The 69,824-nt window shown below is 39.2% G+C and overlaps 3 protein-coding genes across 11 annotated transcripts; 2 read left to right on the forward strand and 1 right to left on the reverse strand.

Annotated features, from left to right (window-relative positions):
• The first annotated feature begins 1,796 nt into the window (after positions 1-1,796).
• LOC105038231 (uncharacterized) lies at positions 1,797-7,912 on the forward strand. Its single transcript, XM_010913958.4, has 5 exons — positions 1,797-2,235; positions 4,464-5,175; positions 5,833-6,199; positions 7,119-7,502; positions 7,592-7,912. Exons 1-4 carry the CDS (start codon positions 1,941-1,943, stop codon positions 7,167-7,169), a joined length of 1,425 nt encoding a protein of 474 aa, XP_010912260.1. The 5' UTR covers positions 1,797-1,940; the 3' UTR covers positions 7,170-7,502; positions 7,592-7,912.
• A 34,803-nt stretch (positions 7,913-42,715) lies between these two features.
• On the forward strand, positions 42,716-43,815 carry LOC140858179 (uncharacterized). Of its 2 annotated transcripts, none has more exons than XM_073258124.1 (2): positions 42,716-43,230; positions 43,550-43,815. In XM_073258124.1, exons 1-2 carry the CDS (start codon positions 43,095-43,097, stop codon positions 43,813-43,815), a joined length of 402 nt encoding a protein of 133 aa, XP_073114225.1. In that variant the 5' UTR covers positions 42,716-43,094. The 2 variants fall into 2 exon arrangements, with proteins under 2 accessions (XP_073114225.1, XP_073114228.1); XM_073258127.1 differs by having other exon boundaries at positions 43,169-43,247.
• Positions 43,439-58,163, reverse strand: LOC105038234 (CAAX prenyl protease 2). Of its 8 annotated transcripts, none has more exons than XM_073258104.1 (16): positions 57,716-58,163; positions 57,559-57,621; positions 57,184-57,402; positions 56,829-56,940; positions 55,811-55,878; positions 53,970-54,052; positions 53,184-53,246; positions 52,450-52,530; positions 50,271-51,838; positions 50,077-50,157; positions 49,843-49,919; positions 49,283-49,552; positions 48,253-48,347; positions 47,501-47,557; positions 45,854-45,967; positions 43,439-43,894 (listed from the first exon to the last, which is right to left on the reverse strand). In XM_073258104.1, the coding sequence occupies exons 1-9, from the start codon at positions 57,950-57,952 to the stop codon at positions 51,751-51,753; spliced, it is 1,014 nt and encodes a 337-aa protein (XP_073114205.1). In that variant the 5' UTR covers positions 57,953-58,163; the 3' UTR covers positions 43,439-43,894; positions 45,854-45,967; positions 47,501-47,557; positions 48,253-48,347; positions 49,283-49,552; positions 49,843-49,919; positions 50,077-50,157; positions 50,271-51,750. The 8 variants fall into 8 exon arrangements, with proteins under 8 accessions (XP_073114205.1, XP_073114195.1, XP_073114202.1 ...); XM_073258094.1 differs by having other exon boundaries at positions 50,077-50,169; XM_073258101.1 differs by having other exon boundaries at positions 45,854-45,950; positions 50,077-51,838.
• Positions 58,164-69,824: the final 11,661 nt, after the last annotated feature.

Raw genomic sequence — 69,824 nt, forward strand, 5'->3', positions numbered from 1 at the left:
AAAATTCTAAACAGGCCGTGCCTAAATGGGCCGTGCCATTTCAAGGGGGCTAGGCTGGCACGGGGGACGTGCCATGTTTGGCCCATGGGTCGTGCTGGCCCAGGCCTTTATGGGCCGTGCCGGGCTTGGGCCATGGGCCAAAAAACTCTAGACCAGCTCGATCTCTCTCTTATGGGCCGTGCCAGGCACGATCTGTCTCATGCTGGGTCGGGCCATGTCATGGGCAGCCTGGCTCGTTGCCCATCTCTACAGCCAACTATTTTCTTTGGACCTTGCCATTAGATTTATGTATTGGTCTTTTAGATCATGCCTATGAGGGTTATATATTGATTTTCTACATCTTATCAACGAGAGTTATGTATTGATTTTTTAAAAAAGATTGTGCATTGGTACTCTGAATATTACTAAGTTTATTGTTTATATTTTTTTCTGGCCAGTCATAGAATATAAGTGTGGTCATAGTTAAAGGATGATGAGTTGGATGAAATTTAGTTCAAATTAGATCATTGGATATATTTGCAAAATACATTGAAAGAACTTGATTGCATGAATTAGCATAAATTATGTTCTTATATTTATTCATAGTATTTTTTTTTAATATTATATAATATTTGAAATGTCTAATTAAGATATTTATTATTTAATTTATTTTTTTTCATTTATTTTTAGATTCAAATACTTAATTAGGATGTGGGTATTGCTTAGAATAAGATTAGAAGAGAGATCGATAGTATCGGTATAGTTAGATTTAGATATATTATTATTATTTTTAAATTTTTAATTGAGATTTATTTGATGTAAGATTTTTAAATTTGATTATCAGTTAGATAGATTAATTTATTAAATTTTAATTTTTATTTATTTAAATTAATTATATTGTGTTTGAAATATCTTATATATTTATCTCTATGGGTATTCTCTATGAATATATAGCGGTTGCCAGCTACTTCGGTTGCTTTGGATCCAACAATTTTTTTCATCATTTCTTTGGTCGTAAGGATAGACTAATTTTTTCTATAACAGCTTTATGCTGCATAGAACTATATAAATTTTTATTTTAATTAATAATGGAGATCTGCCTTGTTGTTAGTATGCCTCGTCATCATCTATATTTTTTTTTTAATTTTTTAAAGTAGACATAATATTTTTAATAATTTATTTTTAAAATAAAAAATTAAAAATAAATTTTTAGTTCTACTTTTAAATTAAAAATAAATCTCTATCGAATTTTATGTAAAGACAGTTTTTCATTCCAAACGTAAATTAAAAATAATTTTTTTTTTTGATTAAAATTATCTTTATATCCTTATACCCTTATACAATAAGTCAGTTCTATTTTATAATAAGATAGTATTATTTTATAATATTATTATATTATAATAAAATAGTATTATTTTATAACAAGACAGTACTATTTTATAATATCCTTATATTACAATAAGATAATATTATTTTATAATAAAATAATATTATTTTTAATAATAAAATAATATTATTTTATAATATCGTAGTATTATTTTAGTATTGCTTTATATGGATAATTCGATCATTTTATATTATTTAAAAAATTATTTTTAAATTATATTTTAAATAAAAAATATTTTTTATTTGAAATTTAAATAAAAAATTATTTTTAAGTTTAGACGGGAGTTCTCGTCAGTTTACCTTTCCCAGAACAACCGTATCGTTTCCCGGTTACATCTGGATGGGAAATTGGAACATACTTAGCAAGATAGCGGGGAATAAGTCTCACGAAATATTCGTTCTTTTCCCTATCTGCCCTCCATCCCTTCCCCACCACCGATTCTTCACCCCACCGCCCGATCTCAAACCCTAGATCGATCCCTTCTACCCCGCTCCTTCCCATGAAGCTTCAAGCGGTTAGGGTTAGGGTTAGGGTTTCTTGCTTGCTCCACAAACCCTAGAGGATCTCCATCGCCATGGCGGGCTCCGTGGAGGACGCTGGTGCCCCGGATTCATGGGAGCTGGCGGATTTGGACGATAGCATGTCACGGCTGATGCTCTCCTCCAAGAAGAGCTCCAATCCCTCCACTCTGCTCCCTTCGATGACGGTGGAATTCGCCGAGGAGGCACCGCCGCCGCTCGATTCCGTTGCTTCGTCCTCCTTCGCCTCTGGTTTAGCCGAGGGCCGAAGGGAGCCTTCTGAAGAGATATTGAGCCAAGTGGATCAGTTTCTCAGGGAAGCTTTGGAGAAACCCCGGGAACGGCTTTCGAGTTAGTCACATGGTTTCCTAATCGCACTTTGGTTTAGTTCTTGTATAATTGATGGCAATTATCCGATTTTATCGATGTTCATATGGATTCTTATGCTCGTGTATGATCTGAATCCTGGTCAGAGTTAGGGCTTATCCTTAATGCACATGTAATCATGCAACGGTAGTTTCTTTTTTCGTTTTCCCCCCTTCTTTTAAAACTTTGGATTGGATGTGGTCAGGGACATTGATATGAAAAAAAAAAAAGAGGAGGAAAATTTTTGGTTTTGGGAAACTATATCTTAATCATATAGCAGTCAATGATGGCAAAGCCTCTCTTTTGAGTTTTGAGTGGCCAATCGAGTTCTGAAGCTGTGAGTTGACGGTAATAACTATTTCGTGTATGCATGAGATCACATCTGGTTTGGAACTGTATAGTGAATAGCAAATCGAAGTGCCAACATTTTGGCCTATTTTGTTTTCTATAGAGTTAATTTGTTCTGTGATGCATGTTAAGATATCCCACCACAAGGCATGCGGCCTTTCATTCCACATGTAGATTGCAGAGGACAAAGATTTCATAGGTGACAATAATGACATGGAACTTCATGCTAAAAAGTAGGATAATTCCTATTTCATGCATTACCTAAAATGTTGGAAATGAAATAAGTTTCACATTCTGTCGCAACTGAATGAAAGCATTCAGTTAGTGTAACACGAAGGGAACTTGATGAGAATATGCTTGAAGGAGCACTGGAGCAGTGACAAATTTATGAGCTTTTAATCTTAATGGGTTTAATTGTATCCACTAATATCATACAGCTAAGCCGAGGGGGGGGGGGGGGGGGGAGCTTTCATGCTGCTAAGTTGATTGAGAATAAGCCTGTTAGATCAGTAGATCAATTAGAATTGAGATGATAAGGTGTGGAAACAAAATGGAGCTGTTGAATTTTGGAGGGGATATTGAGATCTTGTGAATTGATATTACTGATGCATTGCATGGTTCTGATATATTTGTTTTTTTCCTCTTCCTATGTACAGCATGATGATCAGCTTCTGGGAAACATGTAGATTAGGAAAAACAAGCATTTATTTTTGTGTTGAGTACTGAATTCAAGTATAGTCAAATTCCGTTGTATAAGAAGCTTTGATGATTTGAATATAGTAATGTGTACGAAGTTGATGCGAAAAAAATAGACAAGATGATTTATAAGATTTAAGGATTTGTTAGAAATTTACTGTTTATGAATAACATTTGTGAATGAGTAGGAGATCAAGCGAGTTTGCATAAAAGTCACGTCTTTTATGATGGAGTGTCGTGCATCAAGTATAGCAGGGCATAGCAAAGATTTTCAAAGAATTAAAATCACCAGAATCACTAAAGATGAAATGATCCACCTTTTGTGATTGATCTCATTTTCCTAGTAATGACTTTGAATCATTTGGCATCACTATTTTGTTTTATCATTTTTTACTTCATGTGTCTCATCTTTCGTTCTTTAATTCCTTGAACCTCTATCTTGAGTTTTACTTTTGAACTTATGTTTCAATTCTTAAATGATTGAAACATAATACAATTTCATTGGTTCTATTGGGCATGTTCCAATTATTCCAGTTGTTCTTGTTTGGTTGTTACTAAAGTAATAAAATGTCTTAGAATAGGTCTATTGGCTTGATTTCTCCAGCACTTATTTAGTATGTATGTCAGGGTTAATTTTGACTTCTAAAGCCTATGGAGCAGGTTTATTCCCATATGGTATGAGACATATGATGGTGTTTGTCAGTCAAAACCCCCATGATGTTGTAGAATCATTTAAATTGGTTTGTTAACTGCTTACAAATGACAATGTATGCTAGGGATGATCTCTCTGAGGAGCAAGTTTGTTTCGGTACTGATTGTTTGAAGGGGGATTAGACTGGGAAAAGAAAAGCTTAGATAAAAAGAGTGCTAATGGATTTAGATACAGTTTCCATTATGTGGATAAGGGTTCTTAAAGGAAGCCATTGATGCAGTATTCATACAGCTGACTGAGATAGGTGTGATTAAGGCTTGTATCTTATATTAATGCTTATTGAATGTGGCACTATCTCATTTATGGTTCAATTAAAGAAAATTTTATAATGCAATTGACATATGAATAGAGCTCTGTAAACAGTCAGCTGACTTTCTGAATTTAAAAAGTTTGAGACATCTTGTACATGTTTTTTCTTTTCTTTCTGTCCATTAATGTGGGCCTTTCTTCTTGTCAGTTTTGAGGATGGAGCAAGATATCGAGAAGTTTATCCACAATCCTACTCAACAGGAGCTGGAGTTTCAGGACCTTCCAACTTCCTATCTACGATTGGCAGCACATCGTGTGGCCCGACATTATTACCTGCAGTCAATGGCGATGTCGGACAACATTATGCCTGATGGATCTGGTTCTCGAATTGTGCTCCGCAAAACTTCTGATTGTCGATTTCCTCCAGTTAGGCTTGCAGACATTCCTGTCAATTTGCCAAGGGAAGATGCCAATAATGCCATTAAGGTTGCAATCAAGCAGAGACCACAGAAACAGTCCTTAATTATTACCAGTGGAAATTCGCATTCTTCTAAGACAAACCTTACAAAAAGTGTTGAACAAAGAAAAGAGGAGTATAACAAGGCACGTGCTCGAATATTTAACAGTAGTAGTGGTGGTGTTGGAATGGCAAAGATAGAAGGTGAACCAAACTTGCAAGATAGCTTCCAACAATGTTTCTCGGTATCAGCAAGATCAGATGACAAATCTACAATTGAAAATTTTGAAACTAGCCTTGGAAGAACTTTGAGTGATTCTTCTATAGGCAGCAATAGATCAAACAGAAATAGGACAGACAAAGAGCCTGCTGTCAGTAAATACAGAGCTAGCAATAGAGTGGCCATTTTCCGTGATCGAGAGGTTGATCGGAAGGATCCTGACTATGATCGGAGTTATGATAGGTATGATGCAGGTGCAGTCCCATATGGGCTAGAGATGCATTCACCCCTTTCAACTGAGTCCGTACTTTAAGGATGCTGCCTCCTATGCCATTGAGTATTCATACTCCCCAGATTAGTTTTTTGGTGTTAGCAATCCAAGATTAAATCTTAACTCAAGCAACAAGTTTTCTTGCATTTGTGTAGGCTGATAAAAATTTTACATCATTTTGCTTTTTCCCCATTTTTTTTTTCCTTACAAGGTGATATTGATTTGACCATTTCATTGTCAATATGGATCTTTTAAGTATATTAGCTGCATTGCTTAGACATGTGGAAGAAGAAAGGTGTACAATAGGTTAACCCGTATTAACTGTTGATGCTCGAAAACAATTCTTTTCATTTTATGTACCTTACACGTGCACCAGTTGGCTTGAATAAGTTGAATGTACCAAGATCTGTTTAGATGGACAAGAACGGCTAGTCTTCTTTACTATCTCATCTGCTAAATACTATTTTGACATTCATTCTTATGGTCTTGCCTAATTGCATATTATCTATCACAACTTGCTCGTTGTCCCCCTGATTGCAAGAGCAAGAATGCATTTAATATTTCTAAGAGACGAATGTGATGTATTTTGTGCATTGAATTGAGCCATTTTTATGGTATTCTGATTCCAGGTATATGCAAAGATTTGACCCTGGATTTGGATTTAATGGAGGACCTTATACCATGCAGCCAATGTTTTCCCCCGCTGTTAACTATAATACTGAATTTCCTCAACTTGGATCAACTCACAGGCCTCAAATTCCTATTGAACACCAACCCAGACACGTTCCTCAACATCTGCAGGGATCTTGGTCAGCGGCTTCAGGACCTGCAATTGGCTATGGTCATCCTGAGGGTTTGATGGCATCATTTAATACTAATCATGTTGGAACACCATCAACATCATCAGTTTACATGCATTCTTCCCAATACTCTGTCCCTCCACGCCCTGGAATGTCGTTTGTCCATTCCCATGAACATGTTCAACCTTTTGCACAGGTATGTGAACATGCTACTATATCAAAACTTTGAATATGTGATTGTTGATGTAAGGTTATGTGATCATTTTCCCTTTCTTTGCTAGATAGTGTGAGGGCAGAACTATTATAGTGTAAAGGGGACACCAGCATTGGTTTGTCGGGTGGGCATCAGTGCTCTTCCCCTTTTGTTTACTCTTTCCACTGTTCTGGTCGGTAGTTTGACCAATGCCATCTGCATAGCAGCCAAATAATATAATGACATAAGTCAAATAACTTAAATTGTTAGATGTTCGGTTATCTGGAATTCAATTGCTATCAGTTTCTCGTGGTCTAACTACATCAAGGAAATAGCGTTACAAGGGATATACTTAGTCTTGCCAGTTGTTATGCTATTTCTGTAATTACTCATACCAGGCCGAACCAATCCATCTTCATTTTCATACAGTACGGTATGATTTTCTCTGCTACTCATCGTGGCTGCTTGTCATTCCGTTGCTTTTGTCGATCATACCAGGTTGACTTGAAATATGCACTCCAATCTGTCTTGAATTTCATGCGGTACAAAATTGATTTTTCTCATTTCAATCTACATATCGAATTTTTTTCCCCTTTGTTTTATAAGAGATATTGTTTATATGTTTCATCATTATGCTAGTATATGCTTGACACTGGCTATATGAAGCACAGATGATTTTTTGTACAGTGATGATTTTCCTTGCTACTCATCCTTGCTGCTTGTCATGCTGTTTCTTTTGTCGAACATACCAGGTTGACTTGAAATATGCACACCAATCTGTCTGAGTTTCATGCAGTACAAAAATCGTTTCCTTGCTTCAATCTACTTATTGATTTTTTTCCCCTTTGTTTTATAATAGACATTGTTTATATCATATGTTTCATCATTATGCTAGTATATGCTTGACGCTGGCTATATGCAGACTCATCAGCAGCAGTCTGAAGCGAATTTTGGCTTAGCCCGGCCCCGCTGAGGGGCTTGGGCACGCCTGCACCTGCCAGTACCTCTCTGAGATTGGAAATATGGATGGTTGCAGTTGGAATATTTCTTGATAGCTGGCAGGAAGATTGCAGGCATCAAAAACCAAGATTGACTGGAATAATGCACCTCATTCACTGAAATCACTCAGCCAGTTCCAGCTTTCTTGGCTCAATGCTTCTTTCACTCCACGTGAAAGAAAGAGAGCTTGGTTTCTAAGATTCTCATTCCTTTCTGAGGCTTCAGACATGACTGTCGAGCAAGTTGAAAGAATTACAGGATGGCACGGAGTGAAGCTTAGGCATGTACATTGTTGATCACGATTAAGGTTTGCCTAAGAGCACTTTAAGTCCTTATGCTTTGTTACATTTTACATGAGATGTCTAACTGTGGGAATTGCATGTTTCTCTGTAACAGCACCATAGGCCACTATGTTTCTGCTATTATAGTAGAGGAACCTCGATCACAGGCTTGTGAACCTGCTTTTAATAAACATGTGAAGGCAATGGGATTTTGGTCCTCTTTAGCCTGGGTGTGGAAGGTAAGTGGTGCCTGATCAAGAGCTTGGCTTTGGCTGCTTTCTGGTGCCTGGTCAAGAACTTTGTTACTGACTTTATGTTGACAATAGATATGTATCATATGCATCGTTATGGACCGATGTAATTTATCAATTAATTATAACCCTGTTGGACATGGTACTTGAATTTTATTATAGAAATGATTTTTATAACTAGTAAAGGTTTTCGATTTTTCTGAATGTGTATATGAAATCTCATGGTAAATCATCCGTTTTCGTATGATCTGAAGGAACATTTATAACTTTGGTCGGTCTCTCACATCTATAAATCTTATGATAAATCAGATGACCGGAGGTCTAATGATCCGACTTGTTAGATGTGATATATTATTTTTAAATTACTCTTAAAAATATCATATGCTTTGGAGCTCAAAGTCTTTATAACATAGTAGATGGATTCTGATCATCAACGTCGGATTCTTGATCATCCAATCAGGCCTAGTTGAGTTAGAATGTTATGCCAGCATCCACAGAATGATCTTATTTTATGTATTATGACTTTTTTTCGTACGCCTATGCCATAGTTGACTTGAACTCTAGATTAAATATGCTATGCCTGCTCCTATACGCGATGGCAGGAAGGTACAAAATGAAGAAACCCTATTTTCTGTTCAACTCTATATGATATCTACACTATTTATGAAGTAATGAAAACTTCGTATATTTCTTTTACTTTAGAACATATAATTTCACCAGGGGATTGTACGTGCCGTTCTAAGAAAGTGGTAGCTGAACCAGTACTTGGGGTTTTCTCTGTATGCATGTCAGTGTTGCATGTCACTCATGGGGTTGCCACAACTTGGCCGGTCAGGAAAGTTTTAAGGGTAGGGGCTTTTGCTCTCTGGGGAGGTTCCATGTCGCATTAGCTATCCTACTTCTTCCCCGAGGAAAAAAAAATGTGAACATGAAAAAACTCTACATGGATTATTGAATTTAAGATTCCCGCAGTTCTGTTAAATTTCATTATACAACTAAACATTAAAAATTATCCAGTCATATCTCGTGTGGGATGTTTTTTTTTTTTTTTGGTTGAGGGGAGAAAAAAAAAATCATGCTATGCATATTGGTTAAGTCATGGTCAAAATGTGCCAGCTAACCTTTGAAAAGTTCATTCGGCTAGAACAGGCCAAACATTTGGACCCACAAATCTCGAAATTCTAATGGAAGAGCTGACCAAGTGAGTTTGATATGGGCCGGGCTTGTATTTCCATATGCATGGGGTTCATTCAATTGCGACCGTCAATCCATGTACGGACCGCTGCGATTGCAGACAGCCAACTGCATCGATGATCCCCGCTGAATCTGGGACCAGGCTTGGGCCGGCCCGGCCTATTTACATGGGGAGCGGAGATTGAAAGCTTTGGAGTTTGTTTGATTGGTTGGACGGTCAGGATTTCAAGAAGCTCTACGGATCTCCAAGGAAAGACCTTCACGTTGGTCAGGGCCGAGCTCCGAATTCACTACAGATCGATCAATCGATCGAGATGCAAGCAGTAAGGAATGCCATCCGTCCAATGAGGTCGTCCCCCCTCCTCCGCCGGCGGCTGTTGGCGGTGGAGCGGTGGGATTCTCGCAGTCTTCGGCGGCGGCGGCGGCGGCGGCGGCGGCGGCGGCCGTGTTCTTGGACAACCCGCAAGTCTCCGATGAAGTCCTCCATCTCCTTCGATCCTGCTCCTTCGTCGATCCCTCCAAGGTCTGTTCCGTTTCTCCGACTGGCTAACTGTCTGGTGAAATGAACCATTACGTTTCGAGATCACTACTCCTTTCCTTTTCTTTATTAACTATTGACCTATTCTTAATTCTGTTCTCCAATTAGTTTCTGGTCCATGCTCTCAAAGCTTGGAACAATGAGAGGGGTTTATTTTGCTTTGCTACGAAGATCTCATTTTTCAATGATGTAACAAGAAGAAACAATAACTCTGATTCACGAATTCGGTATGGAGTGACGGGTTGGGATACAAAACTGGCTTCCTCTAATATATAATATGGGCGCAGAATATTAGGGTAGAGAAGAAGACTTATGAATGGAGAATAGATTACATTACTTCCATCTATTCAGGCAAAAGCCATTGCTAAAGGGGTATTTCATATGTCAGAACAGAAACCTTACATCACTTTTTCCCATGTGCTCGAGGTAACGTGCCTCACATATCAGAACTGAAACCTTATCTCATTTTTTTTCCCATATGGTCGAGGTAATGTGCCTGACTTCCAATAATTGTACTTGGTTGGACTATAATAGAACTCTTATCATGGGATTCCACGTAGGAGAAATTTTCTAAGTGACCTGAAAATTGTTATTATCATACCATCGGTGCAAAACTAAGCGTAACATGAAACAGCTTCCAGCAACCTAACATGGAATAAATCCAGTGTGATTCTTCATTGCAGCTTGCGTAGATCTAAAAGCAACAAGGTGCTAAAAACACTATTGATGAACTGAATTTGGTATGCGATACACATAAGCTAGCTCTCGTTAATATTGAGATTAGTGATGATATGCTATTATGATGAATGTATTAAAAGGAACACTGATTGCTTTTTCACTGTTTTAAGTAAATTCGACATGTTGCCATCAAGAAAAATAAGTATTGTTGAAGATGGCTGCATATAAGTACCTATTGGTGTTAGGTAGGATGGGCTCTGGTTTGTCTATGTCAATGCTCATTGTGGATGTTAGATCAACGACAGTTATTTAAATTTATTTTTTTTATTTTTTATTGGAGATATTTTTGTACTGACCGAAGATGTGAGACGATAGTCTTTAGTTCATTCTTTAACTTTCACATCACTTCGAAAATTATTATGCTTCAACCAACAAAGTCCATCCCAACTAACTTCCGTTCTACCCATTGAACTAGAAAAGATTGACAGCAAATTTTTTTATACTCCTTTCAAATCAGATCATTATGGAGACATCAGGATGCACACTAGATATAGTCACATCAAGTCATTAAATCCCAAAGATTCAAATCAGGGCCACTTGAAAACTTTGGACAAATTAGCCACACGGCCTACGAGCCCCATGGCGGCCTCGGTCCTTGCATCGATTGCCGACCCACTCTCGGCCCCAGCTTTATCAGTGCATCACAATCCAAGCGAGCAGTTTTAAGTGATTTTTCCATCGGTCGATCCTCCCTTAGTTCATCATCAACCTTCCTTGGTCTTCCATGACTTGCGGCTTTCTTTTGGTCAGAAGCTCACCGTCCGGTTATATCTGACCTCCAGTCAGCCATCAATTCACCAACCAATCCTCGGTTACTAATCTCAACATCGGCCTTCAATTTCAGCTCTAGCCAGTGACCCCCAGGGGGCCTCTTTAATGCTCTATCACATCATTTCATTTAAAAATAAGAGTAACCATGAGCAAGACGAGCCCCCCCATACTCTCAGCTCCTGATTGACAGTCTATATAATTAATAGGTGGGACCCTCATATGCTATCAGATGACTACTCACCAAACTTGAGAAAGCTTATGGGCCATACATGGTTCTCGATGATATGAAGCCAACCCACCAAGGAGTTGACAGGAATGGTCAACCTTCAGCAGAACTTCAAATTCCGTGATCACCTAGAAGCAAATAAGGAATAAAAAATAAATAAATTTCTCTCAATAAGGGAAGGATAACGGCCATATCTCTCCAGATAAGTCAAGACTAATTATCTGATTTTTCTTTCTCTCACGGCTCTTCAGCCTCCATCCATAAATATAGAGGGACTCTTCAGATATGAAATTTTCTTTCTCCCAATACACTCACTCTTTTCCTTCTGTTGCTGAATTTCTGACTTGAGAATTGGAGGGTCCCCGCTGGAGCCACCTCCGGTTAGGGACTTTTCTTGCAGGTCCTTTTGTCGCCATCCAGCCATCGCCGACCTGCCGTTGTGGTCCAATTCCAGTTGATCCGACCTCAAGACAAAAATTTGTGTCAATAGATTGGTACTAGAAGAAGGGCCCAGGTCTATTTTTGTGGGAAGGAGCAAGTATTCTATGAGAGGAGTTTCATCACTTTACTTCAATGCTGATGAGATCCGATCGTCTACCTCCAAATCGACTAGATGATCCAGATCGTCTAGTCAAAGAAACTTCATCGCATCGTCTCAATGTTACCGAAATTCTGACGATCAAATCTATCGGATGCTGATAAGATCCAGACCGGCCATCTTCAAATCAATCGATATTGATTAGATCTGATCGCCCCTGCATGAATCAGTGCCCTCCAAATTACTTTAATCGGGCTCGAAATCTAGGGGTTGGCGATCCTCTGATTTTAGAATCATTTTTGTTCCTCTATTTTTCTTTATTTCAAAATTTGAATTCTAAAACAGGATCCAAACACGGAAGCAAATGCAGAAGGAGACTATGTAAAAAAGGTAGATTGAAGCAAGAAATGATATCACAACATTCAGATAAGGAATGTTTTTCCTTCATATTTTTGAATTCTTAACATGATCCAAAAAAGATCGCAACAGAAATGATTGCACATGAGAAAAGAAGGAAAACTCCCAGAGATGAATCCCCCCTGCTCGTGCATTCCTCGTCGTGCATTCCTCGTCGGCACCAAGGTCGACCATGATGGGCCTGAAGCTCCCCAGCGTTGAGGCTTCCCCTGAGCCTCCTCTCTTGCTAAGGTGAAACTCGAATTTGCTGCTGCCACCAAGCCAAACTACCGCTGGCCCAAGATCCTCTGAAGCATCCTCGCATGGCTCCGATGCGGCTAAAGCCACTCGCATTGGTGCCGAGGCTGTCAGTGACCGACTTCGAAGCTCTCGCACCCCTCCAGTGCCATCCACACCCAATATGGCATCCCCAAGGCTACACAAAAAAAAAGAGGGGAACTTCCACAAAATTTTCACGATAAAAAGGCTCTCCGACCCTCGTTATGTTGTTTGTTTTCTTTCTTGCAGGTCTGGCACCAATGCCTAAGTGAGATAAAAAAAAAAGAGAATGAAAAGATCGTTGAGAGCCTGGTCGAACTAGGCCCCCTTGCTATGTGATCGTTAACCACAAGACAAAAAAAAAGAAAGGAGAAGACCAAAGAAAGGACCAGGCCCCTCACTTCTCCCATGCGCCATGCCGAAGCAAGAGCCCCTTCGATCGACCTATCCTGCCATCGCATCAAAGCAAGTTTGTCACCGTCCGATCCATCCCAAGCCGCATCGAACCCCACCGACTGCCTCCATTGGCGCTAGTGACCTTCTCTGCATGCACGCATACTTCCGCCGGCATCGGGCCCAGCTTCGCCGCCCCCGCACGGCCTCTCTCTGTGTGCACACCAGATCGACGACCATGGGCCTCCCTGGCCAGTGCTGAGGCCAGATCGACGGCTCCGACAGAATCTAGCTCCTCCCCACGTGCACACACTCTTCTAACGACCTCTCCGGCTAGTGCTGAGGCTAGATCAGTGGCCCCGACAATCTCCAGCTCCTCCCCACGCACATGCGCACTTCTGCCGACCTCCCTAGCAAGCGTCAAGGCTAGATTGGCAGCCCCGACGGTCTCCAGCTCCTCTCCACATGCACATGCACTTTTGTCGACCTCTTCGACCAGCATTGGGGCCAGATTGGCGGCCCCGACAGTCTCCAGCTCCTCTCCACGTGCACGAATGCTTCTGCCGACTCCCTCGACTAGCATCGAGGCTAGATTGGTGGCCCCAGGCATCCTCGCGTGCTTCCTGCGTGCCAAGGCCTCCAATGACATCAGGCTTCATCGAATCAAATCCTTCGAGGACCCCCTCGAGCACGTTATGCCCCGACAGCATCGGATCCCACTGGACCAAGGCTTCCGTGCGTCCATTCTTGCATCTAACAGTGACGAAGCAGGCATTGGCGGCCCCAAGCCTTCTCCACGTGCTCCAACATAGCCAAAGCCGCCTTTAGCAGCCCCGAAGCTCATCCACGAGTGGCATCTCCTCCCTTACATATCGAAGCCGCACTCTCCAACTATGTGGAGGCCAAATTTGTGAGCGAGCGGCTCCGTGACTCCCGTGCACCCATGCACTTCTTCAACAGCATCGGGTGGTCCAAAAAAAAGAGAGAGAAGAGAGAGAGGGGGAGATCCGATCCAAAGCAAAAATTAAGTACAACCTGAGGAAAAAAATCAAATCTGAGCGGAGGAGAAAAATGAAGGCCAAGCTGAGCAAAAAATCAAATATGAGCTAAGGAGAAAATAAAAGCTGAGTAGAGAATCAAATTTGAGCAAAGGGGAAAATCAAGGTCGAGCAGAGGAGAAAATCAAATTTGAGTAGAGAAGAAAATCAAATCCAAACAGAGAAGAAAATCAAGACTGACCAGAGCTCAGATCCAGACCGATCAGAATAGAATAGGACCGACCGGAGCCCAGATCTAGGCCGATCAGAGCCCAGAACAAGGCTGACGAGAGCAAAATAAGGCCAACTAGAGCTCAGATTCAGACCGATCAGAGCTCAAAATAAGACCGACCAGAGCAGAATAAAGCCAATTAGAGCTTAGATCCAGATCAAACAGAGCCTAAATAAAGGTCGATTAGAGCAGATAAAAGCCAACTAAAACTCAGATCCAGGCCGACCATTGTTCGGATAAAAGCCGAACAAAGCTCAGATCCAGGTCGAAAAGAGTTCAGATCCAGACTGATCCGAAGCTAGGTCCAGGCCGATCCGAATTGAAGTCAAAATGAGACTAATCCGAAGCAAAAGTAAGCCCAAACTAAGGCAAAATTCCAGTTCAAACTGAGGCAAATAATAGGAAGGAGTCAAATAAAATTCAAAAGCTCTCAAACAGAGCTCACAACTCTCATGGTGAAAGACTTTCAGACCTTATCTATTATCCTGTAGCATTCTTTTTGAACAACAGATCTTCAAGCACTTAAGCTGAAGTGAGAACAAATCTGAGCAAACCAAAGTTGGACTATCAAGCAAAAGGTAATAGCTAAAATGAAGGACCAAGTAGAGCTCATCGTCAAGATGAAGCTTAAAGCCAATTCGAAAAGGCCAAGCCCTGTGCGGACTGAGGATCGACCTCCAAAGGTCAACCCCCCAGGAGTAAGCTCCCAAAAGCCAAACTCCCGAAGGATAACCTCCAGAAACCAAGTTCCTAGAAGCCAAAATGCCAACCAATGAAAGTTAGTTGGAGGAAGACCGACTGAAACAGGGTCAGTAACTCAAGACCTCGATGACCAAGCAGCAGGGGGTAACCTACAGGACCCCCGAAGGTCGTGCCCGCTCTTCAGCGAATCAATGTCCATAAGGAAGGCCCTTCCAACGGCCCTAACAAGGGAGAGGCCGGTTGGCCCTTTTGCACCCCAGCGTCCAAACGGAGAGAGACCAATTAGCCCTTTTGTGCCCTATAGGAGAGGCCCTTTCAGCGGTCCTTTTGTGCCCCAAACAAGAAAAGCCCTTCCAACGGCCCTAACAGGGGAGAGACCGATTGGCCCTTTTGCACCCTAGCGCCCAAATGGGAAGAGGCCGGTTAGCCTTTTTGTGTCCCAGGGGAGAGGCCCTTTTAGTGGTCCCTTTGTGCCCCAAACAAAGAAGGTCCTTTCAACGGCCCTAACAGGAGAGAGGCCAGTTGGGCCTTTTGTGCCCCAGTGCTCCAACGTGAAGAGATCGATTAGCCCTTTTGTGCCCCAGGGGAGAGGCCTTTTCAGCGGCTCTTTTGTACCCCAAACAAGGAAGGCTCTTCTAACAACCCTAATAGGGGAGAGGCTAGTTGGCCCTTTTGCGCCCCAGCGCCTAAACATGGAGAGATCCTTTCAGCGGCCCTTTTGTGCTCTAAAGAAAGGTCCTTCCAACGGCCCTAGCAGAGGAGAGGTTGGTTGGTCCTTTTGTGCCCCAGCACCTAAATGGAGAGAGATCGGTTAGCCCTTTTGTGTCCCAGGGGAGAGGTCCTTTCAGTGGCCCTTTTGTGCCTAAAACAAGAAAGGCCCTTCTAACAACCCTAATAGGGGAGAGGCCGGTTGGCCCTTTTGCACCCCAGCGCCCAAATGGGGAGAGGGCAATTAGTCTTTTTATGTCCCAAACAAAAAACATAATCTTTAATCGGTTTAATCATTGAAGACAAAGATGATCTTTGATCGGCTTAGTTAATTGAGAGACGGCTTTAGATTGGCTTAGTCATTAAAGACAAAGATGATTTTTGATCGACTTAGTCATTGCAAATAAAGACGGTCTTTGATCGACTTAGTCAATTAAAAGACGGTCTTTGATTGGCTTAGTCAATTAAAAAATGGTCTTTGATCGGCTTAGTCAATTGAAGATAAAGACAGTCTTTGATCGGTTTAGTCAATTGAAAGACAGTCTTTGATCGGCTTAGTCATTGGAGATAAAAATGATCTTTGATCAGCTTAGTCATTGAAGATAAAGATGGACTTTGATCGACTTAGTCAATTGAAAGACAGTTTTTGATCGGCTTAATTATTGAAGACAAAGACCGTCTTTGATCGGTCCAGCAAGCAACGGCCTTTGATTGGCCCAGTAAGGAACGGTCTGTGATTGGCCTAGCGAGGAATGGCCTTTGATCGGCTCAGCGAGGAATGACCATTGATCGGCCCAACTAAAGGAGCTTTTGATCGGCTCGGAGCCCTCAAATTCTACAGTCTGAGCTAAAGGTTAAGAATGCTCGAACTACTTCAACATGAAATCAAAGGAATCTAGGTTCAAGCGATATGAAAGGACACATCTTCGGTAAGTTCGATCTAGTATATTCCCTTCATCTGATCTAAGGCTCGAACTCGGGAGTAGGGAGGCTAGTGTTGAGGGTATTTTTGTACTAGCCGAAGACGTGAGATGATGGTCTTCAGCCCATGCCTTGACTTCTGCACCACTTCGAAAATCATTATGCTTCAGCCAACAAAGTTCATCCTAGCTGACTTCCGCTCCACCCACTGAACTAGAAAAGATTGATAACAAGCTTCCTTATGCTCCTTTCAAATCAGACCATTTTGGAGACATCGGGATGTGCACCAAGTATAGTCAAATCAAGCCATTAAATCTCAAGGGTTCAGACCAGGGCCACTTGGGAACTTTGGACAAACTGACCGCACATAGCCTACGAGCTTCATGGCGGTCTTGGCCCTTGCATCGACTGCTGACCCATTCTCGGCTCCAGTTTTATCGATGCACCATAATCTGAGTGAGCGGCTTCAAGCGATTTCTCCATCGGCTAATCCTCCCCCGATTAATCATCGATCTTCCTTGGTTTTCCATGACTTACGGCTTTTTTTTTGATCGGAAGCTCACCGCCCGGTTGCATCTGATCTCTGGTCAGCCATCAATTGATCGATCAATCCTTAGCTACTAATCTCAACATCGGCCTTAACTCTCAACTTTGGCCAGTGACCCCTAGGGGGCCTCTTTAAAGCCCCACCACATCATTTTATTTAAAAATGAGAGTAACCATGAGCAAGATGAGCCCCCCATACTCTCAGCTCTTGATTGATAATCCATACAATTAATAGGTAGAACCCTCATATGTCATGAGGTGGCTACTTACCAAACTTGAGAAAGTCTAAGGGCCATACACGGTTCTCGAGGGCATGAAGTTAACCCACCAGGAAGCTGATAGGAATGGTTAACCTTCAGCAAAACTTCAAATCCCGTAATCATCGGGAAGCAAATAAGAAATAAAAAATAAATAAATCTGTCACGCCCCGAACCCAACACCCGGGTCGGATACGTGATGGCCGCACACTCCTTAGAGCAAGCCCTAAAGAATATGCAAGGCCAAATTAAATCATTACAACCTTAACATTCATAATAATTAATTTCAATAATAATTCATAAAATCTTGCATAATTATAATTAACATTCTTTCAATCCTCTGATCAAGTATCAACGGTACTCTATCTATGCATCCGCTCACTCACAAATCCATACCATAGCCAACCATGGACATCTTGTAACTCTGAGAAGAAAAAAAAAATGAAGGGGTGTGAGCTTTACAGCCCAGTAAGAATTCCCATATCACACCAATATAATAATATAATCTGAAAATAATGATAGGCAATAACACATAAAAGTCGATGTTCACTGTCCAGAATACTGCAAACATTTATAGATTATCTGTTTTATCAAAAGAGATGCATCATCATATGTTAAATAAGTGAAACAATTTTATTCAACGATTGTTTCATGTCTTATCTTTCCATTTTCTTCTATTATCACATCATCTTTAATCCTTTTCTTTTTCGCTTTAGCTTTAGCTTTGGCTTTGGCTTTGGACTACCAGGATCATGCGACGATCTTTTATTCGGATCGATTTCTGTGATCTTCCTCGGATCGAAATATTCATGATCTTTCTCGGATCAAAGTGGCCATGATCTTTCTCGGATCAAATCATTCATGATCTTTCTCGGATCAGATTCTTCATGATCTTTCTCGGATCATATTTTTCCACACATAAGCCTGTGGGGGCTGTCCCAGGCATAAGCTCCTGGCAAGCTATTCCACATGACAAGGCCAGTCCAAACCATATTTCTCTTTCTTTTCATATTCATGAAATTATGATATTTAACTTCATTAATCAATTCATCTTTTGCAGTGAAATAAATATGTCATACACATAATCATGCCATTAATCGCTGATACATATGTATTGATATAGCATACTCATGCTCAAAATCACATAAATAAATAACAATGTCCCAGATATAACAAATTCATCGATCTCAAATCCAACGTTGCAAAATCAAGGAGATAAAACCAACGGTAAAATAACATATATAATGATGATCACGTATAGAGATTCTTACCTTTACCGATGACTGATCCAAGCACAGAAATCAATGTTCTTCTTTGATTTATGAATTCTTTAACAAAATATTCCACTCGATATCATTTGCAAACAATCATCTCTTCATAACCCTGATCAAGTATAAACATCATATATAGAGAAAATTACCGATAATCGATCCTAATAACACAGATCGAGGACCTCTCTTAGGATTAATCAAAATTAGGATTTATCTAATTATCTAGATCCTCCACTGATCCATAAGACTTCTAGAGAGAGAAAATCCATGAAGAGAGAGAAAATTATAGAGAGAGAAAGTAGAGAGAGAAAGTGGAGAGAGAATCTTCGTATTCTTTCGATGAGGCAATCATGATCGAGATCATCAGAGGTCCTATCAGGGTGACTCAATATGAATCAAGTGTTACAAATTTCGAATAGGATCGGACTGGGATCAGACCTACTATACGAATTTCAGAGTAATCTCAATTCATCATATTTTTATTTCAAATTTATCCTAGGGTCTGTGATGTAATCAGAGAGAGAGTAGAAAGATTCTAAAGAGATAAAATCCATAAAAAGAGAGAAAGATCTAGAGAGAGAATCTAGAGAGAGAAAATGTAGAGAGAGAAACTGGAGAGAGAAGGTAGAGAGAGAGGGGAGAGAAAATTTTTCTCTCTTCTTCTTCTTTTTTATTTTATTTTATTTTTATTTTTTTTCTCTTTTTCCTTTTTTTTTCTTTTCTTTTTTTTTTCTTTTTCTTTTCTTTTTCTTTTTCCTTTTTCTTTTCTTTTCTTTTCTTCTTCTTCTTCCTTCTTCTTTTCTTTTCCCGTGGGTTCCGTTGGGCCAAAACAGGGGAAGAAATAGAGGGTGGCTCGGGCTCCGATGACTTGGCCGGAGATCCGGCAACGACGGCCGACAACCGAGAGCAAAGAATCGCCGGCGGCAAGACTTGACCGGCGGGAGAAGAGGTTTCTAAAAAAAAAACAGGGGACCGCCCCTTTTTTTCTTGAATTTCTCCGGTCATTGGCCGATCACCGGCGGCCATGACCTTCGAAAAACATAGGCAGAGAGGTGGGGGTCCAAACCTAGAGGTGCGGCACCATGGATAGCGGCGCTGGTGGCCGGAAAAGGGAGGGAAGAGTCCGACCGAAACAGAGCAAAAACAGGGTCATCTTATTCATGGATTTTCCGGCGATCCTGACGGCCGGCGAGGGTGCACGAAGCCGTGAAAAAGAGAGGAAAGAAGAGAGGAAGGAGAAGACGGGTTTACCTCCGACTCCGGTGAGGTCTCCGGTGAGTATTTGAGATGAACACGATGAGGACATCCGCGGCTTCAACGGAACAATTCGAGAAAAATAAAAGAAAAATCCGGTGCTCGTCGTGACCAACTTTAGAGGGAAGGAGAGGGGTTTTATAGGGTGTAGGGGAGGTCGAATCCGCCTCGGATTCAACCTCTCCACCGGTGATTTGGGTGGAAGAAGACTCCCAGCGGGAGTCTTCTTCATTCTTTTTTTTTTTGTTTGGGTTTTGGGCTTGATTCTGGGCCGGGATGTTACAAAATCTCTCTCAGTAAAGGAAGGATAACGACCATATTTCTCTAGATAAGTCAAAGTTAATCATCTGATTCTCCTTCCTCTCATAGCTCTTCAACCTCTGCCTATAAATAAAGAGGGACCCTCCAGGTATGGAATTTTCTCTCTCCCAATACGCTTACTCCTTCCCTTCTGTTGTCGGATTTTTAACTTGAGCATCAGAGGATCCCCGTCGGAGCCACTTCTAGTTATGAATTTTTCTTGCACGTCCTGTCGAGGCCATCTGGCCATCGCCGACCTACCATCACCGTCCAACTTCAGCTAATCCGACCTCGAGACGAAAATCTATATCAATACTTTTTAAATATGAATAAATATTTTGATTTTTTTAATAAAAAAATTATTTTTTTAACTAAATATAATTATTAATAAAAAACTAAATTCTGCATTGAATCATGATTTAACCTTTACAATTTACTCTTCACAGCTGAACATTGGATGGTGCATGACTTGCAGGCATAGATATAGCTGTATAAGAGTTTTGAAAAGAGTCAAATTTTTATCCCAAGTTATGGGGTATCCATCCTTATTACTGGCCGTTGTTTATTTGAGAATGAAATATGCCCTCACCATCTTGTATCTATCTTGGTTGTCATCTAAGCTTCTTTGATTGTTTTTGATATTTAAGACATATTGCCCCAACTTCATGACATTTGCAAACATATGCATGTAACTTCTCAGCGTCCTTTTATACTTTCAAAGATGACTCAGGACATTGAAACTAGGAAAGTCTCAAATTTCCATGAAAGTCTCAAATTTCTGCTATAACTTACATAAGAATATAAATTATTCACAAACTGAGATTTTTTTCAGTTGAATGAAACATTAGACCTCTGAACTTCTCATTATTCACATCTGCTCTTTACCTGCAAGTTAGGTTAGTGAACTAGGAGAACCTACTATCTATTGGAAAAAAGAAAAAAGGCACTTGAAAATGTTTTCCTAAACACTCTCTTGCTAATAGCTTCAGTTGAAAGATATTTCTATGTAACATGAATGCGGTTCTAAATTTTAGTTGATAAACTTGTATGTATGCTTGCTGAACATATTAGTAGTTGTATTCATAGAAGAAAACAAAGGCTTTCGGAAGATCTTTACTTGCTAATGTCATGCCAGTTATGTGTCCATTTAAGTTCTATGGTGGAAGGGCTTATTTTTCCTTCAAAATTACTGTTTTCTACCACCTTCATGTTCTCTGAGCAACCAGACAAAACAAAACCTATTGGGCTTATCCAGCTTCACTCAACAAAAGAATTTCTCTCCGCACCCCCCTCCCCCCCTCTCCTCTTTCTCCGAGGAGGGATGGGTCAACAAAGAATCTCTCTCTCTCTCTCTCTCTCGCTCCGATCCCGCCCCCCATCTCTCCTCTTTCTCAAGGGAGGGATGGGTCTTTACTTTTGAGCTTACATGATTGCATAGTATGCCTAAACTTAGGTTACTATTATGTTTTCTTTTTATTGTCTATTTTAAATTTGAGGGAGTTCTCCATATATTAGAGGTGCTCTTTTTCGTCGTAGTGTCTTTCTTACAAACATAACCTCGAACAGATATCCACTAAAGCTTCATAATATGTTTAAAAGTTGCCTATAAGTAAGGTGCAAATTGAGCCTGAATGACTCCTTGCCCGAGTCCGGACTGAATCTAATTCGTAAACTTATTTTGGAGCTTTAGGCTGGGTTTAGGGACCAATTTTTTCATTTGATCCCAACATGAAGCCCACAATTGCCCCTCGCTTGAATAACCTTGTTTCGACCCGTCCGACTCGAATTGGCCTAATTGATCCAAGATTCTTGGCTTGAGTGATCCAACATGCTAGGCCAACCCTAAGACTCATTGTGGAAGATCTTAACAGTAAATTTGGTCCAAGCTCGACCCAAGATTTGGGCTTAGGCTTCAGCCTGTTTGAAGCATCAGCTTGAGCCTGGCTCGATAATTATTTGGGCCCTGTTTTTAGACCTAAGTCCAACTTGAACCAGGCCTGGCTTGATGGGCCCCATGCTGGATAGCGCTCATTTCCAGCTCACCTATAATGGAACCTACCTTGCACTTAAAGCATTTACTATTTATATATTAATAGTGCTTAAATGCAAGAAATACCAAACCATGCTATTGGTATGTCTTCATGGGCAAATTGATCACATTCTTGTCAAGTTTTCTTCGCTATGCTTGCCATCTATGGTTTTCTTCAGCCCAATACATGCAAGCTCCTGGATAATTGTTATAAGGCCTGTAGATCATGCTTAAGGCTTTCTAGCCTCAGACAGCTTTCCATGGCACCTTGGGCCTCGGGTTCTTCTAGTTGTAGGATTTAGTTCCTCATAGGCACTTTATTAGACTTTTCTCTTTGGAAGTAGAACTATATATTTTCCTTCAAAACATTCCATTTGAATCACTTTGGTTGTAATTTCTAACTTTGTCTTGAATTTTATTCTTGTTTCCATGATCTTTGTAGTCGAGTGATTTTGACTATGGTTGATGGCCTGTTAATTCTTGTAGCATACGTATGCTTGTGGATCCATGTTTTTTTTCCACCGTGTTCATGCTAGATGACCGCGACCTTTGATCACACGCTACTAAATATTTCCAATGTTGAACCTAGGTAGAAGCCGATGCTTGAAGCAATTTAAACTTTCTTTCTTTAATTGACTTGGTTCTTGGCACTTAGTTTGGATTGTATTAAGTGGTTAATAAATGATCTATAACTATGACACCTACTTTCTGATGCAACGTCAAAAAAGTACTCTGATAGCATGTGAAATGCATGTCAAAAAAGCAGAAAAAAATGATGGGTCCTCTTCTTTCAAAGAACTGTATGAGATCCATAATTTATCCATACTTTTTGGTAAAACATCCCTTTAAATGTTAGCTTTAGCAGGTATTCTGACGAAGACAAAGAACTACAGTGAGAATGGGAAAAATATTGGGTTGGCTGTGATTAAGATTGTTCCACTGATACTATTTTGTTCATGCACGATAATTGCTTATGGAACCAATTGTTGTCAGCATATTGGCTAGCTTGTTTCTTGCTACTCTCTTCAGTCCTTTGAATGTTTTGTTCATCTAGATACAGACAAAAACTATTTATCTGTAGAATCTTTTAAGACTCAATTGGCAAGTGAGCTAAGTGCAACACAACTGCAACACAACATGATAGCCCTAAGCACCATCTACATGACATGTCATTCTAGCGAAATTCTTCATGCATCGCCCATGGTGCAAAAAATCTGATATGGAGCACACCACTTCGTCCTATTAGACCATGTGGTTACCGCTTTTCATTACGCATTTAATGTCCATTTAATACCTATAATTCTATTTTTTCATTTAAAATTTTAAATGATGAAAATGTTCTTTCTCTTCTGAAAAAATAATGATATCCCGTGCTGATATTATGGCATCCTTCGTTGAAATTATGACTTTCTGTACAGTATATAATAATTTTTTCATAGGATGTCATAAAGAGAAAAGGATATTGATTGAAAAATCAATGATTTTTTAGCACAGGATGCCATAATTCTTTCAGAAGAAAAATGGTATTTTCATCATTCAAAATTTTAACAAAAAAATAAAACTGTGGACATTAAATATGCATTGAAAAATGGTGCGCTACATAGTCCAATAAGACGAAGCGGTCAAATTTTTTACACTGTGGGTGGTGCACAAAGAATTTGTTGTCGTTCTATTGAATGGATGAAAATCTGAATGCCATTACTTGCTGCCGTTGAGCGAGGAATAAGGAAAATATACAAAGGGCTGATTTCCAACTTTCTGTCCCATCAGAAATAATGTTTAGCGAGTTAGTTTCTGAAAAGATGAGAGAGGTATTTCGAAAGGTTTCGATTCCAGAGTTCATTGAGTGTTCGGTGACAGTAGAAAAGTAGAACTATTTTTAGAACTTTTTACAGAGTAGAACAACCTAGCAGATCCCGACTCAAGATGTGTATCTTTTTCAGACTCTTCAAAAAGGATCAAAGACATATATATATCACCTCAGGGTTGAGCTCTGAAACTACAATTTGTACGTTACTATATCTAAGTTTTTGGTCTAGTCGGCTGTCAGGAAGACCGCAATTCTTGTTAATTTGCTGGGGAGCGAGCTATTGAACGGAACAGCCTATTATTTCTCTCTTACCATAGGCACCACAGAGTGATTGATATAATGCAACATAGCGTGATCCAAATCTTCGCCGTTGCAGTAACAAAATTGACATCGACTAAGACCGTGGAAACTTTTTTTTTGCTAAGGTATCGACCGTAAGAATCTTTTGGTGATAACATAACCAATTGAATAATTTATATTTTTTTGAAATTGGTACTTTCCAAATGATCAAACCGAACAAGGATATTTTTCTGCCATGGATTAGAAACTTATAGCAGGCAGACACAGAGAATTTGTGGTTAGGGAATCATGTCCAAAGTCTTCTGTCAATATGGTTTCAACGATCTACTATCCTCAACATCATGGAGAGGTTTTGAAGGTCGGTTTGAGCAACTGAGTGGGATAAATTTATAAAATTCTGGAACCAGTTCTCCTTGGACATAAAAGTAGCTACGGTGCAATCTTTGTCTTCCGCTAATTAGTATAACACCGAAAATGTGATCTTTAGATTGGAGTCAGTGATCCAGCAGTTATGCCAGAAAGATGTGTAAACTCCATCACCAATCTGTACTGTAGAGAAAGGAATGACATACTTACCTACATCCACAACGGATCTCCAAAAGTTTGAAACTTTCCTTTTCAAATTTTGGGATGATGTCAAATTTATACCCCTTGGATAGTATGATTGCTTTATCATAAGTTTTCACTGATTGTTGTAATCCGAGTATAATCCATCCGACCATTTCAACAGTAAGACTTGGTTGAAGACTCTCAGATTGGTTATTCCTAGTCCTCCTAGCTCTTTAGGATGACAAATTTGAGCCTATTTAGCTAAGATCATGAAACTAGAGCATTTTTCACTATCGCCCTGTAGGAAATTAAGACAGATTGAATCAATTTTCTTGACGATGGCGACTGGTAATCTAGTTATAGACAACCGGTAGGTGGAAATCACCTGAAGAACCGAGTTTATGAGGGTTAAACGTCTGGCAACGGTGAGCACCTTTCTTTTCCAACCAGATAATTTTCAACCGATCTTATCCAGAAGAAAGTTCCAGTGATTAGCATGCAGAGACTTGAAGCGAAGTGGGATACCAAGATAATGGATAGGAAATCCTGATTTCTTGCAGCTCAATATTGTGGCGCATCCTTGGCATTCCTGTGAATTTAGCCCCATATCCAATAATTGGGATTTGAGAAAATTAATTTTCAATCCTAAAAGTAGTTCAAATATGTATAATAGGAACTTAATAATATGAAGTTAAGATTTAGCTGCCTGATAAAATATTAGAGTATCATCTGCATATTGGATAATGTTAGCAAAACTTGTTGACTGATTCGGCCCAATCGATTTCAACAAATTCTCATTGTATGCCTGAATCATCATCCTGTTGAGAATGTCGGCAATCAAAATGAACAAAAGAGGGGATAAATGATTACCTTGCTTGAGACCTCTCTTGATTTTAAACCATTTACCTGATTTTCTATTGATGAGAATAGTAGACATAGAGGTTGTTAGAATCTGCAAGATCTATGAGCAAAATCTTGGGCCAAATCCTCTTTTTTGTAATAGAAGAAATAGAGTATCCCATGATACGTTATCAAAGACTTTTTTGAAGTCCAATTTAATCAAGATTTCTTTCTCCTTTATTTTTTTAAAGTGATTAAGAAGTTCAGAAGCAGCAGCAAAGCTCTCAGCAATATTCCTTCCTTGGATAAATACAGATTATGAATTGCCTTCCAATTTGTCAATAATCCTATTCAATTTGGTCGAAAGAAGTTTAGAAATTATTTTGATGACTCCGTTCTCTAGGTTGATTGGTCTAAAATCCTTGACCGAAGACTGATCAGCTTTTTTTGGAAGGAGAGTGATGTAAGTATAGTTTAGTCTAGAGATATCTGTAATCTCAATGAATAGATTGCTGAAAAGCTTGAAAAAATCGTCTTTCATTAATTTCCAATATTTTTTGTAGAAGGAGATTGGGAAACCCTCTGGGCCCGATGCTTTGTCTTTAGCCAAGATGAAAATGGCGTTTCTTATTGCTTCAGTAGTGAAGATGATTTCAAGGCATTGCAGATTTAATGGTCCTTCAGGGTATAGTTTATTCCAATCTAGCTTGAGGTTCTAATGATCAGAATTATCCAAAAGAGAGGAGAAGTAAGATAAGAAGGCTTGGTGAATTGAGCCTTCAGATGAGATAGTTTCCCCGTTAACAGAAATTTCATGAATCTCAGTCTTCCGTTTCTTGTTGCATGTTGTTATGTGAAAGTAAGATGTGTTTCTATCATCTTATTTGATCCATTGATCATGAAAACATTATTTCCAGTATTGTTCCTTCTGGGAGGAGATACCTTCGAGCACCTCTTTGAGATGAGTTTGGGTAGATCTTTCCTCATTTGATAATTCGAGTTTTTCTTCTCTTTTATCAAGTGTGTCAATTCTCAGTGACAATTTCTTTTTCTTTTGGAATATGTTTCCAATATTTGATTTACTCCAGTGTCTGAGGGTCTTCTTCAGGTGTTTCAGTTTTTTGACAAATATGGCGCATGCACTCAGAGATTTGGTAGAGGTGATCCAAGAAGAAATAATAATACTAAAAAGTTCAGGATATGAGTACCAATGATCTTCAAAATAGAATAATCTCTCTCTTTTGATTGTTGGGTCGATCCGAGAGAATAGAGATATTTTCAGCGGGATATGGTCAGAGGTAACTCTTATCAATACCGTGCATATTATAAGAGGGAAGGATGTTGGAATTTGGCACCTTAAGATTCGGTCCACAAGAAGCCCAGAATGAGATTCGAGATGACGAATGGAATCCAACGAGATCAAAAACAGTCCAAACGGAGTCCAGATGAAGAAGTTACGTGCGAAAGAAGATTGCACGGCTCACAAAGCAACGGAGGCTGGTGGTGGGTCGGCGGAGGCAACGGCGGAGCGAGTGCATGCGACGGTGTGCGAGCAGGTCACGAGCACATAGCCCAACGCATGGACTCTTGGGCGTGCGTGCGGGTGCGGCCCAGGCCTAGGCGGGCACGCACAGGCACGGCCCGCACGGATCCTCATGCAATCCACGCACGGTGCATGGACCGACGATCCATGGAGACTGTTGTGGACCTGGAGATCATTTCTCTTTAGTTTCTCATGATCCACGATGGATTGAAGTGGTTTTATGCGTGTTTTCCTGGGTGTTTGCGTGATCTGACGGATGAGACTTGATCGGGATGGTGATCCAATGGCCAGGAAGCTTGGGGATGATCCAGCGGTGTTCTGGCTTGATCTGAAAGTAGTAACGTGTGATCGGATGGCTAGGAGGGCTTGCGGCATGAATCAAACAGCGTGCTTCGCTAGGATTTGGGTTTGGTGGCTATAAAACAGGCTTGAGGCATGAGAAGGACTAGAAATGAGAGCCGTAGAGCGGCGGTAGCAGTAGCAGAGCCAGGAGGGCTTTGTGGGGGTGCTGTAGGGGGGCTTGAAAATATCTTAGGATGGCACAGAGATCGAGGTAGGGAGCACTGGAGTGCTGCAGTAGTGCATCTCTGATGGCGCAAGGCTGAGAGAGGCTCGGCGATGCAGCAGCCGAGGGAAGTATATCAGAAAAACAGTCGGGAGTGTCTTGAGTTCGGCTAGATGGAGTGGCCGTAATAAGTAGGGACATGTTAGGAGCGCCAGGGGCATCTCAGGGAGATCAGGGAGCAGATCTCAGGGAGCGCCAGGGGTCTCAAGGGGCACTAAGGGCATCATATAGCCGGGAGTGTCCTGGAACAGCGGAGTTGCCTAGAGACAGGCTAGGGCATGATGTAGCGACTGAGAGTCTCATAGGGTGTCCAGGGTGTCGAGGATCCTAGACCAACAGATCTGTGAGGGAGCCTTCTTAGGATTCTTTGAGAGCATTATATGGATGAGTGCTTTTGGGTTGTGAGAGAGGTTTGAGAGTTGAGAGTATCTCCTCTGTATTTTGTTCTCTCTCATGAGTAGAGTATTGCATGTCCCGTGGATGTAGGCACTTGGGCCGAACCATATATATCTTGTGTGTTTGTTTATTTTCTTCTATCTTTTTGCTACAATAGGTGGTACCAGATCTTCTAGGGCGATCTTGGATGGGTGATCCATATTCCACAGTTGTCAGATTTACCCCAACAAAAAAATTTTGCCATTGAAGGTTGATGAAGCATTTGTCTAGATTGGCCAAGCAAACATCCTATCCGAAATTAGACCAAGTGAATCTTCTTTGAGTTAGCACTATTTCGATCAATTCTAAATCATTTAAAAGGCCGTTGAACTTCCTAGATGCTAGGACACTGCTTGACCAGCCTAGTCTTTCCTCAGGTCCGCGGGTCACATTGAAGTCTCCTAAGATGATCCACGGAGAGTCGATAATCTTCTTAATAGCTTTGAGTTCAGAGAAGAAGTGCTCATGGAATTTTGCATCTGAGGGTCCATAAACATTGGTAATAATCCACTGTGAGTTATTGCAAAGCTATGTGAAGCGGGTAGAAATCGAATACGATCCACTGTGAAGGTTTGAGCCTGAGAGAAGAGAGTTCTTCCAACATGTGACAACTCCACCCCGTGAGCCCTCGGATGTGAGTTCGTCCCAAAAGTTGAAATCTAGGCCGCAAGCAGATTCAAGTAATCTTCTACTGAAGTTGCAAATTTTAGCTTCCTGAAAGTAGGTGATTGAGCATTCAGAAAATTATACAATCCCTGATGAGTCTTCATTTGGATGGACGTCCCAGTCCCCTCACATTCCAACTTTGAATATTCATGAAAAGAGTGTCCAGAAACTGCTGTTGCGAAGCTTGATATAAAGGAATGCTGAAAATAATTCGTTACTAATAAAGATATAAGATAAAAGCCTGCTCAGAAGCAGGTTACAAAAGCTGTAGGGCTTTTTATGAGTCTCGAAAGAACCTAAAAGATATATCTAAATAGTAACTATTGGTAGATTCATGACAAGGTTGGTAAAACTTATAAACAAAATGTCGTAGCCAAAAGAGAAAGCATTGCTCGAGCTCCTTCATGCCACCTCAGGTGACAAGCAAGCAAAAGTCTTGCCGCATTCTCTTTCCAGTGATTTTATCTTATCAATATGGTCCATGTTAGATCTTAGGAAGAGCTTAACACCGCATGCAGCATCGAGTTTAATGACATCCCCTGATGTCAAAGAATTGAGGAAGAAGATGTCATCCTCAGATAGTGCATCAATCTCGAGACTAAGAGCAACAGCTTTTTTGATACGCATACGGGAGCTTCTCTTTGCATGGGAAGGGGAGGATAAACCATCAGAAGGAGTCTCATGGCGGACATCTGAGTGAGATTTGGGGTGGACAGTTTAACAGCTGAGGGAAGAGATCAAGGTAGAAAAGATTTGTTGCATTGGAATGATATTGATCTACTCATTTTTGAATTTTGTTTGTTCTGCTGTTGTGGTATGGCTTAGCACCTCACTGCTGTTGCTGCTGTAGACCTGAATAGATAAATTTGAATTTGAATTGACAACGGTCTGCACAACTACAAGGGAATGGTTGCCTTTCTGTAGGTTGTAGGATGTCTGAGCTGCACTACAGATCAGGAGAAATAAATATGAAGAGGAGAGGAGAGTTCGAAAGTCTATATTCATAGCCCTAGTAGGGGGAGACAAATCAACGGTCCGAAAAAGAGATGTTACTGATGGGACCTAAAATGATGAGAGTGATGGAGACTCATAAGATCATCGGATCGATCTCATCACCGACGAACTAGGGTTGGATTTGAGATTTGTCTGAGATGGAGATGATTGATCAGCATTTTAGTGATGACCACCGAACCAAAAATCGACTTCATCTTCGTCCATCCCGTCATGATCATCATTGTCATTGTTTTAGGGGGTGCTGAGATCTTGATCAGGGTTGTAAGGGCAACTATAGTTGATTTGCAATTTAACTTCATGGCAATGTGAACCCACAGTGACCTCAATCACCTCCGATAGGGTGTCGACATCATCACAGAGGAAGTGGAGATCGAAGCTGGTTAAGTCCTCCCATTGTGCGCAAGCCTTGTTTGCATGATAGGGTATTTCGAAGATGGAAATGATGTTCCCGACTGCTTCGGTGTTCCAATAGGTTAACGGTAAGCTGATCAAACTAACTGCAACTTTGTAATTCAAATTGTGGGGTACCCCCTATCAGTTTGATCCCAGTGATCTATATTGAGAAAGAATCCATCGCCCTGATAGGACTTGAAGCCATCAGATCTTCCACCACATAGAGGGAAGGACATGCGACGAAGAAGGTGTTTGCATGAGGTAGCTTGCAGGCGATCCAGGAACCTGGGGTGTTCGCTCTTTGAGTGAGAGAAGATGCTACATCATCCGATTTAATAGGGTGCCCAACAGCCTCAACAAAAGCAGCACACATCAGATAATCCTTCCAATAGCTTACAAGAGTGTGGAATGAAAGCCTTTGCCTTTCGGACTGTGGGAGGTGGAGGAGGGGGTGGGCTTTCGGGGAGAGGATGATCAGGTAGAGGATTTTCTGGTAGAGGTTTTTCTATGATCGGCAGGTTGATCTGAAGAGATTCAGAATAGGTGTGAGGGGAAGGTGTGGATTGAGTTGCTGGAGAGTGAAGTTTGCAATTTCGGAATGAATGCCCGAACCGGAGGCAGTTGAAGCACCGTATTGAGTTTCTGCAATTTGGTTTTAAGTGATCCCTATCACCGTAGCAAAAATATCTTCCTTTTTTAAAGGAACGGGGGGGGGCAATGGGATGAACTGTAGATGCTGGAGAGAGGAGAGAGTGGATGAGTCTACAAGCGGTGGAAGCCGAATGAGATAATTTATGAGAGGCAGGATATTGTTGTTTCGGACTACATGGAATTTCTGAATGGCTTCAGCATAAGTGTAGATTTCAAAGATCTTGAGAAAGGCCGGAGAGATGCAGGTACGATCGATGCCGAGCGATGGGAGATGGGATGTTGGGAAGGGTCCCAAGATCTCTTTCCCTCGAGCAATGGACCTAGCATCTGATGTAAGAGATGAAGAAGTAGAAAGTCGGGTATCAAGCGGGATAGAGTTGGCACCCGTCAGGGGAGTGATGGGAACCTTGTGGGGTTTAGAAGGTTGACGGTGAGCCTCTCTACTAACTTCTTTTACAACCGAACCCTGTCTCCCGAGGGCCGCGATGGTTGCAGATTTGAAGCTAACTTTATGCTTGGTAAAGGCAGGGTGACACCAGTCAGGATGAGACCTGAGCTTCTTCGAGGGACAGTAGGCAACCTTCCAAGGAGGAACAGGTCCCTAAAATTACGGTCTACGCTGATGAAGAGGAGCATGATTGAAATTTTCTGCCTTTATGTGGTACCAGTTGTCGGTATTTGGATGAGGGATCTTGACAAATCATCCAGCAGTAGAAAGATCTTTTAAAGTTTTGTTGTTGGAAGATTGGGAATGGTGGTTAATATCAGGTATGGAAATAGAAGGACGATTGAGAGAGGATATTGAAGATTTCTGCATATCTCTAGGACTTTCTCTCTCTATCATCAGAGCTTCTCTCTCTATCGTCAGCCATCAAATGGTTCTCTATCGTCAGAGCTTCTCTCTATGTTAGCATCAGAGCTTTAGGTTGTGACTGCAAGGTGTTTGACGAATTGTCTCAATGGCTGCAAGTTAGTTAGAAGTGGAGAAATTTGATGGGAAGAGAAATTTTGAGCTTTGAAAGTTAAAAATTCATGATTTGCTAGTACAACAAGGATATTATAAGATTCTACTTGGGAAGGATAAGAAGCCGGAGTTGATGTCAAATAATGATTGGGAGGAGATAGACTTGAAAGCCTTAGCTATTATTCGTATGTATTTGGCAGATGAAGTTCTCTTTAATATTGTTGGAGAGAAGATAGCTTTAGGCTTATGGATGAAGTTAGAGAGCTTGTACCAAATAAAGTCAATCACCAACCGAATTTTTTTGAAGAGAAAGTTGTACCCTTTGAGAATGAAAGAATGTACCAAAATCTTTGAGCACTTGAATATTTTCAACAACATCATTTGTGAGCTTGAAAGTATTGGAGAGAAGATGAAAGATGAGGGTAAGGCCATACTTTTGCTATGTACATTATCAGATTCCTATGACACATTAATTACAAGTTTAAGTTGCACCAAAGAAGATTCTCTTGATATGGATATTGTTTCTAGTGCTTTGTTAGCCAATGAGCTCCGAAAAAAAAATACTTTGGAGAGTTTGAAAAGTGAGATGGATATTTTTTTGGTAGGAGGTCGTCAATAAGAACGTGAAAGCACATCAAAAAATCCTTCAAGAAGCAAGTCCAAGTATAGATCAAAATCTAAAGGCTGATATGGCAAAGGGGTTTGTTGGTTGTGTGGTAAAATCGGATACTTTAAAAAAGATTGTAGAAATTGAAAAGATTCAAATTTTGAAAAGAATATTGATGAATCAAGTAGTGAAAAGAATGGTTCCAAATTAAATAATGAAGTACATCAAGTAGAAGAGTCAATATCGGGTGTTATTGATGATGAGATCATGATGGTGGGTTCAAGTTTCACATTTCATTAAAATTAGATTCTTGATAGCAGTGCAACCCATCGTATGTGTCCACATCGTTCATGGTTTAGCACATATGAGGCTTGTGAAGGTGGTATAATTTTGATGGAAAATAACTCAAGTAGCAAGATGGTTGGAGTTGGTATGATGCGCTTGCGAATGTTTGATGGAATGATTTAGGTGCTTGAAGATGTTCGCCGTATTCCGGATTTGAAGAAAAGCTTGCTTTTCCTTTCCAAATTAGACAAGAAAGGCTACAAATTCATCGGACAAGGTGGAGTTATTAGAGTTTCTAAAGATGCAATGGTTGTCATGAAGGATATCCGAGTTGAAAATTTATACAAACTATTGAGGGGCACGATGATGGATGAAGCTTATGTGATAGAAAATGATGACCTTCTCCTTCGATTATGACATAGGAGGTTGGGTCACATGAGTGAGAATAGTATGAAGATTTTAGTAGAGAGGAAGCTTATTCCAAATATTACTTTTGGTGATTTTGAATTTTGCAAGCATTGTATTTATGGAAAGCATCATAAACGGAGCTACAAGGCCAGGTCTCATATAAGTAAAGGTATACTTGATTATATTCATATGGATGTATGAAATTCTCCTACTACTTTATATGGTGGTTCCAATTACTTCATTTCATTTATTGATGACTTCTTACGAAAGGTTTGGATTAAGTTTCTCAAGATGAAGGGTGAGGTATTTGAAGTATTTAAGCATTTTATGGTCGAAGTATAGAATCTCATCGGATGTCACATTAAAGTTCTTTGATCGGATAATGGTTGGGAATATAAATCCAAAAAGTTTGAACTCTTTTGCAAGGAGAAGAGTATCTTGAGATACTACACCAACCGCTATGATTCACAACAAAATAGAGTTACGGAAAGGATGAACCGTACATTGATGGAGCGAGCTCGTAGTATGTTGAGCAATGCCAGTTTGGAGCACGAGTTATGGGCTAAGGCTGTGTCTATGGTATGTTATCTTGTCAATTGCTCACCTTCCATGGCACTTGATGGAAAGACACCGGAGGAGGTATGGTTCGGAATAAGGATGGCAATTGGATCGGATCGGATCGGATGCGGATCGGATCAGAAAATATCAAATCTGAACTCGATCTGTTTATTAAATAGGTCAGATTTTCAAATCTGAAGCTAATCCATTTAATAAACAAATCATCCGATCCGAACCATTTAATCTATTTATTAAACAGATAACCTATTTAACTAATCCGACCTAACCCATTTAACCTGTTTACCAGACCCAATTCGATCTAATCTGTTTAACCTGTTTAAGAAATTTGATTATTTTTGGCCCAATACTATTTTAATTTTAATCTATTTAGTTTAAACTTAATAACAAACTTAAATATAAACATCAAATCAAAGTATCAAACATAAAAAATAAATAAACATAAACTGAAAATGATCAAGTCATGATCAGCTTGCACTTTGGGCAATATATAACATTCCACTATAATACATCAGATCATGATAACATCCATATTTCACATTTGCACTAAAAATCATAAATTACATCAGAGAAGGAAGCGAATCTCTCCAACAATCTTCTCTTTAAGACTGACAACAGTCTCAAACAAGAACTTAGATTTAGAACATTAAAAAAAGAAAAAAGGAAAAGGAGACTCATATTTAGTATTTAATCTATAACTAAATCAAAACAACAACAATCGATTGCCTATAGAAGAAGGCCGTCCAAGATTATTGCTATTAAAAATAGTCGAATCAACAAAAAGATATCCCAAAATCATCATAGTCTCCATATACAAACCTTAAAGCAAACCTCCATAATGCACATAGTGACAGAGAAATCAGCAGCAAAGCATGTTAAATGAAAGATCGACAGCAAAGCACATTGATCGTTGAATCTCCCTACAGAAAGCGCTAATCTACACCAAGAAAAATAACTCAAAAATCTTAGATTAAGGATTAAGAAAAATAAACCTAAAAAAAAATTAAGTACGAAAGGAGGAGTGAAGGAGTCCCAGCCATCATTGGGAGAAAGCACCGATCGAAGGAGGAGCCCTAGCCGCCGTTAGGAGGAAGCACCGACCGAAGGAGTGGAGCTGTGAAGCAGCGAATGAGAAAACCCTAGATCCCCAACCGCCTTGGGAGGAAGCACCGACCGAAGGAGGAGCCCTAGCTGCTGTTGGGAAAAAGCACCGATCAAAGGAGTGGAGCTGTGAAGGAGCGAATTAAAAAACCCTAGATCCCCAGCTGCCGTTGGGAGGAAGCACCAGCCGAAGGAAGAGCCCTAGCTATCATTGGGAGGAAGCACTAGTTGAAGGAGTGTAGCTATGAAGGAGCGTAGCTATGAAGGAGCGAATGAGGAAATCCTAGATCCCCAGCCACCGTTGGAAAGAAGCACCGGTCAAAGGAGGAGCCCTAGCCGCTGTTGGGAGGAAGCATCGACCGAAGGAGGAGCCCTAGCCACCATTGGAAGGAAGCATCGGGGAGGAAACGAGGAAACCCTAGATCTGAGGAGGGAAGATGAAAGATCGAAAGGTGAAAGAGACCGAAGGAAAATGGGTTTCGTGGAAGAGAAATGAAATCACAACCCTCTATTTTAAGTTTAGTGCCTTGCGGGTTTACGAATTACAACGCGACCCGACCCGATCCATCCCAACTCATTTATTAAATAGATTAAACGGGTTAGACGGGTCAGTTATCTGAAACCTGAATTCGATCTGATTATTAAACAGTTGAAACAGATCGATCCATTTACGATCTGAACCCATTTAATCCAAATCCAAATCTGTTTAAGACGGATCGAATGCGGATCTAGTTGGTGGGTCAGATCGATTTTTGCCACTCCTACTTCGAAACTCTTTGTGGTTATTCTAATTTAAAATTTTTTAATTATCATACTTATGCATTGATTCCTAGTTATCAAAGAACAAAGTTAGATCCAAAATTAAGGAAGTGTATCTTTGTTGGCTATACAAAAGGTATGAAAGAATTCCGATTATAGGATTCAGTGGCCCACAAAATTATCACAACATGTGATGTGCACTTTGATGAATCAAATGTGTTGAGAAGAGGAATGAAAAATGAAAATGAAGAGAAGGAAGAAATTTGACATGAGACTCAAAGTTTTGAACTTTCATCTACAAGTTATGCACCAAATGAAAGCGTTGAATTAAAGAATGCACCGATTGAGTTTGGTGAGGTTGAAGAGCAAATTGAGCAAAGTTTCGATGTGGAAGAGAGTTCTCATGAAGGTGGGAAGTATATGATATGTCTTGGCATTCAATAAGAAAGCGGCGCACACCTACATATCTAAAGAATTTTGTGGATCCAAGTATACTTCGGACACTAATTACGAAGGAAGAGCCATGTACATTTCAAGAGGCTATTAATGCTACTGATGCAAATCATTGAAAAGAGGTTATGGAAGAGGAAATAATAGTACTTCATAAAAATCAAACATGAAATTTGATGGATTTACTAAAGGGCCAGAAAGTGAGAGGTTGCAAATGAGTTTATAAAATAAAGAGAGGAACCGATGGGATGATCCCAAGGTATAGAGCAAGATTAGGTGTTAAAGAATTTGCATAAAAGAAAGGTATGGATTTTTTTGAAGTGTTTACTCTTGTTGTTAAGTTGGATTCTATTTGGCTTGTTCTTAGTCTTGTTACTACTAATGACTTGAAACTTGAGCAATTAGATGTGAAAATGATATTCTTGCATGGTGATCTAGAGGAGGAGGTTTATATGCATCAACCTCAAGGCTTTATAGAAAAAGACAAGGAGCATCTTGTATGTAAGCTCAAGAAATCGTTATATGGGCTTAAATAAGCATCAAGACAATGGTATCGGAAGTTTGATAAATTCATGTTAAGCCTGAAATTTCAAAGAAGTAAATATGATCATTGTGTCTACTTAAAGTTCTTCAAAGATAGTAACTTTTTAGTGTTAGTGTTGTATGTAGATGATATGCTTATAGCATGTAAAGAAAAGGTAATGATTAAAAAGCTCGAGAAAAATTTGGACAAAGCTTTTGAAGTGAAAGACCTCAAACCGACATGTCAAATTTTTGGTATGGAGGTTTGACGAGATAGGCAAAATCATACATTATCACTTTCACAAAAGAAATTTGTGGAGAAATTGCTTGAAAAGTTTGATATAAGCAAAGCAAAGGTGGTGAGGACATCATTTGCATCTCACTTTAAGTTGTCTTTGGAGCAATACCCTAAGATGGAAGATGAAAAAAAGTGGATGGATCGAGTTCCCTATGCTAGTATAGTAGGTAGCTTGATGTTTGCTATGATGTGCACGAGATCAGATATTGCTTATGCGGTTGGCGTTCTTAGCCAATTTATGGCAATTTTCGAAAAGATGCATTGGGAGGCGGTGAAGTGGGTACTTCGCTACTTGAAGGGGATTAATGATTATATAATCACTTATAGCAAGAGCTCAAGTTTAATGCAAGATTATGTGGATGCAAATTTTGCCGATAATCTTGATAAGAGAAGATAGACAATTGGTTATATATTTCAAAATGAGAATAGTCCAATTAGTTAGATGTCTAAGCTTCAAGCGACGGTTGCTTTATCAACTACGGAGGCCGAGTACATGGTATTAACAGAACCAAGTAAGGAAGCGATGTGGCTTCAAGATTTGATGAAAGAGCTTGACATGAAGATGGTTCCTATGACATTACTATGTAATAGTATGAGTGCTATATATTTAGCAAAGAACCCGATTTATCATAAAATGACCAAACATATTAATGTGCAATACCATTACATCTGGGATGTCATTGAAAATGATAAGGTGAGGGTATTGAAGGTGGGCACGTATGAGAATATGACCGATATGCTTACGAAGCCGGTGCAAGTAGAGAAACTGAAATGGAGCCTATCTTCTTTGGGCTTCAAAATGAAAGAAACATAGAGGTACATGGTTGGCATGGAGATGTGGAGCATGGTGACTTTGCTATCAAGATGGAGATTGTTGGATTTGGTGATATCAAATTCACCAATTAACTTATTGAATTTATTTTGGATTTGGTTCAAAACTTATGAAATGAGTTAGTTGGGTTTGAACTTACTTGATGCTTTAGCTTATTGGACTTAGATGGGTAGGTAAAAAAGAACTCCTATTGTATTGAGTGGATGAGGTCACTCGTATTCTTTCTTGAGTATTTTCTTTTCTTGATGTACAGAAAAGAGATGAGAAGAGAGTTTTAATGGTTTCTTGTTTTTCTTACTTGTCCAAGCTTCTAAAATTGTTTGGAAGGGTTCCTAGAGCATTCCAAAGCGGGCTTCGCAGGATCGGAAGGATATTTAAAAGGCATAGCAAAAAGAGGGTTTTCCATTGCAAAGTTGTAAGCTCATTGTTGTTGAGTGATAATCTCTTCTCAAACCTTTTGTAATCTCTCAAGTTGATGGTGGATTTTGATCTTCTCCGTGGATGTAGCCCGATAGTGGGTGAACCACGTAATTTCTTGTGTTGTATTGTTGTGCTTGTGGCCTTCTCTTTAGTTCTCTTATTTCTCCATATACTTGCATATCTTGATTGTGGATGGTTTGACTTAATTCACTGGTTTATTAGTGAGTTGTGATCTTGTTGCATTGATTCCGCCAATGTCATTTTCTACATTCTCATCATCTACATTACTGCCCATCCACAAGCCAAATAAATTTCCGAATTCCATCTTTTGGTTGAAACTAGACCGGCTTTGAGTTGTCTCTAGTAAAGACATTTTCAAGAACATTTTTCTTGAACCTTCAGATGTTTGTCTCAATATTTCATAGGATACTTCTATGCTCATCTTTCGAGAATATTTTTTCTCATGGATAAAAATGCTTGAAATGCCTCCAGGTTTTTGTATTTCTATACTTTTTAGATGATTGTCTCCCTCCTCCAACACCCCCACACCATTTTTTCCCTCCTTTTTTTTTTTTTTTTTTTTGTTTTTGTGATCTTTGATCTTTGTTTTTATCTCAGAGCACGATAAATCTGGACAGGTAGAGGCTAGATGAAGAATTGCTCACGGGAATAAATGTTTTTTTTTTTTTTTGGGGGTGGTACACGGGAATAAATGTTTGTTCTTACACAGGAAGGTCTTCTTTGCGGTTGTATGATTTGATGCCTTGGTGTAATTTGTTCACTGATGATGAAACTTCAGTTCACAGATTGGCTCGTCCCCACAATCTGAAGAGTGGTAGGTACCATAGGAGCCTTCCATTGGTGATACACACCATGTGATAGCAGTATGGACACAAGCCCTATTATTGGGCTTATCACAATGTGGACCCTTGTTTCCCGTGATAGCACTTCTCTTCGTTCTTTCTTCGGACTGCATCACCCTCCAAAAATTCCAGGATTCACAGGGCTTTAGATTCACGCTGCTCATCATGTATCACAACAACGTGATCTATAACTCTGATCAAAAGCATTAAAGAAGAAGTTGTGGCAATTCGATCAATCAGTTTTCTCAAAACTCTCAGTAAAATGGAATGGGATGGCTCAGGGGATGCAATCCATTGTGACAAATTCGATAACATTGAGTTAGCGGGCAATGCGGACGGCATCAAGTGAGATGAACTTAGTGGCACCTCCAAGCCTCTGAACAGGCAATCCTACCTCTGTAAGACGAGTTTATATTCCTCCTTCCAAAGCCTTCTATTAATGAGTTTCTTACTTGAAGAAACTCATCCTAGCATCTGAAATTAGATTCTGTTTTCTAGCAAGCAAAATAGCAGCTTGGAGGTCTGCCTGTCTTTTCCATTTTTAAGCAAAAGACCTATTGCATTCTTATCATATGGCCAAAATTTTACCTGCAGCGTGCGCACAGACCAAATGGAAAGTTGAAGCCTGTTATGATGGTAAAAATACCATTCCTGAAGCCCTCATGATGGGGTTGGAAGAAAAAACAGCAAAAGGAGGAAAGAAGCAAGTATAGGTGTTCTCACAAACTATCAAGTGGAGCACTTGAATGGTTCTGATTATTTGTTTCTGGAGCCATGCAAAATCTCTCGGAGGAATCAAGAGGCTGCGCTTATTGAAGCCTAAACCTCTGAGAGATAGTAGGCCATGGACACAAATATCCAGCCATGTGAGCAGCAGACATTACGACACCATGCCAGCAAATATTTATAGGAGAGAAATTATTGTTAACGTTATTTATTATTGATATTATTTTAATATCTTGCCAGTGTATGCCATCATTTTTATTTCAGAACAAACCGGCGTAGTTATAATTGTAAGGATGGAAAATGTGGGTGCGCCAACTCAAAGTCTACCCTCATGTTTTATGTTTTCCGATTTTTCCTCATCATCCGAGAAATATTTACGTTAATTTGTTTACTTGTCAACGAACAACCACGCAACGCATGCCATGTTCGGTTGGTAGCGTGCAGGACTCTGTGAACTAAACCGACTTGTCCATCTAATGACTATAGATACCAGATACCTGCACTCTAATCTTCAACAAATGTGTTCCGTGTGTTAATATTTTTTATTTTTCTTTGGAAAAAGAGTAACTTTTATCTACCAACCAAAACAGGAGTAACTTTTGCAAAGAAAATCAGCACTACGGCACAATTTGTAACATTAGCCTCTCTATAAGAAATTAGATATATATATTACAAATATGAACCACAGTTAGTGATTTCAAAACCTTAGACCTATCAGTTTGTTATGAAAGCCTACCATTGAGATGAAGGCTACCAATAGGAAAGGACAATTCTGTAGCGTTAGGCTATCAAGATGCTGGTTAGACTCCCAAGATACTTCATTAACATGTTGCCCTTTTCATATATTCTTAGAATTCTTTTTTTGATTGGACAATCTTAACTAATACTACATATTATTTTGGTTATGGCTAAAGATTTATAGCCCAACACGTGAGGTATTATCCACTCTAACTAATAGATCTCACAGTTTTGTATTTTAAAAGATGTCTCATGTAGGAAAGATGGATCCTTTCTATACAAGCTAAAATCTTCTTTGACTCACAACCAATGTGAGACTAATGATGCTCTCCCTTCTATACCACAATATAACATTCTAGTCAAAAAATCTGTGTACGGATGAAAAATATCATCTTTCTTATTTGTACCATAGATTGGTGTACGAGCGGGAGGAGCACTATAGTTGTAGGGATGATCCCCTATCTGACATGCTATTATTGTGGTCAAAAATTTATGGCTCGATACATGAGATATTGTCCACTCTGGCTCGTAGGCTTCACGAGTTTGCCCTTCAAAAAAATATCTCATATGAAAAGAATAATTATTTTTTATATAAATCAGAATCCTTCTTGACTCACAACTAAAATGGAACTATTGATGTCCTTCTTTTTACACTACAACAGTCTTCATGGACCCTTCAAGCAGATTGCACACAATGACCTAAGTTGGAGCCCAAATCGGCTCACTTTTTTGCCCTAATCTAGAGTAGCATATTTAGCATAACAATCCCCAAGCCTATAATTGATCCTCCCCAACTAGAAAGGTCCAGGCATTCCCTAAACTCTCTCTTGTAGCACATTGGAGGCAAGTATAGCACCCGATTCGATGTGCTAAATAACCTAACCTAAGCTATCATGCAGCGTAACTAATTAGTCGTGTCAATAAAAGCATAAAAGAGACTATGGGTGGAACATTGGAAACATCTTAATGATGGGCTTCCATATTAGCAGCCCATAGATTTTTTTTTTTTTTTTTTGTGTTCCTCGGAAAGAAAAGATCAGAACCATCTCTCGTGCCGTTCGGCCCTTTACTTGCTCCAAAGCCTAGATCTTTAGGAAAATCCAACGAGCCTCACGAGGTCCTTGGTCCTAATGACCGTTCTACCCTCGGTCTCATCATCACGTACCGGGTGAAATCTTCATACTGTTCACAATAATCGTCCAGCTGTAACGATTCCGGCAAAAAAATACCAAAAGTTCGGGAAAATTGCATCAAAATCGTTACATGAGAAGTTCATGAAACACCGTATAGGTGCAACGGTAAATAGGAATCCAACGAGGCCCACGAGGGCCCAGCAAATTGACCAATTTGCCCCTGTTCTCCTTTGAATCCTGAGGGCAGATCGGTCTTTACGGAACAAATCCTATGTTAATGCAGGAAGGACTTGTAATAACCATAGTCGGGGACGCATTGGGGTGGAAAGTGTTTGGCGAAATTAACCACAGGCCCCTCATTTGATGATCAGTTAATAATTACGACCTCTTCTAATATACAGGCTTCGGACTAGAACTTAAATGGATGTAGTCGAAGACTAAGGAATAAAGATCCTGATCATGGAACGACAGCAGAATCAGTGGCAGGAAAGCAATTTCCTTGGGGGAAAAAAAAAAAAAACTTAGCAAAGACTAAATATATTTACTAGAACTTACGAGTTAACCAAGGGTGGATTGAATTTATTTGTTGGTAAAATTAGGAGATGTTGATGATAACAATAAATGGGATAATAATGGGGATGATGGGAAGAAACAAAAGAGCATCGATGCGGGGTGATGATGGGAGGGTGGGGGTCCAAAGGGGTCATCATTGCGAATCTTGGGCCGACCAAACCCATCATGATGTGGAGAGCTCATGGAATTCCCGGAATGCCCCCGGACTCCGGCCATCATCACGTGACACCACCCCGCCGCCCAACCTCATCATTTGCGAACATTAAACTCTCGCCCTCCACCGGTCACCTCCCCACCCCTCCCCCCTCGCTCGCTCGCTCGCATACATGCATGATTCCTGTGCCACACTAGAGACGGAAAAAGAGAGAGAGAGGGAGAGAGGGCGGGGAGGAGAGCTGTTAGAGAGAGAGAGAGAGAGAGAAGCATGTCTCGCTCCTCGCCCCCTGATCTTCCACGCTATAAATATCCCCACAACCCACCTCCAAGAGCCCATCACCGGCTACACACTTCTTCTCTTTTTCTGTCCATTATACTCTATCTTTCGTTCTCACTTTGGAGGGCAACCACCCAAAAGGTGACTCTTTCAAGCGTCTTCTTTTGGAATATATACTTGAGCTCGATGTGTAGGGTATCTTGTGTTCTTTGTTTGAGAATGAAGGGTAGTTGGCATGCATCTTGTCTTCTCATCCTAAAGTCGGCATGTTGGTTTAGGTTAGTCTTTTTGGTTTCTTATTCTTTCTTTGGTGGTGGGGGAAGTAGATGACTTTGTTAATAAGGGAATTGCTTTGTTGTATATTTGTAGGTCCATTGTTTTTTGTGAATCCTTTAGGTAGGGAATTTTTATTGGTGACTGCTTTTGAACCTTTAGACACCTGGATGGTTGTTTGGTTAGTTATCTATTGGATTTGTCTTACGTTAAACCTCTTTCCTTCCAATTTATATTTCTCACAAACAATTGAAAGTTAATATATAATATCTGCCGTTGTCTCTTCCTTCATGCTTCTTGTCTATATTGTATGGTCATACACTTGGAGAGAGATACTGTAGTTAACAATCTCTCCCTCTCCCTCCCCCTCCCCCTCCCCCTCCGCGCCCCCGCCCCCCCCGGCGCCTGGCTTATGTGCCATGGCACAGAGTCCATGACATGCCGAGGTCTTTTGCTTTAGAAGGTTCAGTTATGCATGTTTTATTCGTTCCCTGTGGGTTTCTAGGATGCAGTGCCTTAACTGTGTTCTCTTCTTTTGGGACAAACGAGTCATTTGATTTAATATACATGAGTTTTGGGTTTTCTAGGTTGCAGTGCCTTGATTTTGTTCTTTTCTTTTGGGACAAACGAGTCATTTGGTTTAATATACACGAGTTTGAATCACCACCCTCACTCCAACTTCTTGATTTTATTTACTTTGCTAACACTTATGATACTGTTGTTCGCCTAAGCTAATCTTGCTTATTGTTGGTATTTTTTTTTCAGAGCACTGTTCCTGTCTAGAAGTGATGGAGAGGATCAATTCCGAGCTCTACTTGCAGAACTGTTACATAATGAAAGAGAATGAAAGGCTGCGGAAGAAAGCACAGCTTCTCAACCAGGAGAACCAGGCCCTCTTGTCTGAGCTGAAGCAGAAACTGGCCAAATCCAACGGCAACTCCAACTCCAACTCCAATCCCAACCCCAGGCCCATCCCGGACCTCAACGCCACCCCGTCAAACGACAACACTCCTGGTGCAAACAAGCCTTGAAGTAGTTTAAGTGTGCTCTGAGGATTTTTTGGATGCTTTTGTGATGGGCTAAAAATCTGTGTAGTTTGATCACTTTTGCCTGCAGGGCAGTAATATATAGTTCTGTTATCAAATCTAGCTTGCTACAAGAAATTCTTCTTGCTTTCTATACATGAAACGCTGCCAACAGGAATGAAATTAAGGAATGAGAATATTCACAGGCGAAATGCTTAAACAATTTAATTTTACTGCAACTAAGAATAATTTTAGAACAATATAAAGATGCAAAGTTATGGTATCACCAAAATATCCAAACTATGCTCCTTGCATATGTTAGAAAAGAGGCTGGAAGAAGGCCACGAAATGTTTGTCAGCAATATCCACATCTTTTGCCAGTCTCTCCTGCGAACTACGTTGAGGGCATTGAGAGAAGTTGGCGTACAAAGAATGCTCACCATTTTAATTAAAAAGAGCAAACCTTAACACCACATCTATAGAATGTTCGTTTATCAATTTAGTTCATGTTTATACCTCGAGAATGCAGCTAATTTTTGACTAATGTTTAGATTCCATTACAGAACAAGTATCCACCAGATTCCTGCTCCAAATTCAGTTTCTGTTTATTTCAGGTTTTCAGGTGTTAGCATCCTTCCCACACTTCTGTAAAAATTTCAATTTATAAGCTTATATAGATAGAAATTAGATATGTTTATCAAACTGGTTTTTTATCCTGCCAACTGTACAAATTTATGAGATTTCTGGTGTTAAAAAGGTCAAGGTTTTCCAGTACAAAATTAAGGTGACGAGCTGTCTTAATACAAAATTAAGGTTAAATGGATAATTTGTACGCCATGGACCACACGTAAATTAATCATGAACAACGAGGGTTATAACAGTCAAAAAAGCTCTATCACAACCCTCAGGGTTACTACTAGCTCACGCTACAGAATGCAACAATCCTAGTCCCTGGTGAGGCCATTAAATTTTGGCTGGCTAGGTCTCAGAGACTGTATGAATGAAGCTATTACAAGACCATCTGATGCATGGTCTTCCTGCGAACAGTGCATAATCCCTAGTGTACTCAGAAAAACTAGGGCAACCTTCAGTGTAAAAAGTAGAAAGAACTAGGACTAGCCTGCAGTGGAATAAGCAGCAGAAGCCTTTTAGGTGTCCGAAGCTTTCCTCGTTATAATTATGGACCCTTTAACGCGGATCCTTAAAGAGGTTGTGATCATTTTCTCTGAGATCTTGGAAAGCTGATAGAGTGATGGTGAGTCAAGGACCAATCTCATAGATTCGAGGCGAGGTCAATGTGTTTCTTAATATAACGAAGACCAGACTCTGAGAGAAGAAAAGGATGAGACTAGAGAGAGAAAGAGGGAGAAGGGTCCACCGTAAAACATTACATCAGAGAGAAAGAGGCCTGACCCATTCGTCCGTCCGTATCCACCAGTTGACCATAAGCTAGTTATACGTCATGCGCTCTCAAGTTAGGAGTCCCATCAACAGCCCACTTGATCTCATTTGCAATGATTACATCATAAAATAAGCAAAAACGAAATGACTGTTTTCTTGTTTTATTGATATCTGGAAGACTCCAAAGAAGCCCTTAAATGGATCATTCCAGGTAATACCACTCATCATAACATAGAGATTTTTCACTTTTCTTAACAACCTTTTTCGTAACAATTTTCCCCACTGACTAGATTTTGCCCTTGTTTTGGTTACACAAGGGCTTCGTTAAGTAACACCACTAATCACAAGATATTAGAATTTTATTGTAAATATAGGCTTTAGATAAATATGGTCAGAAATAGGAAGACCAAACAAATTGAACCCAACTAACATGCCTTACCAAAAAAGAATCAACTAATATGCATGCTTTGCTTCTTCAATGCTCACCCATTAAGCATGAAATTCATTAATATGTAAGCCACCATAAATTTGACTTGGGCCACTGCACGTGAAAGGCCATCCTAAATTCTAGAGATACTCAGAGATTGTAGACAAAAGGTGGGAACCAAGATAAAAATAATGATGCTAAGGGTTCAGATCATACCATTACTATTCAGAAGAACCGATGGCACCGCAGAGCAGTAGAGTAATGAGCTACTCAGACGCATGCCACATAATTATGCTACCCACTTGATCCATATCTGCATGGCAGGAAAGGCTGAATGGTCCAAACGAAGAAGACAGTTCAGATAGTAATGAACAAATAGCCGATAGCAATTCAGATGGATAGAAAACCGTTAACAAATTGGTTGGTAACTTGACTGTAACCCATAATCTCTCTCTCTCTCTCTCTCTCTCTCTCTCTCTATATATATATATATATATATATATATATATATATATATATATGTATGTATGTATGTATGTATGTATGTATGTATATGTATAGATATATATTTCACAACCCACCTACACAAAAAGAGACGAGGACAAAAGCACCTACCACACCAACATCAGACCAAGACACCAAACCGTGTGTTAAGAGAAATACAGAGCAGCTGATCTTCATGTGATGGCTGTGATACAATATCAACACAATTCAGGTGGATGAGCAATTGGCTCAAACTAGAGTGACATCCAAGCAGGTAGATATACTGACCAAAATATTTATGATGTTTCAGGTATTTCAGGATCGTTCTGGCCAGTGTCTGGAGACTCATCCATTTAAACATTAACAGCTTTATGTTTTCTTCTTCTTTTTCTCTTTGATTGGGGGGTATACTGTAATTTGATGGCTTTATATTCAGCAACAAGAATATATGTAATCAGACGAGAAAATTAAGGAATATTTTAGGGAGATGAGGCATTGGCATGTATTGACGGATGAATTACAACACTAGCTCTTTAGTATGCGATTGAGATATTTAACATGGTGATCAAAATGAGGCAGGTTGAATGCACATGGTATATTAGTGAACAATAACAAAAGAATTTGTTTTTCTACTACAATAAGTCAACTAAACAGTGTGCCCAGTATGGGCGGTTATTTGATGAAGTGACTTCCTGTGCATAAAATGAGCTCAATAACCATGCTCATATAAAGATGGATGTGTCAAATAAGAAGATAATAGCTAGAACACATGCGGAAGCTTAGAATAGTACCAATTGAGGGACATGAGATTATTCACTCATGTAAGCAGAACATGAAGACAACTGATAAGGAACCACATACGGTTTTGGTCCTTGAAGAGTAATATAGGAAGACAGGCTTAAAATGACCCTGATAAAGACATGAACTAGGATATAGATGGTGGAGACCAGGTTTATGAATCCAAATATTGTAAAGATGGATTCTAATTAGATGTATGTGTTTTATGCATGCACATAACGTCACCTGCCAGACAGCCTTTTTACCAACTCATGATTCTCTGAGTTAAAAATCCACCTTATTTCCTTTGTTTGGTCGGAGGATCAGGCTTGTTGGGTTACTCTTAAGCCTGTTAAAACTTGCCTACTGTCACTTGTATGTTGATAAAACCAATCTGTCATCATTCAAGATACCACTGCTGCATGAATTTTAAATACCATTTTTTGTTTGTCATATGGTTTTGAATCTAGTGCATTCCTGTAATGTAATCCCAATTTTCTGCCATGAATTTTATTTATAGAGATAATACATTCTCACATCGAGCCAACAAAATTTGCTTGGATTTTATATACATGCAGTAAAGCCAGAGGATGAGAGACACACCTGTGCATGGAGAGCTGAGGAATGCCACAAGCTACAAGATGTATGACGAACCAACCCCTGAAGCAAGTATGAATCCAGACAACTCTTAAGGTTTGATGACCATAAATTACCATGCATTATGTGTTCTTTGTTTTAAAATAAACGAGACAACAACATGAAATTAAATGCAGTGACCGAACAGGGCCAATGATTAGGTTCAAGCAGAAAAGGAGAAGAAAGCAATGCTATGACTAGAGATGCCACAGCAAGAAGAAAAATGGTACAGAAGATGTAAAAATTATTTGAAGCTGCATTGGAAATGATTATCTCTTCATTATCAAATAAAGCAACCATTCTCATAGCCTTCTCATTTTCCAAATCTCCAGGGTAGCTCTGAGTGCACAATAACTCAAAGCAAGATTGTCAAGTCTCTAGACAAGATAAATTCATTATTTCCACCTCCAAGACAGCTAGGCTGAATATCACAAACACTTGGCTCTACCCATTATTTAATCAACATTACAACCAAGTTCCTCAAATAACACCTGAAATACAAAGTTCATAAATTTACAAACTGCAACCACCACCTTCCAAATTTCAACTACAAAAGATAAAGCATAAGTTGATAATAACCTCATAACCCGATCCAATATTCTATTTGAAATTACGTATATTGCACTGTCAGGTGCCTAACAAAGAATCATACTAGTATTCATGGAAATACCTACAATGGCAGTCAATTATGAACACTCTTTGAAGAGATTGATGAATACCTTTTGTCTTCAGATTTCACTTGTGCCTCCTCAAGTTTGGTTGCAGGTAGTGGAACAAGGTGACTCAAAGTCTGGTCTGAACATTTCAGTGTTGACTGTGATGTACCAAATGAAGGATAAGTTAATGTATTGTTTGTCTCCCTTCAACAAAACAACATATTAAATGCAAAGGACTAAAATAAGTGCTTGTTTTCCCATAACACGTTTTTCATGCATGGGCACAAGTGAATTGGAAGAATATGAGATCAAAACCTTAAACAGAATCAAATGGAAAGGCCTGGAAACATAACGGTAAGTACAGTGGATTAAAAGGAGGCTGCATGGTTGCAAAATGGACTGAGATAGAGAAGTGATATTCAGTATTGCTTTGTCTTATCATTAAGTTTAGCAGAAAAGTTTCAGATCATAATAAGACATATGAACAATGGTGAATCAAGAATGGAATAAATTTGTCATAAACAGAATATTCTCAAAAGGAAAAATAATTTATGAAAGTGTACATGGTGAATGAAAAGTATGTACTTTAAAGATCTATGTCGAATACAAGTCATATGAAAGATGAACTATTTCAACCGTCAGTCAGAATGGATGGTGAAACTTGGTTTCCAAATTAACCAATTTCCCTCTGACATAGGATGAATGGCATCCGCTAGTGCATCGACAGATTTAGATTTCCGAGCATTTTCACTAAGTTTATCACAAAAACACCACCTCAATAAGTGGGGCATTTGATGGTGAAGTAAGATATGAGATGATAACGCTTCCGTTCACATATTTTGGCATGTCCTAGCTCGTAAACCAAAAGCATCTTAGTTTGAAATTGAACAGCAAGTTTGAACCAAAGACTAGGTAACGATATTTAATGGGATACTTCCACACTCTGAAAAAGTAGAAACCAGTATCATAATGACCAACTGCACTACTAACTTCCAACAGGTGCAAGAAATTCAAAATAAAGCAATTCAACAATATCACATTAAATAAAACAAGAGGCACTAATCAGCATTAAAAGGAAGAAATAAGGAGCAACCTTTCAAGATGTATGGCCAACATCGGTACATGCGAGAAAGCTCTCCTCACTTTAACAAGCTTATGCATTAGAACCATTGCCAGTTTTAGGACAACTCTTTGAGCTAATTTTTGATCTCTACCGAACCATTTGTGCCATAAGCCTCCTCCATATGTCTGCACATTTACCATCAGAAATCCAGACCTGGAGGATGCAGACCTTGGCTTCTGTTTCCAGCATGGTCTATCTGTCTGAGCAGCAATTCCTTGAAACATGCTGCCAATGTTACATCTGCAAAAGGAAAGAATAATGATCCTATGAAATTGAGAAGATTTACCTTTTCTAGATCTAATCAGGAACAACAATCAAGAACTGCAATATGATCGAATAATTCCCAAACTGATGAAAGAAGCAAGTGTGAATCAGAACTGAGTGATGATGTGTAACAAGCAGCATAATTTCAGCTCAAGCATGAAAGGTTTCGAAACCTAAATGACAATTTATTTCATCGATCAAAACGCCAATGAAAAGCCATCGTTATGGATATGCATCACATATGCGAAAGATGGAAGATCACTCACTTTTCTCTGACTACAAAGGCAATCAAAGAGGACATGTTCCGAGCGCCCCGCCGCAATCGGTTGCCATTTCGCCACAGCTGAAATGCAAAAAACACACCGTCGAAGAATCGTGCCCCCTCTGTTTCTCGTTAAAATCTCAGAATCTTTTAGAGATTCTTAACCAGTTCATTCGACTTGGTCTTGATAGATTGTTTTCAATAAATCCTAAACAAATAAAGATCGAATTCCTAGTACCGGTGGAGAGGAACTGAGTCCAAAATTCGTTGAGATAACGAAGAAGATCGCCCACGGACAGCTCTCCCCCGAGCCCCAATCCTGCTTCATTTTCTTTCCAAAAAAAGAAAAAGAAACAGAGATTAAATCGACAAGAAAAGAAGACAAGGGAAACCACTGGCGGTGGTACGATTCGGGGATCCACGGGCACTGACCTGGAGCGGCCGAATCCGATTTGGAGCAGACGAGACGACGGGGCGGAGGAGCAACTCTTGGGAAGGGAAAGGAGAGGAGGAGAGGAGATGGTGGGGAATGATATAGCGAGGGAGGTGGAGGCTTTAGGAGCTGGAGACGGCTCAGAGCCATCGACCGGGAGCGGGCGCGGGCGCCTTCCTTCTACGGTTGTGTTCAACTTTGGAGGTCTTCGACTTCTCGCGTCTCCCGCGAACGGATGTGATAGGCTGATAGGAAGCCAACGTGGGAGGCCCAAAAAACGAACAAGAAACCAATAAGGAAGCTTTCATCAGCCCATCATCCGCCTCTCCTATATATATACACACATATATATTTAAAAGGTAGATCAACTCATCGAAGCCGTTGATAAACGAACTACGGAATAGTCTGCTATCGAACCATCCAGTGTATTATTTTTTTTGAGATGCATGAGATCTTTATTCAAAAACTATCCTTGTTTATGAATTTCCCTCAAAATATTTCGATGATGTATTTAAATTGTTAATTAGCATGTCTATTATCTTTTTCATTACAAAAATGCTTGAGCAACTCATAGCGTATATAACTCAAAAAGTCACTAGGCTGCTATGTGTATCCTCACTGCATTCCCTTTGGATGGGAATTTTATGAAATGTGCATAGCAAGGAGTCAACCTAATTATGATGATAGTTTTATGAGCACAAAAATATTTATCAATCATCATAAGATATTTTTCTTCGACACTGCCAAGGTATTCAAGTGTTTTTGGGAAAAACCTTGGAAAATAACAAGAGACTCTCAAAAATGCTAGAGATATTCATTGCCATAACAGGGGATCATTCAATTCAACTTCCATCAAAGATTCAGCTGTGCCATGAGTAGATTGGTCCTCTGGTATTCGATCAAGAAATAGTGCATACAGTTTAAAATAAAATAACATTTTAGATGCTTAAAAATCAGAGGCTATCACAATAATGGACCTCAGCATCACCAATATCAAGATCTCGGGCTTTTGTCCCTCCACAGAATGCAGCAAACAGATGATCCGCAAGCGTTAGCTGTGTTGCTGAAGCTGTAGCTATTAATTAGAGAAATTGCAGCTATTTCATCAAAGCACTACCTTTTCAGCATTGGTTGCTCCATTACAAAGAAATGTCTATGGTCTGGAAAACTCGCTAAGGAAAAAAATCCCTCCTATTAATGCCCCTTGTGTTTTGCCCCTATCAATCGAAAAGTTTGATTCCTTTTAGCCGTTTTGACAAGCATAATTGAGCAGCTCTACATCCTGCCATCTGATCACCCGCTAGTGAAGGCCAGAGTAAACATTAGGCAGGAAAGAAACAGCAAGCAGATAATCTAGTCTTTTTCCTTTCTACCAAAAAATCACCATATCATTATCATCGAGTCATTCTTGAACTCTACCACGTAGTTACAGTTTAGTTCCAACTGCAATATCCTTGCCAGCAGCTACAGCCATCTCTCCTACCATTGTACATGTCTGGACTTGTGGCAGGAAATAAAAGCCAACAGAAACCTGCTAAGCCAGCTACACATGCAACAGTTGCTGCACCTGAAGTTGGAATAGAGATTAGTTCAACTAAGGGCAGCAAATCATGATGCTGAACAAACAAAAGATTCTGAATTGAAGGAAGTTATATACAGGTGGTGACTGCAACAATATTTCAGACAAAATTTTTGGCTGCGAACAACTTAAAAGGTTTTGAGAAATCCATGATTAAAAAGATTTCTACAACCCATTGATATTTATATTATGTTCCCAAAATGCTTGGAAGAATTATTGCTTATTCTTTCTTGGCACAAAATCTTCAATCTCATAATGTCATGTTACATTACTCACTTGTAGAGGCAATAATCAGTCATTTTTGAAAAATAAATACTGCTCAATACAATCTTGGTTCTTTTTTTGCCCCCCTTTTTGTGTGTGCATGTGTGGGCACCAAATTGCTCAGCTACCAGAAAGAAGACAACATGTAAATATACCAGCCAATGGAAGTGATTAGAAACAGTTAGTTGTTTCTCTGGCAAATGTATCAAGCAGAATATTTGCACTTATGATGTTGTCAACTGAGTGGGCTTATGTCAAGCATTTGAGTTCATAAAATAATAAGTACATTCCACAGTCAAGAAGTGTCGAGCGACATGAAAATTAGGTTGACAAACCTTTTGTCCTTGAAGAAGACAAAGTAGGCAATCCCATTACATTGCAAAATATATGAGCCACAATAGGAGATATCAGGTTTCCTGCACATGGTAGAACAAATGAAATCATGTCAACATACCCTCATTTATAAAATTAAACAGAAGAAGTTTTCATGTGAAGTGCCTTCAAATCCAAATCCATCATAACAAGAGACATGTAATTAAGCCAAAGATACTCGAGGGGTTCCATATTCTTGTTTTGGCATATTAAGGTTCTGGCAAATCATACAACATACTGTAATACAGGTACTCACTAGAGTCACACTCAGTAACAATTTTCCATGCCTGAGTATGGGAAGACAGAAAAGTAATGGCCTATAAAGAGCCTGAATTTCTATGTGTCTTTTCCTTGAACTACAGAATAAAAGTCAGAGTTCATGATGACCACCAATAATCAAATATTGCCAACAAATATCAACGAACTTTGGAGTTCATGATGACAATGAACATAGCCCACCCCCACCCCCAACAAAAAAAAAAAGGAAAACAGACGGTTGAATGCGCCTTGTTATTGGTTAAAATATCAACTAATCAAACATTTGAATCAAAAAAAGCCATATAGAAAACTCTTAGATATCATTTTTTATTTTTTGGTAGGACTAGATGCAATCAATTAGAAGGGTATGGAAAACAGAACAGTCATTACATTACAGAAACTATGGATTATTACATTAGAAGACCAGGAGTTAACAAACCTGTTCGGATGAAGAGGAAAGATGCATACGAACCAAAAATCACAGTATAACCAAGCTGGAGACCTGTAAAGCATGATATAGCAATTTAAGGTTTTATTGAGATAAAAACAGATCCAACTTTAAAATAGAATGTTTTCCAATATGAAACCAATCATATAAGTCGGCAGAACACCCCTAATCTATATACACCCTAAAGCATCAGCTAGAACCTGAAGCTGTACATTGTGAGTGAAGTTGGAAAGCCACATTCAAGCCTTGCTGCTAACGAAGATAACATGTCTGTCGCACAATTGCCTTCATGGGCAGTAAAACACATGCATAACATTTAATGGCCTCATTCAACTTCAACATTTCAAGTATAGAAATGTGTCATTTTTATATGTTACTATGTACTAGAGAAAGTCATATGACTTGAATAATCAGATAAAAAATGAGAATGTTTTGGGGCATCAGTTTGTTTAGAAGCTAAGAAGTTCATTTGACTTATTAAAAAAATGCAGAGAGGTTCTACTCAGATAATGTACTACGACATGATCAACATTGATATAGAAGTCATGAACCAACACAGATAGCAGTATATGTTTGAAGATTCTTTAAATACATACTCAGCCATATATGTTGTATTATTCTATTCTCATACATGAATATGCATGTATGTGTATCATTATTACATCTATTATTATGTATATACATGCACGTGTTATTATTGATCAAATTATTTAGAGAGAGAGAGAGAGAGAGAGAGAGAGAGAGAGAGAGAGAGCAGACATTATAGGACTCCCTCACCCAGGGATTAATCTTAAAACTGGTTTGCAGCAGACTTGCACATGCTTCCACTCTTTGGAATTCACTCTCCCATTATTGAAATCCTATGTGAAAAGGCAAGGACAATAGCAGATTAAGGTTAAGGCACCCAAAGTCAACCTTTGTAATTCACTCTCCAATAATTGAAATTCTAGGTGAAAAGGCAAACTCAATAACTGATTGAGGTTGTGTACCCAAAGTCACAAAACTTATTCATGACATAAAATAAAATCATCCGATAGGTTTAAAGTCTTCATACAGGGATACAATAAGATAGTATTTGTGAAATATAAGGCATTGATATTATTAGCCCAAGGATCAGACTAGTAGCATGTGTTGATTCCATTAAGAAAATGATTCTTTTTTTTTCGATTGAGGATAGTAGTGCATACACCATAAACATATCATCAGGACCCCAAGGACTCAAAGCAACATTTGCATAATATGTTACATATTTCACAACATAGTTTCTGTCTTGCCTGTTGGACAAGATAATTGAATATACCATGGTTTACAGAAACATAAAGAACATATATTGACACGTTAGCAGAGTTGGGGCAAAAGAACATCTTGTAACTAGGAAAATGAATATGCTAAAATTTCTGAATAAGTGAGAAAGGGTAACCATCAAAGTAATACGTCTCATGTCTGATCGGGCTTTCCACAACCGGTAGCCACTTTAACTTTCTATGCAGATAATTAAAGCTACCATGCAGGACCTGGTGTTCAAAATCAAGGGAATTTAAACAGACATTAAGCTATATTATCATTCATATTTATACATATTCAGTATATATGAGTTAAGATAGAAAGTTCTTGAGAGCATTGGGTCCCAATTGCTTCCCAGTAAAAATCAATGATGGGCCTCTCAAATTAGAAAGCCGCCTTGTTGACCATGATCTACAACTACAATGCATCAAATACCTAGGAGCAAAAATACATTTATTTTGGAGGTCTTTTCTCCATGCTTCAAGCAAGCACAAAATGAGTGGCAGCAATATAACTAGCAAGCAAAAGTATAACATATACTATATAATTTGCAAATTCTTATCATGGAACCTAATCTAAATAATTTAAAGTACATATTGATCACTACATAGGGGAGAGCATATTTCATAGCAACTAAGTCAAATATTTTCACTGAACAGAGGTTGAGCTTTTGCTGAGACATGCATCAGCCTGTGTGGGCTTACCAAGGCAACATACCATGCCTCTAATTAACAAGTTCTATCATGGCCATGAAAAGTGAACAACATGACTTACTGATGGATGTTTAGGCAATAGAATTTTAATAATAAATTTTGCCAGTAAACACAATGATGACTGCATACAAGTGAGCTGGCAGAACAACATGCCAAAAATTACACATACAATTCCAATGATACAAGTTCAAATGGTTCGATTATGTGCAATTTGGGAAGTAAAAAAGACATAAAAAGCCGCTTCAGAAACACCTGATAGATGTGATATGAATAGGATTTTTGGAGTGGGTATGGTGATGTGGTTTCAGGTGCTTGGTTTACAGAGTAATATATATATATATGTTCTAAACTAAAATCTTTGTTTACATAGATATGACTGATCAAAGTAGTGCACATTGCCAACAAATATCACAGATATATGATTATAAAACTCTGTGCATTCATTGTAAATTTACAGATTTATAAGAACTAATGATAATGTATAACAGCACAGAACCTTCGACAGAGTTTGCTCTACTAGATAACATGAAAGACAGGGTCAGAATACAGAGACATTATGGATCAAGTTTAAGTGAACAAGTAAAAGAAACAACCTTGCCCAGGGATCAAAGAAGTACCTACAATCAGGAAAGCTTTCAAAAAGCTATATTTCTGTTGAAAATAAAGCTCCAGGAAATGATTTAAGTGTGCTGCCAAACAAGGAATAAAGAAAGAAGTTACCGCATAAGCACCTGATCACACTCCAACTGAACAACTTCATTGTATGGTAAACGGAATATGAGGTTACAGAGATGTGAAGGACTTTCAAAAGTTTGTACTTTCTAAAAGAATAAGACTGCAATCAATTTGGAAGTGGTATATTCTTATCTTGAGCCAAAATTTATACTCAGAAAATCAGGTTAAAAAATTATAGGACACAATAATGATAATGTTACAGAAAAGGCATTGTAATATCCATATTGCTACCTCAGTCATTTCCTCACACAGGGAAAACTGTGAAAGTTTTTAATGACTATAAGCAGCAAAGTTGTTCAGTAGGATAATTAATAAATGGATTATTTGCTTTTGATTGATAATATTGCTAAGATGCGAATACAATTTTTATAGGACAAATATAAAACCTCTTAGCTTTGTGGATGAAAATGTTGGTCAATGAAGGGGCCCAGTAAAATTTGCAGAGAAGGAAATTGAGGTGGTTATCCATCAATTTTAAACATCGTCGATACCTGAAGAAATTGAGGCTCAAGAGTAAGAAAGGTCTGACTGACTATCTTAAAGTGTACTATTCCTGCAGGTTTTGGCAGTGAAGACCCTATGGGTTGGTCAAGCTTGTATTTGACACCAGCTCTGGTTTAGGTCTAAGCCACAACATAATGTCAGATGATTCATATGCCATATTCCTAAAAAGATCTGTGTGCCATATGTTTGGTTCACTAACTTGCACAAATGAGTTTCTTAGACCTAAAACTTTCTCAAGTATCATAGAACATAGACGGTGAAGCAATTCTGCAACAAGTGGGACAATTTGTTACAAAGACTTCTGTGTCTGTGCTTCATGAGGAATTCACTTTTCTCAGCACAAAACAATCTGAATTTAAAGGACAAGTATATGTGAGGTTTTCCTTGATGAGTAAATTACCTAAGCTGAAGAAAACTGGGCTAAGAAATATGATGCTGTAAATTTTGAAGCCTCCACAAAAAAGCAGAGGTATCATGCATGCCCTAAAAACCAGCTCCTCTGTAAATGGTGCCTGCACAATAGGGAATGGTCAATTATTAACAGTTTTGCTTCATTATAAACATTACCAAACTAGAGTATTGCAACAAAAGCAAATCAAGAAATATGCATGAAAGGGATTAGAAAATCCAACATCCCCTTTCTTTTTGCAGAGTGGGCAAGAAACTGATAATTCTAGATACATGCCAAAGACCTTCAAAATCCTAATTTATCAATACAACTTATGAAGCAAAAGTTAAGAGGAAATGATGCGAACCACCACATAGTTTCGCCAGACCATAACATTACGAGCACAACTGCTTGCCCAGTTTAGAAACCTTGGAGCGTCACTTCTAACACAATCATGGGAACGGACTCCGCGCCCAGAATTGGTCCTGCCTCCTCTACATGGATTCATCAGTGACCAGGACTTCTTTACCAATGACCCAGAATACAGTAAAGATGTCAGGAACAGAGGAAAGACCACAGCTTGCCACTGCAAGATCCAAACTTTACGCTTGCAATATTAGAAATCTCCAAGCTTTAATTAAATTCAGAGCTCAAAAGTTTCCATTTAATAAAATAAGAAACAAGAATCCACCAAAACCCATCTTTTCATGGAAAGAGAAAAAGGAAGAAACTAACAACTTACCAAGTGGTCTTTTCTGATGCCAAATACACCCAAAACCAATGGCAAGTCCTGGAATCTCCCTAACTGGTGAAAAGAAACGGTGGAGGAAAGATTCTTAGCTCTTGGATTGAGTCCAAGGACGGAGACGGAGGGGGAAAGGGATGGATTAATAGCTTACTCCGAGGAGAATGGCGGAGGCGAGCACGGAGATGGCGGAGGAGACAATGGCGCAGGCGAACCTCCGGATCATGAAGCTATCAAGAGAGCTCGGGGGAGGGAGGCGGAGGATGAGAGTCGGGGCGTAGAGAATCGCGACGTAGAAGAGGGCCATGGCCGCGCAAGCTGCCACCGCCACCGATCCCGGTACCGAGCCGGCCGGTTCTCCAGTCAGAGGATTCTCCGGCACTACCACCATGAAGGAGAAGGACGGAGTCGGCGGCGCGAAGGGACGAGGGAATCATAGAACCGCACCCGAGTGATCTCTTCCTCCCTCTCCCTACTCTATTTTTCCTTTTCGTTTTCGCCTTTCCGTTGACGCCTTTCCACTTTGGTCGTCACGTGGCAGAACTTTGTTCCTCTGCAGAGCGTACGGGGTCAGATCGTGTCGGCTTGGAGATAAATCCAACTGTTTTAAATCAGTTTTCTCTGATAGAAATCGAAATCAAATAGACCATTTACAAAAATTATTGGAAATCCATCAGAAAAAATTGATTCCATTTATCATATTGATGTTCAACAGATTAGAACAAATAGGTTCGCTTAGCCAAAATATAAAAGTTTTATATGATATAGGATTTATACTCTCCCTTCTTCTTCTTCTCCTCCTCCTCCTCCTCCTCTCTTTTTTTTTTTTTTATACAAATAGACAGGCACATCAATTTAATATAAAAATAATCTAAAAAATCAAGATACACAAAATTCTACAATATCTACGGGCAGATCTCATTCTATCTCTACAGTCAGCCATCGGAATTCTCAGCAACAAAAGTCGCCACCCAATCTGCTGCAGTATTTGCGTTCCTATATATATGTGGGACTTTTACTACAACAGCCAGTTGAATGAAGCCCCTAACATCCCGATTGACCCTCGAGCTGCCTGGCGTCACTCTGAATTCACGAAATGACAGTAGCAAAGTCATCCTCCAAGATCATCTTATCCGCGTGAAGCTGTTGTCTTGCAAAGATGACACCTACCTAAGCGGCATGAAGCTTTGCAGCCGGGACCGAAAGCTCAAATAGATGGAAACTACCGGCCGTCAAAAATCTCCCATCAGGACCGCAAATGAGAAAGCCAGCTACGCCCCTGCCGTCTCTAACACTGTCATCAAAATTAACCTTGACAAACCCTGAGGGTGAAGGCTTTCAGGAAATGGAAAGAACCCTATAGATTGCTATTGAGGCAGTCGGAGAGCTCTAGAGATTGGAGATGTCAAGAGACATGTGGCAGTATCAAACTGGTAGTACTCTTGAGCTAAACAGATAACTTTTTTCAGCACCCGATGAGTAGAAATCACCTCACTGTTGAAGACAAGACTGTTTCTTGACAATCAAATCTGATAAACAATATAAGCTATCCACCCACCAACAATAGACATCATGTCAGCGATACTTTGACGGATCAAGCCAAGGAAGGACACCAACCATGGATCTCCATCTCCTAAGGATAACTGCTCATCTGTCTCCAAATAATTTTTGTCCTAGGACAGCATGCTCAGCAAACTCATCCTCCACCCCATAAATCCGGCACAAGGTCGGAACCTCCATGCCCCTCTCCCTGAGAAGAGTTCGAGTAGGAAGCCGATTCCAAGCAAGCTTTCAGAAAAAGATCCGCACCCTAGGATAAGCGGCAACTCTCCAAATCCAAGCGATCTCAATCCACCTAGAAGGCATCAGGCTATACAAATTGGATAGGTCTCTTAAGGGAACCTTCAGGCAGTAGGAGCATCCTCAGACCCTCGCATCCTGAGTGGGGTGCACCGAAAGCAGGATGGCAAGGATCCACTCTGTGAGTGGCTCCCAAAAAATTGAGTGATCTCTTATACCCTCCAATTAGAAGCATCGACAATAATGAGCTCAGACACCCTCATATAGTCCTCCACCTCATTATTGACAAGGGTCGGCCAGCAAGATAGAGGAAAGCTCAAAATCCAGGCATCTTGTATCACCTCCACCGAGCGACCATCTCTTATCAACTATCTGATCTGGTCCATCACATCGGTCCTCCGAACACAAATCTTCCTCCAGATGAAGGAGCAACCTCGGGCCGGCTGAATGGGACTCCCTTAGGTCCACCCACCTAGCAGGCTCTCATTACCCTGCTCCACAAGCAGTCCAGTTGGATTAAAAATCTGACTGCATGCCTGGTAATCAAAGCTTCCTCTCTCGTTAACAAGGAATGGATCCCCAAGCCACTGCTCCGCAAAGGCTGACACACAACCTCCTAGGAGAGTAAATGGAGCCGATGACGATCATGCCCAGATCCCCACAAAAAATTATCAAACTGCTGATCTATCTCTCTGATACAAGCAACCGGGACAATCATATTAGCCAGGAGATAAACCAAAATAGAGCTCAGCATCGATCGCACTAAAGTCGTCCTCCCCATGAAGGAGAGGGCGTTGGCCTGCCAACCTTGAAGATGATCTTGGATCTGCTGCTCTAAGGGCTTGCACTCCGTCCGCTGCAGATGATGGCCAGTGATCGGAACATCAAGATAGGTCAGTATCCCGAACTACTCTCGAATCTCTAGGAGCTCCTTGGTCGCCGATCTGACCTGGGGCTTCATCCTTGGGTTAAAAAAGATTGCAGACTTTTGAATATTGACAAATTGCTCAGACGACCGGCAGTAAGCCTTGACAATGGCTGCAAAAGACTCCGCATTTTGGGCCGAAGTATGTCCGATGAGGAGGCAATTATTTGAAAAAAGAAGGTATGCAAGCGGCTAAGCACTAGGGGGCGACCAATACGGCTCTAGTGCCTATCCTTGAACCATCGATCTCAACGCCCTGGATAAGGTATCAGTGCATAAAATGAATAAGTAAGGAGAGAGAGGACAACCTTGGTGAAGGCCCATAGTAGAAAGAAAAAACTCCGTCGGGGTGTCGTTGATGAGGATAGTGAAGCTCAAGTGCTCGATGCAGTCTATAATCCAATCAATCCAACCCTCCCCGAACCCCAACTCCTAAAGCATCCATCGGAGGAATGTCCAACTCATCCGATCATACACCTACTCCATATCAAGTTTGATTGTCATAAGGCAATAGCGACAAAGAGCTCTTTGGAGGTCATGCATAAACTCCTAGACAAGCAAAATATTATCGGTGAGAGACCGACCATCAATAAAAGTGCCATGCTCTAGACAGATCAGACGAGGCATCAGCGGCTTCAGCCGTCTAACCAAAATCCACGCACACACCTTATAGAGGGTAGTGCAGAGGTTGATGGGTCTGAAGTACTCAGAAATTGAAATATTAGGCCGCTTTGGAATAAGGATAATAAGGATCCGCTTCCAAGCCTTCGAAATGCCTCTGGACTTGATGGTCGTCTGCATCGCCTCCACCACCTTCTTTCGGATGATTGATCAGTACCGTCAGAAAAAGAGTGGAGGAAAGCCATCTGACTCCGGGGCCTTATCCTCACCAAAAAACCACAGGCCCCATGCATCTCCTCAGAAAATACTGATCTGGTCAAAAACTCAATCTACTGCATGGAGATACTAACAACCGACTGAACACCCGAGATGGGATAGTCCTCATCCAGCGACCTCATCTATCGATCTTTGAAGAAGTGGAGGATCTCCTCACGAATCCTTTTATTATCATCTACAATACTACCGTCATCCTTTCGTAGCTGCTTGATGCGGTTGATAGATTTATATTTTTTAAAAAATTAAATTAAAATTAATTTTTTTTTTTTTTTTGCTTCAAATATTTTTCTAATTGGGATCAATTCAAATTAAAAAAAAAAAATCGATATAAATCGATCTAAAGAGATTGATTATCAAATTCATAATTTGGCCAATTTTTTTGTACTCCGAAGATAGTCTCTGATCCGTCGCTGATACCACATAGATTCCTATATGGCCTTTTCGAAAATAATGATTAGCCCAATCTTTAACCTTGTGATTGCCTGTCATCAGCAAACCATATGATTACTTCTGTCAAGTCTAAATCATTTCCTATAAAGCTCCTGCTTTATGCACGCCGATGATTCACTGTTGCATATGGTGCGAATAGATTTTTGGGCATAGATCGTATTTAAAAAATATCATAAAATATTATACATAATTGAATGTCATTCGTTTTAAGATAAATGACTACGCTTATTTATGTATGTATATTAAAAAAATAAAATATATATATATAAATTATAAAAATATTTTAACAATTTGGATCGTTCATTTTATAATGGACGACATCCCAACACTTTACGATATTTTTTAATTATCATAAAATATTTTATTTTATTTTTAGATACATCATTGAAAGTTCTTAAAAATATATTTATGACATATTTTTTTTTTTGATTAAAAATATTGTGACATATTTTCATGAAAGTCAATTAATCAGGTAATTGACTCCATAATAAATGATAAATAAAAATTAAGTCTACTCCATAACCTTTATCCTCTTCAACAATGGGTTTTTTTTTTTTAATGATAGAATTCAACAATGACTCCATAATAAACGAAAAATAAAAATGTGGTGCGCTTCAATTTTATTGTACCGTAGGTAGCGCACAAAGACTTTCTCAATTGCCTAAGAGCTTAATTAGCTTGGAAAGAGACGTCAACTACCGAACAAGATGAAAGCCTATTCTATGGCAGTGAATCATTATCTGTTCAGAACCGTAACAAGGGTAAATATGATCCTTACGGGGAACCAAGGGTCGAGTTCTCCACATTGGGCCATGGGTGCCCCATTTATTCCTGAAGAAAATGCTATCAAAATAGCTGTCCTCTGGGTGAGATTCATGCCACATTGGGCTACGGTCGCCTTGGGGTTCAGGCTGACATTACCAAACCCCTTAAACCGGGGAGAAAGACAAAGAAACCGGAAGGTCTCTTGGCCATAGTTCACCTATGAAAAACCTGTTGTGTTTCAACTATGGCCCAAGTGTCTAAACTAAATACAATCGAGAGGATTACTTGTAAGACGGTAGAGGCAATTGCTGAGATACATGTACATGATGATGGCAACTACAAACTTCATTGCAAAGAGAATCCCCACATACCGAATTTGGGTCATCCACCATTCGGTTCACAACCAGAGGGGCAGCTAACCCTCTCCAACCAACTTCTCTCACATACTAAAATCTAACACGGACCATCTCAGCAAAGGTAGACAGGCAAAGCATAAATGTCACACCAAACAGCGACAAAAGTTGACGTACTCGACAGTGGTCCCTCTTTTTCTACCACCCACCAAATGCCAGTCTCACTCAAAAAGACGTTGTTAACCAAACGTGCAACAACATAAGTAGACATATTGGACGTTAGTTTGTCTAATTGCCTACATTACAACCATCCAACATAAGTTCTCAGCATAAATCAGAACACGCTCCTAGGGAGCTCCACAGAAGCAAACTGCAGACAGAAACAGCATGGCCGCCTCCACCAAGATTGGCAGAGAAGCCGATGAACAGCACCGAAGGAGTGGATTCAACGAGGAGGAGGAGAAAGGCCGTCATGATGAAGATGATGAATTTTTTGAGCTGGATCTGGAGGTGTTGAACAGCATCCCCGTGGCTAGCTACTACGAGCACCATGCCACCACCAGAGAAGCTCTCCTGGCGAACTGCCTCCTCCCCATCAAATACGTAAGCAAGGCTATTCCCACAGACAGGAACTCATGCATTCGCCCTCCCCCCAAGAGATCAGTCATCCACAGAGAGTACACCATTGGTTCCCACCGATGGATGTTGGAATGAGAGACGCATGAAAAATGATTCATGCATTTGTTTGAATAAAGATAACAAATATGTACCCAAAAACATTAGTATTGGGCACTTACAGAGTCTTCTCTTTTTTTTTTCCTTTTTTTTTAAGGGGAGTTATGGTGCTTTGTTACAGAAAAGGCCTCCAAAAACAACTCATGTGGTCATGATTTGTCTCACTCAAAAAGACCTCAAAAGCAAATCACCTTTCTTGAGGAAAGTGAAGGTCTCTATTCAGTAGGATCTATCTCCTTGTCTGGGATTCTCAAGTGACAACACTAATCCTACTCTGGATTAGTCACCGTGAACATCGGTGCAATGGGGGTTCTTATTATTGTTGGTTTTCTTTTAATGTTTGTAGACCAGTGAAGACATGGTTGAATGAACCAATGGCAGCACCAATAGTTCTCCTTTAGTATGGTAGGAAATATGTAATGTGAAACTCTCAAGTTTGTGTACATCAGGCACATCCATTGTCCGTGTGTCCGCAATTTTTTGTCTCGGCATATCCATTTTTCCCCTCGCGCGAGGACAGAAGGGAGTTGAACGAACTTAGTTTTTCCTTTTGGGCCAAAAAAAAGGAGTAACTACAAAAAGTCGGTAGGCTGGTGCCGACTCTATGGAATCATCACGGCCCACGAAAACCGATCATGCAATGATGTGTTTCAGTTTCAACGTCGATGGCGTACCCTGCGGACAGAAAGATACATGGCTGTCATCCTATGCCACTAAAAATGTTATTTCACTTGATAAAACCAACGCATATTTCTCCTTGGTGCACTCCTGTTGTTTCTTTCCTTGAGATAACAGAGGACATTTCCGAAAACTTTATATGTACACACACACAGCGAGAGATGCATTTCTGAGTGTGTATGAGCGTGTAATTCCAAAAATAGGAGTACATTCGCGCAGTTGACCTCGTTCACAAGTTTTTTTTGGTAAGTTCACAATTTTTTTTTTTTTTGGTAGGAAGACCTCGTTCACAAGTTGCTTAGCCAGATTGAGAAATTCTTTGTGCTCCACAGATAATGCAGAACCACATGCACCGTTTATGATGATTGGCTTACATACAAAATAAAAAAAAAAAAATTTTACACACCATACTCTGATCCGGTGCATGAGCCAATCTTCGCGGACGGTGCGTACATTCTGCAAACCTGCAGTGCACTAAGAAGTTCTCTAGCCAGATTATGCCCAAGACTTTTTGGGTGACTTTGAGTTTGGATTTTAAGTCCGATAAACCAAGTCAGGACTGAAATTCAAGTCTGTCCATTAAATGGGTTGGCCTTAAATTTAGGTCAAAAGTCCAGCCCAAGACTAGCACACTCCAACTTTTTATATTGTTACGAGAAAGTGTTTGTATACCATATGTGATGCAATAAAATTATCGTGGAGCATACCATCCAATCTCATTGGAATATGCAGCATACCTAATGATAAGTTACTCATTTAATGCTGTTCAATTTTTTCTTCATCCAATTTTCAGTAATGAAAATGTCCTTTCCTCTATAGAATAAAAAAGAATAGTATTATTATTTTCTGATGTCTTATATGACTTCTTATGAATATATATGATATCCTGAATAATATATATGACTTCTTATATCTTTATAACACTTGAACAATATATATAACTTTTTGATGTCTTGTATGACTTCCTGTAAATACATATGACATCCTGAATAATATATATAACTTCTTATGAATGTATATGACATTTTGAATAATATATATAGCTTTCTAATATCTTTTATAACTTTTTGTAAATGTATATGACATCTTTAACAATATATATAATTTTTTGTAAATATATATGATATCCTAAATAATATATATAATTTTTTAATATCTTATATGATTTCTTGTGAATATATATGACATCCTGAATAGTATATATAACTTTTTAATTTCTCATATGACATCCGGAATAATATATATGATATTCTGAATAATATATATGACTTTCTGATATCTTATATTGTTAAGAAGTCATATATATGCCATATATACCTTATATGATAGGAAGTCATATAACTTTCTGATTCTTTATATGATATCCTGAACAATATATATGACTTTCTGATGTCTTATATTGATAGAAAATCTTATATATGCCATATATACCTTATATGATAGGAAGTCATATATATACCATATATACTTTAGATTGATAGGAAGTCATATAAGGTATATATGACATACATATGACTTTCTATCAATATAAGGTATCAAGAAGTCATATATATTATTCAGGATATCGTATAAAGAATCAAAAAGTTATATATATTATTCAGGATATCATATATCTATACTCATAAAAAGTCATATATATTATTCAGAATGTCATATATATTTATAAGAAGTCATATAAGATATTAGAAAGTCATATATATTATTCAAGACGTCATATATATTCACAGAAAGTCATATATATTGCTCAAGATGTCATATATATTCATAGAAAGTCATACAAGGCATCAGGAAGTCATATATATATTATTCAAGATATCATAAAGATACATAAAGTCATATATATCATTCATGATGTTATATATATTCACAAAAAATTATATAAAAAATCAGAAAGTAATAATACTATTATTTTTTTATTCTACGAAATGAGGGATATTTGCACCATAAAAAAATCTAACGAAAAAAAGACTGAACGACATTTAATGTCTATCCTATTATTAATTGCACTATATGATTCCATGTAATTAGATGGTGTGCTCTACATTAATTTTGCTACACTGCATCTGGTGCACAAAGAATTATTCATATTGTTATATGTATCTATATCATAGCCCATAGCCCAACCCATTTGGTCACATTTTTTATAGCTTCATGCATTCCATTTCCATGCACCAACTCCTTAACAAAACAACCACAAAGACACAAGCTCATGGGCCCTATCAGTTTCTAACATATATGCCTTAACTGATAAATATCTTGATTTGATATACTGGATCTGAAAAAACAAAAAGTTATGCTGATTGCATTTGACCCTGTCAATTTTGACCCTACCATGCTAAAATGGGCACGACTTTCTCATCTGAAATCTGAATCATTTATAAGACCCCAATTCAGAAAGCCTTTTTCGTGCGCTATATGTCTAGTTGCTTTACCATCATAACCTAATTTTGGAGTCAACTTCATTCATTTGATTGATCAATAGGAGCTCGGAGGATCCTGGATGAATTGAAAATCTTAATTATTTTTTTATTTATATTTAGAATAAACCTAAAATATTCCAGCAACTTAGTCAAGTTAGAATTTTTTCTCTTATAAATATAGCCCTTTTGGCCAATGTTGTAAGTAGTCTATTTTCTTTGATATTGATCAAAACTCTAGAAGAAAATTTCTTCTCATATTTTGCTATTCTCTTTGTTCTGTGTGTCTTTCTCCTCTAGTTCCATTAAAACATTGGCCTTGATTATGTCGGTTGGTATCAGAGCCCAATCGATCCTTGAGTGAAGTTTCTTTTCTATAGTCAAGATGATAGGTGGTGCTGGTGGTCGCAAGCAGAACCAAATTACAACCCATGCAGCAATATTGGCTCCTGAAGAAATCATATAGTGGGAGCGAGATCTGATGATAAAGTGCAAAAATTTGAGAAGATAAATGAAAGAACTGACTGTGCATCTTATATAGTTAGAAAATCGAAATACAAGATCCGAGGGAGAACTAAAATACTGTAGATCCGATAGTGAAGCTTCAGATTTTGAGAACCCCTTCCATAGGGGTACTCCCACTCGTCGGCATGAAGATTGAGGTGATTTATTCGAGTGAATAATCTACTGGTATGATACTATTAGAATAGATCTGCTTAAATATTCGGATAGTCTACAATCAGAGGTGTGTTGAAAAATATATCTTCAAGCCAATCATCTAGGTTGTAGATGATTGTACTCTATGTATGTATATGAATTATAAATTGATAAATATTATCTGATAGATTATCATAAAGAATACATCTTTCTAAATAGAACTTATGTGTTATGATGAAGTCCTTGGAGATACTTCTAAAATGATAAAGAAGAATTTATCGTATAGTTCTTAAATCCTGCTCGTGATCAAACGATACAATTATTACTTGAATGATAAATATATCAAGTATAGGTCGTTGTGTGTCATATTAGTTGGTTGTCTTTTTAACTAAGACGTGTGGAGACACGGATATGGCATACGGATGAAATATAAGAGTACATTTCACTAAACATGATCAACCTCGAAGTATTCTACCATCAAGGGCTGCTCTGATGGGATATGGATATAAGTGTCTCTCTGATCTGATGTTGTCTCGGTGACTTACAAGCAACTTACTGTACTTTGATGTTGGACTATTCGAATTTTTAATTCGATGACGAAAAATTTCTGAATACAATTAAGTACTTGTGAAGTCTGAGTACGAGTCAAGATGAGATTGACCGCTCCAAGTAAAATTGAAGATGATGCATCACTATATTTCAATTCAGCAAAACTCTGGCCAGAGTAGTTCTAATGAGAAGTCACAGAGTTTTTGAGATTGAGACATAATGTGGACCACTCTTCTAGAGTTGACAGTTTAACCCTAAGTCGTTTTTGAGCATCGAGAGTCAAAGAGATGAATTATACGGTAACTATATCCACATAGGTTATAGAGTATTGCTGAGCATATATTCGGCCTATCTGGACGTCGGATCTCATTGCTAGATGATTACATTGATTGATACAAAAATTATTCTTGTGCTACCGATTTAGGTTTGAACCTATAGGGTCACATACATAGAAATATCTGTCTGATCAAATATTTGATCGATGATTATGAATCATTGAAGGATTTAATCATCAATGTGATTGATGATTAATCATATGCAAAGATTGCAATAAATTATTTACTAAGGATTGATAAATTAGAGGAAGAATTAATTAATAATTTGACTGTTAATTAACTTAATTTGGTTGAGTAATAGGGATTGGATCAAATCTAATTGAATTGTATTCAATTAGGTTTGCTTAGATTTGATTGGATCAAGCCCTACTGATCAAAAGCTTCCCTGATATCCAATAAGATGAGTAAAAAATACTTTCCACGAATGAGATTTTAATCTAACTAACTCCCTAATTGGATTAGGGCCTAATTGGTTTCCTAATTGGACTAGGACCTAATTAGTTGTTTGTTATAACTAATTCCTAAATTGGTTAGGATTGGGTCCAATAATTAGTTAGAGTTGGATCAAGAATTATGAGTCCTATTTGAAATAGAACTTAGCCAACTCATAATCCCATATACTATTAATTCTCCATGCCCCACTCTCTTTCACCACGAGAACCCATGCTCAAAGAAGATGCCGCACCCCCTTGGACACCCCATATCCTCCTACATGAAGCCCCTAGTTCAAGCCCCTTTGGAAGGGATTTTTATGGCTTCACTTGCTGGTTCTTAGGCATCAAAGAGGGTCTTTCTTACTAGTTTTATAGCAAAAAATAGAAAAGAAAGATTCTTCCCAAAGAGAGCAAGAGAATAAAGAAGAAATATCTCCTTTCTAGTGCATAGCCTTGGAGAAGGAGTTCTTCTCTCTGATTTTTTTTTAAAATATAAAAATTAGATTAGATCTGATTTTTAACATGAGAATTTAAAGAAAAAATATCAAAAAATCTGGTTGGATGTTGGGGGCTTCCTAGGGCTCTAGATCAAGGAGAAAAAGGAAGAAGAAAGATCTTCTTTCTAATGCGCGGTCTTGAAGAAAAATGAGTTTTTCTCTTTGATTTTTTCTTTATTTTTTTCTAGTATAAAGATCAGATTGAATTTGATTTTTAACATGAAGATTTAAAGAAAAAATATCAAAAAGGTTTGGTTGGGCATTGGGGGCTTTTTAGGGCTCTAGATCATGAAGAAATGGGAGAAGAAAAGAGGAGAATGGTTCTTCTTTTGGGTCATTCCTTTTTGGTTCTTCTAGGACTTAAGATTTTATATAATTTTTTACATAAAAAATCAGATTAGATCTAATTTTTATCATAAAAAATTTAGAAATTTTTTTTTTTTTGAAGGTATGAAAGAAAGAGAGAAAGGTTCTCTCTTATGCGTGGAAGAATTGAGAAGAAAGAGTTCTTCTCTTGATCTCTATCGTAGAGATCTGATGCATGGATCCAGAAAAAAAAAGATAGGATCTTCTTGTTCTTCATCTTCTTAATGTTCCTCTTAGATCAGTCAATGAGAAGTATCTTCGTAAGCTAGTACTCTCAGAGAGATCGATCAACATAAGGACTTCGTGTGGATATCCGTAGAGGTCGGACGCGTGTGTGGCTACTGAGCATTATGAAGAATCAACTACCATAAATTTTGAATATGATAATCTGTTATCCATACTCAG

This window comes from Elaeis guineensis, chromosome 1 (assembly GCF_000442705.2).
Source record: "Elaeis guineensis isolate ETL-2024a chromosome 1, EG11, whole genome shotgun sequence".
Taxonomy (NCBI): Eukaryota; Viridiplantae; Streptophyta; class Magnoliopsida; order Arecales; family Arecaceae; genus Elaeis; species Elaeis guineensis.

Bases quoted from the DNA above. Each gene is read 5' to 3' on its own strand.
- LOC105038234 (XM_073258104.1), bottom strand. From the start codon at position 57,952: ATGGTGGTAGTGCCGGAGAATCCTCTGACTGGAGAACCGGCCGGCTCG. The intron at 57,622-57,715 runs GTAAGCTATTAA...TCTTTTCACCAG, and splicing joins CCTCCGCCATTCTCCTCGGA to TTAGGGAGATTCCAGGACTT. The intron at 54,053-55,810 runs GTAGGTACTTCT...CTTTTCACATAG, and splicing joins TTTTGAAAGCTTTCCTGATT to GATTTCAATAATGGGAGAGT.
- LOC140858179 (XM_073258124.1), top strand. From the start codon at position 43,095: ATGGTCATACACTTGGAGAGAGATACTGTAGTTAACAATCTCTCCCTC. The intron at 43,231-43,549 runs GTCTTTTGCTTT...TTTTTTTTTCAG, and splicing joins AGAGTCCATGACATGCCGAG to AGCACTGTTCCTGTCTAGAA.
- LOC105038231 (XM_010913958.4), top strand. From the start codon at position 1,941: ATGGCGGGCTCCGTGGAGGACGCTGGTGCCCCGGATTCATGGGAGCTG. The intron at 2,236-4,463 runs GTTAGTCACATG...TCTTCTTGTCAG, and splicing joins ACCCCGGGAACGGCTTTCGA to TTTTGAGGATGGAGCAAGAT. The intron at 5,176-5,832 runs GTATGATGCAGG...TTCTGATTCCAG, and splicing joins TATGATCGGAGTTATGATAG to GTATATGCAAAGATTTGACC.